The sequence below is a fragment of the Sceloporus occidentalis genome, unplaced genomic scaffold (assembly GCF_023333645.1).
Source record: "Sceloporus occidentalis isolate IW3139 unplaced genomic scaffold, rSceOcc1.0.p SCAF_3, whole genome shotgun sequence".
Lineage (NCBI taxonomy): Eukaryota > Metazoa > Chordata > Lepidosauria > Squamata > Phrynosomatidae > Sceloporus > Sceloporus occidentalis.
In genome coordinates, this window is record NW_028316983.1 from 18,333,153 (window position 1) to 18,405,241 (window position 72,089).

The following is a 72,089-nucleotide window of genomic DNA, read 5'->3' on the forward strand; positions in this document are numbered from 1 at the left end:
CTGCTCAATAATTTTATTTTCTCTACAAACCACTGGATTTTCTACATAGAAAGTCACCTACATAGAAAGTCACAGAAAACAATATTTCTGTGCAGAAAATCCTGCCTTCTCTTTGAAAAACCCACATGTTTTTTTGCACAGAAAAAGTCCCAAACTGAAAAATTCTCATTCCACAGGATTCCGTTTTTCACAGTTTCCCAACATTCAGGAAACATTTATTTTATTTTATTTTGGTTTGGGCTTTGAAGATTTGAGAACATTGTTTCCTACCTACTCCAGAATTGGCTGCAGATTCAATTCCAGTTTCCACAAATCATTCAGGAGTTAAGGTAGAGTTTGATTAATCCATTCTTGGCTGATAACCATGGTTTTGAGAAGGGAATCAACCTATTCTGCTCCTCCTGAGACATTTCTGAGTCAGAATTTCCTTGGGGGCTCAGACCCAGACCCCATAGGTTCTGAATCTTTTTCTTGGCATTGCATTGTGTTTACTTTGGCTTTTCTTGCCATTGTGGATTATGGTTTTGGACATTGGCCATCTCAGGGGCTGCATTAGACAAAGAAGCTCAGGCAGCAGCTGATGGGAGACAGCAGTAATAGCCAGTGGTTGTTCTTCCAGGGCTCCTGCCTATTCTCCTCATTTGGAGAACAGAGTTAAAAGCCGCATGGTCTGTCCGACTAAACAGGCCTGTCACCCCAAGATGTGGAGATGTATGATCCACTGTTGACATGTTGAAGTGAGATATAACTGCCAGACCACTTGGCTTCTGCATGTGGAACAGGAATGAGACACTATCTTGTCTTTTAGGCCCAGGTGCCAAAATATTTTGGCCTGGCCCTCATTCCAGTTCAGAGTCCCCAGTCCTCTTTTCATTGGTTCTGGGGTTGATCAGATTGCTTAGTTCCACTCCTTGGATGTACTGCCCTTGCAGGGGGAGGGTGCAGCATCTCTTTTTAGCAATAGGCTATGAGAATATGACTCTCTCTTTTTTTCTCCATTAGGGAGCAACATGCCCATCACTCTCAATGATAAATATTTGCACTGCCTTAACAAACTGCTTTCTATTCCATTCAGACACTTGTTAAACAAACCATTTAAAACAAGAACTTTTGCTCCTGGTTTTTATAGGCGAAATAAATCAACCAGATTTAATGAAGAAGGGGATACGATTCTCCCACAACTGTGTATGAAGACAAAGGTGCAGGTTAATGAAGTCGATAGGTGGGGCAGGAGGGGTGATGCTTTGATAGCTCATAAAAATGATTTAGCAGCCATTAAAATGTTTGACAGGTCACCTGGCTTACACACCTTTCTGTATAGCAACATTACAAGAGCACCGGGAAGCTAGGGGTACAGTATGGAATGATAATTGCCTCTCCTCTTCTTCCCTCACACACAAACACAAACACACACACACACCTAGCTCAAAACAACAGTTTGGAAGAATGCATTGCACCAATGGGAAGCAAAGGCTTCCTTCTTTTTCTGAGCCACTCTGTACGTTAACAACTGCATAAGAAGCAGAAAAATCAGCCAGTGACGCTTCTTTCAGGCACGGAGATGTGGTGATGGGAAAGCTTGTTTGTCCAATTTCTGCCTGCCGTGCAGCTGTCAAAACTGCAGCCTAGCTAGGATGAAAAGCTGCTTACTCTAGAATGCTTGAAGAGTGAGAATCTGTCTAGATGTTGCCCTTTGCCACAGGGAACAAAATTCCTGGGACTTGTTTTCTATGTCATTCATGGGCCGTGTGGTGTGACAGCTTGAGCTCACAGGGTGGATTGTGCCAAAGCAGCGCTTTCTAAACTGCTGTCCTCCAGGGAACCCTTTCCATATTGCCAAGGAATCTATACAGACTCTCACATCTCATCTTCAATACACAGAGGTCTTGTCCATACATTAGGTGGGAATATTCTGAGGTGGTAGAATGAGGGTAATTATATGTCTTACTTCATAGAGGACAGTCCCTTGCTTCAAGATTTGTCAGAGGATGGTCCACTATTTGAAGACATTGTCTATTTGAAAGGTTATCCAGTGCAACTCAGGTTTGAGGAAAGAGAATCCTAAGGACAGGAGTGGCCCAAGGTCTCTCACTATCTCAAGCAGGAAAGTAAGAACTTCCATTTCAGGTGGCTGCTCATGCAAAAAATAGTACAGCCGACCCACAAGCCAAATTTCTAGAATCATGAAGAGGAAAGCCCCAGATACTGCCCCATCATAAGACAGTGGGCATGAGGTACAGCAGTAATACTAACACATTCATGGCATTCATACATATAAATTAACATGTGTAAATTACCCACAAATTTATGTCCTCTTTTGTCCAGGTCTCAGGGTGATGCATCCTAGGGTAGAATGGATTGAACTGGATGTTTATTACTATAATATTCAGCTCTACCCTACCATTTTGGAGTTTCTAACTCCTGATTTAGCAGTTATTGTAGACCAAAGAACACATGCCATACCTTTCATGGTCACAACTCAAAATAGCTATTTCTTTGCAATTGGCCTCCCAGAATCTCCCAGACAACATGGCAACTGGGTATTCTGGGAATAGTAGCCCAAACAAGTAACTTTTTAAAGCTTTGGTGTAGATGCTCATTGCAAGGAGAGATCAACAGCAAAGAGCAAGCTGGCTTTCAGGGAATTTTGTCCACCATTACTGATAATTTTACTGAAGAATCTATGAATTGTTCTGAGGAACTGTAGAGTGTGTATGGACATAGCTTAAAATAGTTACAATCAGACAGGAGATATACAATATGGGAAATCCTCCCCTTACTTTTCTTTCTTGTTAGGTTTACACAATTGCTATGCAGTGTGGACATGCTGGTGCACTTCTGTTTTCTTGCTAATGACTATGCACATTTTACATCACAGCCAAGTTGGCATGGGGATTTATTAATACAGAAAGCTCCTTAATGCCTTTATTAATCACAAAGTATTTTCAAATACAGAATTCCTTCCAGATGGGTAGTTGTCACAGCTTGTCCAGAGGGAACATCTCTGCCTTTGATGTCTTCTCTCTTATGGATGCTAACAAATGGGTCGTGGCCCAGTTGTGTGATTATACAATGTGTTTACAACTTCAGCCATGCCGAAGATGCCCAGAATATGTCTTATTTATAAGCTGGGGCCATGACATGGCTTTTGGCATAATGTCAAATGCTTGCCGCTTTTCTAATACCTGCCAATGTTTGGAAATGCAAGGGAGACTGATATTATTGACCTAGAAATGCTCATTTGAGACCCAGAACTTAAACTTTATCTACAAGTCTGCACCAGTTGACTGTGCTGAATACAAAGAGAAAATAGCCTCCTTTTGGTCGTTTTTATTCTTACAGTCATTCAGGTTACGTGTCTAACATCTAAATTAGTAATTCTACCTCAGAGTTGACTCCTGTGTAAACTGGCTGGCATCTGATCTTTGTTTTTTGTTTTTAATATGATCAATTAATCAGTCTAGTCTTAAGAAATAATATAGCAGTAAAGTATTTAAAGCTCTAATTTATTAGATCTGGGTGGGAAGCTCAGATAGAATTATGACAATTAATTGAACGATTATTCCATTATGTGGTCCTCCCAAGAAGCAATGGAGGTCACATGGAGGCCTCTTCTCCATGCCAAACAGAGCTGGTGATAACCCTTGCTTCTGACCACAAGTGGCCTTTACCACCCTGAAGACTCTGTTTTCTTCCTGTATCTGTTTTCTTCCTGTATCTTGTGGCCCTTTTTCTTGTTCAGAGATACCTACAATCATTCTAATCCATGATCAGTAGAAGAAGCTTGTTCATGTAACTTCAGGGGCAAACCCTGAAGTTGAAGACAGTTCCTATTGATGTCCCATTGGGAGGGCCCCAGTGCTGTTACAAATGTAGGCCCCCATTGATGTCATGGGGTGAACCCCTTGTTCTGGTTTTGTTCATTGAATTATTCAGTGGAACTATGTACAATATGTACTATATTGCAAATCTGTGAAAAATTAGAAGAGAAGCAGCAAATGGCTGGAGGTATATGTATATTGAAGAAGGAAAAATAACACAATCCATAAGATAGGAGAAGTTTTTGTAGAAGTTTGCGAATGGACGGAGATACACACAATTAGACTGGGATTATAAGTGGCTTCCTGTTAGTGACACATGTGGGTAAGAGATCCTGTACTTAGATCAGGCATCAATCATAATGGAGACTGCAGCCAAGAAATCAGAAGTTGACTAGGGTAAGGGCAACCGTGAAAGAACTAGAAAAGATCCTAAAGAGTAAAGATATACAACTGAGCACTAAAGTTAGAATTGTCCAAGCCATTGTATTCCCCATCAAAAGGTGAAGAAAGTAGATAGGAAGAAAATCAATTTATTTGAGATGTAGTGCTGGAGAAGAGTGCTGCGGGTACCGTGGACAGCCTACCCACCCAAACAGTATAAGAAATACTGTTCCATTCCTCTTTTTAGGATTAGAACACTCTATCCCACCGTTGCTTTGATTGTATTTTTTTAACTGTTTGAACTTTTAAATGCTATATATCTTACTGTTGTACTTTTTATTGTATATATATACTGGGTTGTAATCCTGCCTCGATCCTGGGAGAGGCAGGAAAATATAAATAAATTTATTATTTATTATTTATTATTTATTATAAAAGACAAATAGATCAAGCCTGAACTCTCCCTGGGAGCTAAGATGATTGAACTGAGGCTATTTTACTCTGAAGCTATTGTACATCATGAAAAGGCATGACTTATTAGAAAAGATAGTAATGCTAGGAAAGGTGGAGGGAAGTAGAGTGGAACATCCCACACTAGATGGATAGACTCAGTTTGGGAGATCACAGGTCTGAATTTGCAGGAGCTGAGCAGAACAATGGAGGACAGGGGATCCTGGAGATGTCTCAATTGCATGGTCACCATGAGTCAGGACCGATTTGAGGCAGCTAACAACACATATATGTCTCTTTTTGGATGGGGTACAGGGAACTATTCTTTAGTCCAAAGAATGGAAAAATGCATCCCTTGGGACTTCAAAGTGCAGCAGCCCACACAACTCTGATTTTTTAACCACAATTTCAAAGTCGTTGGAACTTGTTGAAACTGTGTGGTTTACTTTCCCTACCCCACAGCCCTACTCAAAATTCACCTACTCAAAAACAAAAGGCCAAAAATAAGCCAAAATCATGGCTGGAAGTGAGGCAGAGACACCTTCAGTATGCTGAAAGGCAACAGTATGACCCACTGGCAGAGTTTTCTGGGGGGGGGGGAATGGTCCTCATTCCATCCATTTTTACCCACCTTTGCTTTAGTCCTTTATGCTCCATGCATAACCGTCATCTGGCAGCTATCATGCCCCAGTGCCACTGCAGCTTCTTGCAGGTATGCAAGGGATGGAACAGGGCGGCAATTCATGTGATCAAAGTATAGCCACTCTGGGCTCCCAGGGGAAGGGGAAGGATGGGATAGTCCATCAGTGGGCACATCCTTGTTTCATCACCCCTCCAAACTGAGACCATCTCCTCACTGGTGAGCACTGGCAGCAGGAGATCTTCCCAGTGTTTGATAGCTGCCATGGCTGGGAGGGGGGGGGGGGCGGCATTGAACAACATGGGTTGAGCATTACACTCTGCCTGCCTGATGTACAAAGGTCTGAGCCAAAGTTTGGAACAGCCCAAGCAAACTGACAGCAAAGATCTTGGAAAGCATAGTGGTGATCAGACTGGTATAAATTGTAGATGGCATGTGCTGCTCGGGATATTTTAAAAACATCCATCATTGAACTAATAGCATTTGCAAAAGGGTGGCTTCAATCTTCTGACCTCTGTGGCACTACTAAAGTGAACAGTGCTGATAGATGGAGAGTAGGTTGAAGTTTGGGGTCCACAATCTCTTATAGTCCTCTTTTTAAAACAGCAGCTTTTCAACTCAAGAGAGGGAAAAACTGATTAAAATTGTGCTGAATCAAGACTCCTGTGTTATGAAGTATCTTCTCCTGGACGCTTGAAACATACTTTTCTATAGCTTGTTGTGTGATAAGTTCACTTCTTCTTCTTTTAATCAGTCACTTGAAAATGCACTTAAGAAAATTGCTTCTTTTGCTGTTTTCACAACAGCTTTGGAAAAAGCAGTCTCCAGTTTAGAACTATAACTGCTTTTAATCACAGCCTGGCTTGTTTCATTTTGACAGCCCTGATGTGGCAAATTATTTATTTTCTATACATTTAAATATATTGTCATTCCCAGCTCCCCGAACTTTGATACAGCAGCAGCAACTGCAGCAAACGACAAAGCTTGTATCTCATTAAGGTAATTTGTGTCTACAGAAATTGCCAGTAAACACAAACGATAAAATAACAGTCAATCTTCTCCAACAGTGTCATTTGAAACTATTTTATGTTGGTTTCAATGTTAGGCTGCTAAGCCTTTAAAAGTTTTCTAAAGGTAGTAGCAATTCTATGCTTTGCATTACTGCCATTGGACAAAATTGCCTGAGGAGAGCAAGCCAAAATGCTCAGATAATCAGGGTTGTAAACAGGAACGTTGGATGCCTAGAGTCGTATTTAGAAGTTGAGGAAATCTGCATGCCAGCAATTACACTTAGGAGGAAAGCATCCAGTGGAGAATCCACCAGCTGGAACAGAGTCTTCAAAATCCAGCTTCCTTTTTTTTTCTTTCCTTCAAAGAAGAAAGCCAGCTTCTAATTGAACCAAATAGCTGCAGAAACCTTTCCCCAAGTTTTTATTAAAATGAAGTTTGGGTAGCAAGCCTTCTGTATGCCCAGAATTAGGAAAAGACTTTCATTCCAACAAAAGAGGATTGGATTCTGAACGTGATTGGAATGGCTGCAATAGACGAATTTTCTATATACGGCAAAGAAAAGCCATTGAACAATTCTTTCAAAGATGTGGAATCGATTATATCTTGTTTGGGGAAAAAAAAAGGGAAAGGTTATGACTATAAGCTTTGAAGTCTATATCACCTTCTTTTTCCAACAAATTGTCAAGAGCAGGGATGTCACAAGGGGGTGCAGGGAGTATGGATAGCACCAGATGACATCTCATGGGGGTCATTCATCCATTGCAGGATCCTCCGGATGCCCCCTTCCACCAGACAGGGTATCTCTACTGTCCACCCACTGTGGCTGCCGATGGATGTGGGGTGCTGCTGCCTGACTGGGAGTGACAAAATGAATTGCCACATTGGGGTGATACCAATCCTAATGACACCACTGATAAGGAGATATTCAAATATTTGTATTGTAGAGAAATGTAACTTTTTAAATGTATATTATTATCTTTGCTTTGGAGGGGGTAAAGTACTTTACTTACCATGTTCAGCCAGGGATTATGACCCAGATCCAATTTTTATTCCCAGTTATAGGTGACCCATTGGATCAATGGAATTCTAAACCAACAGTTACGTAAGTTCTGTTGAGTAACTGGGTTTACCTTAGTTGGGACTAAGAATTGGATTTAAGCTTCTTCAACTCTGACAGATCAATAGGAAGGAAACAGACTCGTCCTCATTTTTATTTATTTTGATTGATTGGTTGATTAAAATGTTTATATCCTGCTTTCTGTCAGGGAATCTCACAGTGGCATAGAATAAAATCAAACAAAATGTAAACAATATGGAGTCGAAGGCTTTCATGGCTGGCACCCATAGTTTTTGTGGGATTTGTTGGTTTTGTGTGTGTGTGTGTGTGTGTGTATCTCCTCCTTTCCCAGGGTCACACAGTACATATATACCCAACTCTCTTCCAGGCAAGCATTCTCTGAAGATGCCAGCCACAGATGCTGGCGAAACATCAGGAAGAAACTCTTCTAGAACATGGCCGCATAGCCCGAAAAACCCACAAAAAACTAAAAATGTAAACAGTTCAAAATAGTAAATAAATAAACAGACTGAAAGTACATTAGACACCTCATACATAAGCTTCTCTAGCTAAACATAGTTTAATATAACTTTTAAAAAATCCAATACAGTGTCAAGGTGCACAGTATTAAAAAGCAATAAAACAAAACAGAGAAGAGAGCCAGTTCACCACATGCATAGGTTAAAATTACACAGGTGGTGCTATGTTGCAATACTGTGCCACTGCAAAGCTGATAATATAACAAGCAGTATAGTCATGCAAGGTCCCTTTGTGGGGCTGAGAGTGTGTGACTTGCCCACAGTCACCCAGTGGCTTTTCATGGCCAAATAGAGAATTGAGCTCTGACCTCCAGAGTTGAAGTCCAGCATGCAAACCACTGCACCACACTGACTCTGGTGTTGCCTAAATACAGTTTCAGAGCACTCCCATACTCATGGCCTGACAGTGAATCAAACTAGATTAATATTTCCTCCTAAAATGAACCTCCTTCTCTTCTCACAATGAAATTTATGTAGAGCTATGTGCCTCAGCAATCAGACCTGGAAATTAAACATGCATTTAATTTTCAATGATTAATCACAAAAGAAAGCACACTAAATGCATGCTATGAAGGTGAAGACAATTATGTGTTATGGCACACACTTTTCACGACAAGTAGAACCTCTGCAAAAAAAGTGTCATAAATGTGATTAATATTTAATCTAGTTTGTGCCTGTGTCATCCATTTGCTAAAGAATGTGAGAAGTTATTTTAAAAAAATGGTGTAGGTGTGCAGAGTATAACATTCCAGGTGCACACTCCACACTTTTCCCCTACCTCCATCAAGGCAATTATCAATCCCAGGAAAATTGACCGTTTATTGGTAGGGGAAGGAAGAAGGAAGACACCAGGCAATATCTGACCCAGCTGCAGCTCTGAATATGGGAGAAAATGAATGAGATTGCTTTCCTAGATTTCCAGTGAATCACTGGCACAGCCTTGGTAGAATTCATAGATATAGCCATGTTAAGTCTATAGAATCAGTAAGAAGAGAGATCTTGTAGCACCTTTGAAGTTGGTGCTTTCGTAGACTTAAGCTGACTACCTCAGATGCTCATGCTGCTAACTTCTTTCCTTCAGTTAGTCTCAACGGTGTTACAAGATCTCTCTACATACCATCAAAGCCTTGCTCTCCTTCCCCAGCTGCAATTCTGGATGCAGGATGGACACTGCCTGGTCACTGCCCTCCCTGACCAGTAAACAGCCTGGGGCTTGACAGCCATGGATGGAAAGAAGGCATAAACATTGCACCAGGAACTAGCGAACACCTCCTTATGCAGCATCCTCAAAAAAGACAGTGGCCAGAATTCAGTTGAACAGTTACAAATGTGTAACCTAGACTTAGGCAATCATGAATGGTTCATATTCATGATCTCTATGTATTCACTGTAAAAGGTTCCCTCTCCCCACTTTCCAGACAGCAACTGCTGTTATCAATCGGGGTCTGTTCCCCTGTTGATCAGAAAGCAGAAGACTGACATTACCACCACCCCCTTTGTGCAAATGATTTCTGCTGTGAGGCGGAATTGTAGCCTGTCTGCTTGAGGAAGGGAGTGGAAATGCTGCCTCTTAAGTGACAGAGGAATGGACCCCCATCAATCACAGTGGCTTTTGCCCAAAAAGTGGGGATATGGAGACAGAATGGGAATCAGTTTGTAGCTATGTAACAATGGCAGCTACATATTTGTAATTTCCCAAGCAAATTCCAGCTATATGGTATATGGTATATGGTCTCGATAGGTCAGAAACATCTTGAAGGCACACAAGAACAACAAATAATTTGTAATGAGTTATTTGTGGGTGCTGTTTTGAAAAGTGGTACCTGCATAGGGCTTCCCCTTCTTTTGCAGTGAGACCTCAAAATCACGATGTTAGACCAGAGCACTTTCAGAACTCTGCAGTAGCACTACAGGTAACAATTTAGTTTGATTTGTATTTTTGTAAGTATCTACCAAAAGTCACACTTCCTAAACCAAAACGTAAACTGGAACATAACTGTTGTTGTGTCTCTTCAAGTCAGTTCCACCATATGGCAAGCATACAGCAGCCTTAACACAAAGTTTTCTTGGCAAGATTTGTTCAGAAGGGGTTGCATTGCCTTCCTCTGAGGCTGAAAGAATGTGACTTGCCCAGCATTGCCCAGAGGGTTTCCATGGTTGGGATTCAAACCCTGATCTCCAGAGCCTTCAATAATTTTCCTTCCTTCCTTCCTTCCTTCCTTCCTTCCTTCCTTCCTTCCTTCTAGATGAATTTATTTGAATAAAAGTAGATATAGATATAGGGGGAAACACACACAAAAATTCATAGATTAATCTTAATGAGAGCTCTAAACAAGTATTATATTAAGTAAAACTACACAGAATGGCCTGTTACAGACTGCCAAAATAAAGCTGCTTCAGGTCTCTTTGGAGGTATGCTATTTAAATGACGCATGGGTCCTAAGAGTCTGGAGGTCGTGCCAAAGCCACACTCCATTCCTAAGCACCGGAGTACAGCTTTGATGCAGCTTCCGGATTCTTAGGATGCATGCATCATTTAAACAGCATACCTCCAAAGAGACCCGAAGCAGCTTTATTTTGGCAGTCTGTAACAGGCCAATATGTGCATATTGGACCAAATTGCTTACAACAATGCATATGCTGGAATAATGTGCACAGAAAAATACCTTTTTCTGGATGCTTTCAAAAAGAAATGAATGTAGCAATGGGATGGAATGGATTTAACAGTGGAAAACTGGGATAAATCAAAATGGATAGAATCATCCGCCTCTAATCAAAATCAGAGTCTTCCCGCATCTGTCAATATGTGCCTGTTCCCTCATTTCCCCCTACCCCATTCTTCCTTGCAAGAACCAAAAAGAACGGGTGAAAATAAAGATCCATCCAAAAGGCATCCCTGGAATTGCTATACCCAAAGTATTCTTAAATCTGGCTTGTCCAGGCACTATCCGTTCCCCTCTTTATCCTGCAGTCTCATTAGGGCAGCCTATAAAAAGATGGGAGATGTTTACTGTGTCTGTGAATGTGAACTGTTAATATAGTAAATGGGGGAGGGAGGGCAGCTGGGAGACATTGTGTTTTCAGAAAGATTGTACCAGGCCTTGAATCTTCAGATAACCCACTGCTGAGGTGACAAATATCTACTGGTTTGCCTCTGAGTGAGGCTTTTCACTGCTCGCCTGCTAATTTATCTGTTTTCAGCCTGTCTAGACATTGTTTGGGTCAAAAAGTGCCGCCTCTCCACCATCATGGGATTTGCATGCTCAGCTCTTACTGCAGGGAGACTTACTCACCAAGCAGAGTTTACAGAATAACGCTCCCTCTGTCTGAGTGGTTTATTAAACAGCTCTTGGAACGGGAACATTTTATTATCAGGCTCAGACTTCCTATATAGATAAAGGTTGCTTGGCTTTCACCACCTAACATTATACAGACCTGGTGTGTGAGATTTTAAAAGCAATTCAGCTACCTTTTATTTATCTATTTTTAGTTAAAGAGCATGTAGTGATGGCAAATATGTTAGATGCAGAGTGTGTGTGTGTGTGTGTGTGTGTGTGTGTGTGTGTGTGTGAAAGAATAGGTATGAATAAGCTGACCAAATGTACAGAGGGAAATCTTATGGGCTGAATATATTTGGACAGTCCCAACTAGAGTAAACCCATTGGCTGAAATCCTGTTGGTGAGTTACATATGTGTAGGTTACCCTACAGAAGTGGTTGGACAGTTTTGTCCAATGTGGATCATCCATACTCATTTTGGTATTGCAAAAATTGGCTGATAATCATCCACATTCCTTTTAAGGCTGCAGAATGCATAATTTGGTTATCATCCAGTTTAATATTTGGTCTGTTGGTTCAGTTGCAGAACACTGCTATTCAATACACTGCTGCTATCCAGTTGTTTTTAGCAACAATTCCACCTGCATGATGCAACTCCAATGTAGGATCTCAGCCGTTTACATCATTGTTGAATGGTAAGTCAACACATAACCTAATTCTACTGATTTCATTGGTTCTACTCTATTTGAGACTAACAATAAGATTCAAGCCTATGTTTTAAAGTAGGAATGGGCATTTTCATGGAGGTGAGGGCCAATTTCCCCACATGGGCTGCGCCCTCAATAGTGTTCCTAAATACATCAATGTTCATCCAAGTCTTTCCAAAAATGGGAACTGGAAGTGATATTGCGTCACTTCCAACCATCATTTTGAGGACTCCAGTGGAAAAAAAGAAATATTTGGGGGATATTGTTAAGTTCTAGGCAGCTTTCTTTTGGGCGTGGGATGTTTTGCATGTTTGAAAGTGTCTCCATGAAGTTTGCGGGCAAAAACACCTAAAATTAGAGGAGAGTGATGGTAGGACCTCAGCCTAGGGTTGCAATGTGTCAAACTAGATGGAATAAACATAACTATTTCACATGGAGTTGTGCATTATTGGATAGGTGTAATGGTCATCAGTGTCTTCAATGTATTTTTCATTCCCTTGGATTGCAGAGACAGCCATTGAGCAGTCCCCATTGGACACTGGGGCAACACTGATTGATACACAGCTGGTTGCTCAATGTCTGTATGCAGCAGAAGCTTGGTAGTGTAACTGACTGTAGGGTTATACTATGCAAGCATGATGTCATATCTCAGACACTGGGGCGGGATACAAACGGGCAGGGGAAGACGTCTTGGAGGTGTATTCTGCTGAATACGGAGCCTCCAGACCGCCCACCCCGGGGGCGTGGCTCAGGAGATGGGGCTTCCACATGGGGGGCAGTGAAGACGCCTCACCTGGGGCCGTTTCTGACCTGCAGTTTCTAAACCGCCACCTCGGAGGACGCTGCAAAGAGAGAGGCAGCTTCCTCACGGGCGGCCTTTGCCGGCTGGCGGATGCGCAGCTGCGCAGCTGCAGTGCTAAGCAGCGGCGGCAGAAAGCCTATGGGCACATTTAAAGTGCCCAAGCCCCTTTAAAACTTTTTTCCCCGCTCTGCCCAAGAACAATGGTGGTCTCCTGCCAGCTGGTGATCAGCTGGTGTTGGCATCCTTGCCCGCTTGCACTTTGCCAGTGTCACCAGCATCATGGATGCCTCCTCTCCTTTGGTCCCCGCGCTCCTGCTGAATCTGCAATGCACAGCCACAGCTGGCGCCGCTGCCACCGCTGTCCCCCTGCCATCCCCCATCACCTCCCTTGTACATATGTAAATATTTACAGTTTTAGGGGTTTTTATTGTTAGGTGAAAATGGCACAGGAATGTGTGTAGGGGTTCACTTTAAAGTCCAAACTTTCCAAGCAGCGCATGCGTACATGTTGCTCTAGGGTTAGGGTTAGGGTTAGGGTTAGGGTTAGGGTTACGAGTCTTAAAATGCGCTGCAGCTGTGCTGCAGCTTCCACACCTGCATGGCAGCTGACGCTGCAATTAAAGCCTGACTGCAAACTGCGCATGTTCCAGGACCCCGACTCATTATGCGACACAGCAGACACGGAGCTTTTAAATGGGCAACTTAAATTAGCGGCGTAGCAATTCTGGCATACCGGTGCAGCAGCTTACAGATGGAGCTGCGCAGCTGCACATCAAACGGAAAAGAAGCGGAGAAAAGCAGCACCTTTCTAATGCCGCCTCTTCCCTCTTGGGGCGTGCGGGGGGCGTGTTCATGGCGGCATTCAGGTAAGGCCCGTCTGAAGGCTCTACCTTCATGACGTCATGAATACACCCCTTTTTGCCCGTCTGTATCCCGCCTGTGTTTCTTTGTTTGTTTGTTTGTTTGTTTCTATCTTGCTTTGCAGCTATCTTGAGGGGTTTTTTTTGTGTGTGTGGGGGGGGGGAGAATAAATCATAGAATCATAGAATCGTAGAGTTGGAAGAGACCACAAGGGCCATCCAGTCCAATGCCATTCTGCCACATAGGAACTCCCAATCAAAGCATCCGTGACAGATGGCCATCCAGCCTCTGTTTAAAGACCTCTAAGGAAGGAGACTCCACTACACTCCGAGGGAGTTTGTTCCACTCTCAAACAGCCTTACTGTCAGGAAGTTCCTCCTAATGTTAAGGTGAAATCTCTTTTCCTGTAGCTTGCATCCATTGTTCCGGGTCCTGTTCTCTAGAGCAGCAGAAAACAAGCTTGCTCCCTCCTCAATATGACATCCCTTCAAATATTTAAACAGGGCTATCATATCACCTCTTAACCTTCTCTTCTCCAAGCTAAACATACCCAGTTGGATTCATGTGTAGAGAGCCATCTGACCATATGAAACTCCCAATTCCCTTACTGATGTTTTTGAACTCTCTGATACCCCCCCCTCCAGACCCCATGGACCCACCCATATTTGAATGCAGTGGTTGAACAAATGTTTCCAAGATGCCCCAAACAGATGAATGATCATTTCTGGAGCAACGTTTTATCATCTTACTTTGTAAGACCTTTCCTGACCCCACCACCACCACAAACCATAAAATACACCTCAAAACCTGTAAACACAAATTAGAAGTAGATTTCTAATTATTTTTGTGTTGTATTTTTGGCTAATTTTTGGATGATGTTTTTCCCCATCCACCACAGCTGCCTAGATTCTCTCTTCATGATTCACTTGTTGGTATCTATCACCTTATCTTGAATCTTGCTCCTATGTCATTATATGCTTCTACAAAATGGACATTTTTGTGCATGAATCACACCTGAGCTTGTTTCTCCTCCATTACACATATACCAAGGTGTCATCCAGGTGTAAGGACATAAGTCATTTCGATTATTAAGGAACAGTGAGCTCTACAAGATGTGTAGGGAGTATGAAAGTATTTATTCCCAAAATGGAAATATTTGGATCATCCAAGGAAATAGAAGAGGAGCAAACTAAAGATGGATTGAAATATCATTTCTCTCCACAGAATGTTGGAAAGACAAACTACCACTTTAAAGGGGCAGGCAAAAAAAATCTACAATATGGAAATGGGAGATCTAAGGGGAGAGAATCCACCATATCTAAAGCCTCATGTGGCTTATATTAGCAGAGCAGAATAGTATTTTCTTATTCACCCACTTCAGATTTCTTTTCTCCTTTGCTTTTTTAATGCCTTTTATGAAGGCTTCTGTATATGATTAGGAATGTTAGTGTCATGGTACAACAACGTGGCACTGCCAAAATCTCCTTTTTAAGGTATCCCTCCAATTCTTCACTGCGAGACTCGAACTCGGGACTCTCTTAAGTGTCTCCTGCACTATAACTCTCTTTAGATGCCAGTCCTCTGGGTTTCAAGTCCCACACCACCAGCTTGGCACTAATTATTTGACAGCCACACACCCACTATCTAACGTTGTCCAAACCTAAAAGATTTTCTCAACATTGGTAGTATTTTTAATGTGTTTCTGAAACCACTCCAGACAGCTGCTTGTTGAAACAAAGTAATAAATATATTTACAAGTCAGGCTGAATACATTACCTCTTGTAGTGGATGGTGTTTACAATAGATATGGGGTATAAATACTTTATTAGTTACATAGTTTAACAGTTTCTTTAGCTTGTTTTTGTAATTGTTTCCCTATAGCTTTATGTATGCTTCCTTATGGACTTAGTTCTCACAGAACTTTTATTAAACTTTTGTATCTTATAACCCTTATGGTTGCCTGTGATTCCACTAGTCACAAAACACTATGTTTCCCACAGGACACTATGATGATTTAATTAAGGACACTCTTTGTCCCTTTCTTGGATACCTAAAACCCTTTCTAACTGCCCCTCATAGCAGCCTAACCTAGCCTTGGCAGCTCTTCACCCCTCAGGCCACACTAAACATCAACCACTTTCAAACCTGCTCCTCCTTCTTATATACTCACTCCTGGGAGCAGTCTCCACCTTTTTCAGGCTTCACTCCCATTGGTTAGTGCCAAGGTTCTAATCTGCCTGTTGCCACTACAGCTAGCTCCAAGGCTGATGCACACTTTCTCTGTTTTAGAAGTGCATCAGACAATAAAAAGGTTATGGACCCTGAAGACTGAAGGCGTTACTCTGCAGTACACAGAATGGAAGCCCATGGAATATCCCTTTTCTTGCTTCTTCCATCTGTGGAGCTCTGAGGTTGGAAGAAACAAACTCATCATGGAAGTTTTTGTATCGGAGTGAAAAGCATTTGTGAGACTGCATTGACTCTCCTGAGGTCAAACCTCTCCCTCTGATCCTGGAGGGGAAAAACCAAAACAATCTAGGGGCCCAGGGATGCCTTACTAAGGAACATAAGATTTCACCCTAATTAGCAGTACTGTCTTGGCCTATATCAAAGGAACTAAGCTGGATGAAATCAAAATGGCCTAGAAAGGCATCATTAGCCTAAGCTAAAGAAACAGGACAGTCTTACAGTGCTTACCTTTGGTAGAAATCAGAGGAATCTGCAGAGTTAAGGGGGGAAAATTGGGGGAGGGACACAGCTCCCAGAATCCCCCAGTGACCATGCTAGGTAGGGATTCTGGGAGCTATTACCAAGCTGTATTATGTCTAGGACTGCATTTGCACTGCACTGCACTGCCATGGCTCCATGTCATGAAATCCTGGGATTTTCAGTTTTTTGTGGCACAAGAACTCTCTGAGAGGAAAGAATAAATAAACTTACAAATCCCAGAATTCCATAGTATTAAGCCATGGCAGCCAAAGCAGTGTCAAATGACATTATTTCTGTGGTGCAGATGCAGCCTAGAAGACTTTCACCCCTTCTTTAGGAATGTCTTGTTCTGCTCCAGTGACAATTCCTTATTATTATTTTCTACTGTATTATTTTCTACTGTAAATGTGGTTCCTTTAGAGCAAATGCAACTCTTCTGGAAAACTTTAAGATCCTTAATTACATTGTGGCTAGACATCACTCTGTATTTCCAGAAGAAAACTTATATTCTGAATTTTGTTTATTTCTTACTCTGCCAAGTTTGGGAACCTCACTTCCCCCCCCCCCCCCCCCCATAATATCAAAGACACTACCACCACTCCTCGGAAATGTTCTTTCACATTTATTTCAGCTCATGTTTCTTCAAATCCTTCACACCGCTAACAATCCAGGACAAAAAACTACAGATTTTAACTGAGGCATACAAATTAAATCTAAAAATAAATCTCATGAAATATTGAAATAACTCTCAGCTAGGGTTATCAAATTGCTACCCAGAGATTTTCCATGGTTTAAAGCTACCAGTTCAACTGGAGGTGTAATGATTGTGTTTTCTACTTTTCTGTGCTGTAGGAACAGGATTCTAAATATGATGTATATCAAGTGGCACATTCAATGGAAGAAACAGTGGAGGAAGTCCTATCTGCTTTATCTACAACTTATTTGGTAGATTTAATGGGACAGGGACGACTACAGCTTGGCAATTTAATATGCCGGTACACCTCAGTTAGCTGAGTAAGATGTGTTCTTGCAAATTACTTGTTTAAGACAACATATGGTACCAGAGGCAATTTTGTTGTGTGCCTTCAAGTCATTTCTGACTTATGGCAACCCTAAGGTCTATCATGGGTTTTTCTTGCAATGCTTCTTTAGAGGGGGTTTGCCATTGCCATCCTCTGAGGTCAAGAGAGTGTGACTTGTCCAAGTTCACCCAGTGGGTTTACTTGGCTGAATGGGGATTCAAACCCTGTTCTCCAGAGTCATAGTTCAACCACTACACTGTGCTGAAGCAGTAGCAACATGGAAACAATAGAGATATGTTCCTACACCACCAAAATGAAGAGCAGTTCAACCTGTTTCAGCAATTTCCTTCCCAAAAAACTAACAATATACATATATGAAATGAAACAATTAGGTCAGGAAGAAGAAAAGGGGGAGCTGGGTGGGCATAAGAAGAGATCCCCTGACCTAACCTGTCCTTTGTTGACCATGAATTAATAGAAACAGGCAAGTAATGATTTTTTAAATGTTTTGGGTTATAATTGTGCTTTTTAAAATATTCTTTTTTTTTTTTTACATTTGTTTCTGCACAATAACAATAGAAGTAAGAACCTCACCATAAGAGAGGGAATGGGTGACCAATTTAGGTTCAGAATATTGCTTATTTTTAAATCTCTGGGGATTTCCTTTTCTATGCTTTTACATAACAGTTAATGATCTAGGCTAGAACATCTTCATTAGTAGTTGTATGTGGGAATGAGAAGTGGGCAGTTTCATAATGTCCAGAAGAGGGCTGATGATATAATAATAATAATAATAATAATAATAATAATAATAAGTTTTATTTATAGACCGCTATTCCGCAATGATCATAGCAGTGTACAGTAAAAATTGCAATACAATACAAAAAATTGCAAGGCCTCTCTCCCCCTCAAGATGGTGGTCGGGAGGAGGGCTCTTAGTCTTTCCAGGCCAGGCCTCGTCTCTCCCCCTCAAGATGGTGGTCGGGGGGAGGGCTCTTAGTCTTTCCAGGCCAGGCCTCGTCTCTCCCCCTCAAGATGGTGGTCGGGGGGAGGGCTCTTAGTCTTTCCAGTGACTTTCCGGTGACTTTCCGGTGTTAAAAGACCTCCATTGGCTGCCCATTCGCTTCCGGGCACAATATAAGGTGTTGGTGATTACCTATAAAGCCCTAAATGGCTTGGGCCCGGGGTACCTGAAGGACCACCTCTCCCCGTATATTCCGTCCCACACCCTCAGAACATCTGGGCAGCAATTACTTAGGGTACCAGGGGCTAGGCTTACCTCCACCATGAGGAGGACTTTTTCCATCGCCGCCCCGGCCCTTTGGAACACGCTGCCCACAGAGCTCCGCTCGGTCACCTCCCTGGCCCAATTTAGAAAGGACCTAAAAACCTTTCTATTTCAGTCTGCATTCTCTGAGTAAAGTCCTAACAGACCTCCCTTCCTCTTTAAGAGCAAGAGGATCGGCTAACGGGGCTTTTAGTTTATTTTAATTTTACTGTATGTATTTTTATATTAATGTATGCTGTTTTGCCTGTGCTGTTTTTATCTTGCTGTGAACCGCCCTGATCTTTGGAAGGTGCGGTATAAAAATAAAAATTTTATTTATTTATTATTATTTCCAGGCCAGGCCTCGTCTCTCCCCCTCAAGATGGTGGTCGGGGGGAGGGCTCTTAGTCTTTCCAGGCCAGGCCTCGTCTCTCCCCCTCAAGATGGTGGTCGGGGGGAGGGCTCTTAGTCTTTCCAGGCCAGGCCTCGTCTCTCCCCCTCAAGATGGTGGTCGGGGGGAGGGCTCTTAGATATGTTACTACATAGCAGAGCTGGGAAAGTATACAATGCCCGGTGGGACCGATGCAAATCTGTCCTTATTTTTGAAACAAAACAAATAAAAGAAATCCTGAAACCTTTTAGATACCATAACTTTACATATACTTAGCTAAGTAACAAAGGTGATGAGAACCCCTACCAGTGAATTGTGAAAATGCGTGTTGGGACAGATTCTTCTTTATGCTTTTACAGTTGAGTAATAGAATATCTGTGCTGTTGCAATGCAATGCAAAAGCCTGACACAGGTGTTTCATTTAAGTTTCATCTGATCATTTATTTTTAATTCCAGCCAGTTGGCTTGTCTTTTACAGTTTTCTTTTTTCCAATAAATGTTAATTTCTAAAGCCCTTTTAATGGTCACTGTTCCAATTAAAAATGGGAAGACAGATTTATGGTATCTGATAGAGTTGTTTTTCCACTTGATACAAGGGATGAACTATGAGGTACTGGGATGTATGACTCTTGGATTTTGATAAGAAAAGTTTGAAAAATAGTGCCAATTAAAAGAAGAGAGAACAAAGTAATAATTGAAAGTTTAGATCCAGCAATCATTCAGTACAGAACCAATTTCTAACTTATATAAAAATTTTAACAGCATAGGCAACAAAAAACCAGTAAAATTGTGGGGAAGTTTTGAATGAAACAGGGGTTTTAAATACAAGTTGAATCTCCCTTTTCTGGAATTCTGAAATCTGAAATATTCCAAAATCCAGAATTGTCCACATGGGTGGCTGAGATAGCCACACCTTTACTTTCTAATGATTCACTGTAAACAAACTTTGGTTCATGCGCACAATTATTAAAAATATTCTATACAAATTACCTACTGGCAATCTTTATAAGATGTATATGAAACTACATGTTTAGACTTGAGTCCCCATCTCAGTATGTATATGCAAATATTCCAAAATCTGAAAAATCTGAAATTCCAATCACTTCTGGTCCCAAGCATTTCAGATAAGGAAGACACAACTTGTATTGTGAAGAGTTCAAAGGAAGAAATTTTACGCTTCCTCCTTGTTTTTCTGGCTTGCAGAAGTCTGAGGTGTGCTCAGAAGGCCATTTTTTGCTTCTGATTGCTGAAGATTGTCTCCTGTACCTTCTTTTCTTTGGAGAAGCATAGTTTGGAGAAAATTATTGAATATTTATTGTATACCTTTGCATGAGATATATCCTTCTTTATCTTTGATTTTTCCCAATTTCTATTTTTATTTTGAGATTTCTTAAAAAAGACTGCCTAGAACATTTTTGTATTTACATTTGTAATTTTTCAAGCTTTGTGGCCATATTGTATCAGGAGATCCTCTGCCACAAGCATGGTAAATGTATGTTTTATATTTTATCTTTGCTACATCTACCTCCCTCTTGACAGAATATTGTAGGATTCATCTGAAGATAAATTAGATATTACAAGTGGATTGGCTAAGCCAGTTTCTAGGTTTGCTTTGTCAATGGGTCTTCTTATCTTTAGAGAATGTTCTGTTTTTGTGGTTTTTAATTTATGGATGTGCATATTCGATATCTCATATATTGCCTTAGCACACCTTATCTAATATTTAGCATTTTAATAACATATATTCAAGATATATGCTCTGGGACTGGTGAATATTAGGCAAACTTATATTTTGCATTTATCCAATAGTAGTTTACATTTTCTTTAATACATTGCAATATTACATTTATTACTTCACCATTTCCTTGTATATTTTGTCATATTGTGATTGCTTCAGTTGTTATGCTTTAATCACTATAATTACTATATTTTAATACAATATAGGTACTGTATTATTCACTGTTTTATCATTATCTATTGCTTTTTACCGTCTTATAATTACAGCATAAATACATTTTAAATTTGTGTAATTTTTTATTTGTTAATTGGTAATTGTTCAAGGATCACCATCAAGAAATGTCCGGGAGCAAAATAAAACTACTTTATAGTGAGAAAGCATCCATTTTGGAAGCGGAGATGCTGGAAGCAGATAACAGTGGATAAACAATGGAAAACAAAGATTAGAGGCAGTAGTGATAAATTCTAAAATTTACATTAGGTTAATACATTTGTTAAACCAACCAAATGGCATAATATGCATACAAGCTTTTGAAATCTTTGAATCTAAAAAAAAAACCAGAGTCTTTGGGGGGGGGGGGGTGTTTGTTTGTTTTTTCATCTGCATGGTAATCTGCACCCGGCATCATTTTTCATCCTACAACTCCTTATGGGCCATACCCCTGTAAATCGCAGCACCAGATTAGAGACAATCTGGAAATGATATGGCATCACTTCCGGTTTTCTTTGAGAGTAATTTTCAGATGTTTTGGGGGTAGGGGTGGAAGGTGAAATAAAGCAGTTTACTGAATTTTGCAACAGTTTGGAGGCTTTCCCCCTTTTTTGTGGGGGAGGTAGCCATTTATTTTAATTTGGAGGAGGGTCCATAGGCTGGATGGGGTGTTCTTGGGGCCAAAACAATAGGCACCTATTTCTCTACTCATTTTATAACTTGTTCTTTTCCCAGTATATGACAATCAAGGCAGCTAACAGTAACAAACCCAAAAAGCAAAGCATAGCTAAAACATTTAAAAACAGTTTTAAAGCACATTTTGATTTAAAAAAAAAAAAACAGCAATAAAACAATGAGGATGACACCCATACAGTCAACAAAGTCCCTATCCTTCATGAGGGGAAAGGATCACTAGCACTTTATATCAGTAACTGAGGTATACCATTGCAGACATGAGACTCCTACATTACTGTCCTCTATATATTGTGGCAAGTATGTTTTATATGACTTTGTAACACTTTGGGAAGTCTCAGAAGGTGACAAGCACTGGGTGGAATTTAGTTATGAACATCATGCCTTGCCATGCCCACAAACTGTTTTAAGGAATTTATCAAAAGGAGATCCAGTGGGGAAGACTAAAAGTTATTTCCTTCAATTTATATCCCCAGCGATTTGATTTCTCCTGACAGCATATCTATCATGTTATGGGTTTATTTAGAAAAACAAATAAGAGAATGCCACTACCCTGCCAGGCCGGCCTGAAGGTTGAGTAATTAAATTCTAGCAAGAATTGCAAAATTCTGTTGGCTTCGCCTTTCCGCTATTAAAGATATCTCTATAAAACAATATATGTAAGAATAAAGTTGTGAGTTTCATCATTCTGATCCAGGAGACATCAATGAGCCCTTTACTATTCCCCAACTGGATTGCTAATAGTTAAATAGAGCATCTGGCACTGAGAACAAGTCATTACCTTGGTCCTTTTCTGACAATCACACAAAGGGTGGATTTTGAAGATCAATGGTATCAACACAAAATGTGTTTGTGTGCTCAGCTCTATAAGACACGGCACTCAATTTCAAGCTTTCATCTCTAATAACTGCATGGTGAATGAAACCAAGTGAAAATACTTTGATCTGACTTTTGCAGCGTCCTAATATAAGCAGCAATCCAAAAGCCACATTAAAGTAATACCTTTATTTGGCCACCTTGAAGGTCAGGCTGGGGTGGGGGGATGTGCAGGCTTTTGAGATCTCTAGGTCTTTTCTTTTGGGAAAAGGCCACAACAGTGCATACTGCAAGGAATAAGAGGGGAGAAAAGGTGATGTTGATGTTGAAGTTACAAAGCCTGCATGTTCAGAATCAAAGGAGATCCTACCAGGTGATAGCTGTAGGACTGTTGGGCCTAAAGAGACAAACTTATTAAGGTTCATTCTTGCATTTCTGCAGTTATAATACTCAGTTGTTACTTGATACATTCTCCATCTTTAACGAAAGCATATAAGGCTCCTTGGCAAGATTAAAACAGAACTAGAGAGAAAATCTGCAAGGATAACAATAGCAATAGCATTTAGTATTTACATTCTATACTGCATAGTAGTGAGTTTAGCACTCTCTAATCCATTTATAATCTGTAAACCAATTACCCCGAACAGGCTGAGTACTCATTTTACTGACCTATTGAAAGATGGAAGGCTGAATCAACCTTGGAGCCCTGGGATCGAACTCACAACATTGAGGCTGCAGTACTAGCATTTAGCCACTGTGCCACCAGGGCTCTCTACAATTTATTAACAATGTTAATAAATGTTATTAACATTTGATCCCTGGACCAGCTTCAAACAAGTCACATATGGGTGATAAGGGCTGAATCTGCACTGCAGAATTAATGCAGTTTGGTTAATTAATTAATGCACCCCTTCAACAAAGACATATGGTTAACAAAAACATAGAGTAGCAAAGGACTCGTCTGCACTGGCCAAGATACTCTGGGGGAAGCCTGGAGTGTCCTGCCACCACAACTTGCCACCATTACCTGGGCTTCCATTCCTGTATTGTGGTGGCTGTCTGTAAGGACATCTCACTGAAACACTTTAGGCATCCGCACAGGTCACTCACTTCTGAGATCAGAAATAGGTGCCCAGCAATGAGCACATGGCCAAGACCCTCATTCTGACCTTAGAGTGAGCAACAAGTGGTGGTGGAAGATTTACTAGGCAGCCCAGCAGAACACTCAGACAGACAACCTTTGTGGCAGGGTAATGGAAGATCTGGAGTGACAGGTATATTTTTAAATGCATTTAAAAGCTCGTAAATTCTGGTTCTGGTGCAGAATGTGGTGGACGTCATCTGGACTGCTCACATCAGAACTAGCATTTGGAAGGTGTGTTGTATGAACAGGGCGACACCAGAACAGGGAACAATGGACTTTTTGGCTCGTGCAGACACTAACAAAGCCCCTTTCTCCTTTCATACTACACAGTGACAGCTGTTTGATACCACTTGAACTGTCACTATCCTATGGAATCCAGGTATTTGTTGTTTTGTGAAGTATTTAGAACTCTTTGCTTTCCCAGACTATATGTCCCACCTCAAAATAGGTGTTCAAACTGAATTTAAATGCCAAGAGCTGCTGTAATATCTGAAGAAAGTGTAAAATCAGATGGATAGCAACGGCCCAATATATGCATTACTCCTCAGAGAGGTACAGATCTGGACATTTTCATGGAGGATTGACGTCCTCAGGCATTCTGGTGCATGAATTCTCTGATTTGTGACACACCAAGCGGTCTGGCCCTCTACTTGTTTTCTGTTGAACCTTGACTACAGATTTAGGCTCCACAGGGGTGTGTGCTATTGTGATTACAGCACTGGTGGGTAACTTTGGCAAGTCCAGGGAATTAACTCTTTCTGGAAATGGCTGCAGGTCATGCCACTGTCAGTACTGTGCTACTGCAATAGAGCATCAAACCAGGGAAGGGGGACTGCTTTAAAACAAGCAGGAAGTACACAATGTATAGTTGCTGTGTGGCGGTGCGGGAGTCATGGCAGCCCCTGTGTGGACGGGAGGCCACCATGAGGACGGTGCAGTCACGTTCTAGGGTTAGGGATCATGCAGTTGCTGTGTGGTCCCTAACCCTAGAATTGGCGCCAGTATGCCGCATTTTGGCAGTCTGTACCATGCCAAACAAAGAGAAACCAGGACCTTTTAGAAGTTGCTGAATATATGAGATGTCAGAAGATTAATCAGGACAGTCCTTGCCAAATCAGGGCAATTGGAGGGTATGTTAATCTGGTCTTGCTTACAAGAATATTATATTGCTCACTATTATTATAATCACATTGTAGTTGACTGAAATGAGCAAAAGCCTAGAAGTGTTTTGTCTAATGTTATCTGATGAATTTATGAAAGATGAAAGATTCATATTTCGGGGTCACAATGACATGTAGTTTTTAATTCAGGGAGCATGAGCTCTCTGCCCACCTACTTGAGAGCAAGTCCCTTTGAGATTATTGGGATTTATTTCTAAGTAACTATGCTTAGGGTTCCTCAATAAATATAGGAAATATAGTACCATAATTTGTTTTTATCATTATAGTATCATGCTTGTAATATCCCTCTCTTCTTCCCCAACAGGGCTGATAACAGTTTAGAGCAGGGGTAGGCAATCTTTTTGAGCCGGGGGTCGGGTTGCTGTCCCTCAGACAACTGGGGGGCCGAAGCAAAAAAATAAATAATTAAATAATTTTTTTAAAAAATTAAATATATAAATAAACCAGGACAAATGTAGGACAAAATTTTCAAATGGAAGACACTTTTTTTAAAAATGGAGGACACGCGAAAAAATTTGCTGATTTTTTAAAAAATGTTAATATAAACGCATGTTTCTGAGGCTTCTATAGACAATTGCCCCCCAAAGGCCCTGGCGGCAATCAGCGGTAGGACCAGGCCTACCCCTGGTTTAGAGGAATGGAGATAAATTTCAGTGAGAAAATTGTTACAGGAGCAAAAAGAATTAAACACTGTCAGCTGTCACTCTGATCAGTTTCTGTACATGAGGCGTGGGACAGACACTTTGTTATTTGCTTCAGGCAGCAAAATGTTTTGGGCTAGCCTTGCTGGATGTTGAGAAAGTGGGGGGGGGGGGAGTGATAATCTTACACCCTTCAACTGTTCTGATTTGGCAGGGAAAGATCTCATTAATCTGTCAACATCCCACTTTTTCACCTGCTTTCAAAATGTCTCATTTTCTCTCTCTTCCCCCTACTTTTCCCCTTTATCCTCAGTTTAGGAGCTTATCACATGGACAAAAAACCAACTGCACTCCAATGGGATGCAACCCAGTTGTGGGATGCAGGAGGGAATTATTGCATGTAATTCACTGCCGATTCCACCGGGCGAGTGAAGGCCAGCTGCATCTGAGGTCCCAGGCACACTTCGGAGGTCACTTTCCAAAACCAGAAAGCTCCTGGCTTTGAAAAGCAGCCTACAAAACACACTTGGAACTCAGGATGCAGCCAGCCTGGTGGAATTGGCAATGAATTATGTGTGATAATTCCCACCTGCATCCTGGCTTCATCCCGTTTGGGTGTAGTCAGGTTTTTTGTCCATGCAATAAGCTCCTTCCTTAAATTGCTGCAAACTGCATTCAAAACAGCAATATTTATTGCGCTCAGTATATTGAGTGCAATAAATCTCCAGGGTTGGGGAGAAAAAGAGAGGAGGGCGTGGAATCTTGCCCTTCCCTGTAGGCTCAGGCAAAAGCAAATTTCTGCAGCTTCTCCTAGCTTGTGTGTTCTTCCTCCTTAATTACCCCCCTTTTGACCATTCTGAAAGGGCTTAAATACCTAGAGGCAGAGATTCCATCAGATCTTGGAAGCTAAGCAAGGATCAGCTCTGGTGAGCACTTGGATGAGAGGCTGTCAATGAATACCATGTGCTGTAGGCTATATTTCAGTGGAAGGATCTGGCAAAACCATCACTGAGTATTCCTTGCCTAGAAAAACCCTATAAAATTCATGGAGTCACCATAGATTGACAGGGAACTTGAAGCCACATATGCACAAACCACACTGATATTGCTTGGCCACATGTGTCCCAGTTTTCATCATGCAATGATACAGAGTATGGAATCACTAATCCCCTATCTTGGGCACTTTGGGAATTAGAGTCCAAGAAGTATTTTTTTCCAAGGTCTGCCAAGTTCTAAACAGTGATTTTCTGTTGTGTAATACAGTCGCCACTCCTGATTCACAGGGGATCCATTCCGGACCACCAACCTGAAAATCCAGAAGAACGCCAATATTGGTATCACCATTGTTTTCAGTGGTGGTGCTCTTTTGTGTGCACAGCTGCACAAATGCCTCAAGCACACACATGTCCCTCCCCACTTGTGATCTGTAAATGGGTGTGACCACAGACTCCAAGTCTGTGAATTGAGAGAGATGACTGTATTAGCAAACTGATGATTTTTTCAATAAATGGGCGATGCCCCTTTTGGATTTAACTTTAACATGAATACAGAATCAATTTGACCACCTCCTTGAACATTTAAAAATATATATTTTGAAGATCCCTGCCTGATCAATCTGTCATTACTTTGTACCTAAACTCTTTCCTTTTCCCTCTAGAATCTTATATTGCTACATTTTTGGCTCTGGCCCTGCATCAGACTTATATACAAGGCTTTCCATTTTCTTTCTTGCCGTCTTCCTTAAAAATCTAGTACACCAGAGAATAGTACAACCACCTTCTTAGAAACAACTTATGAGTATGACTGACTTTGAAATTACTTTGGTCTTTTAGAAGTTTCTTCTTCTTCTTCTTCCTTTCCAAAAGAGGTTTATTCTGATTAACTGACCTGAATGTTAACAGAACTGGAATTTTAATTTGTATTCAGGCTGTAAGAATCTCTTCCAGTCAGATGAGACAGTACTGTTTAATTAGGTCTAGTAGTTAACTCAGAAGAAAGTAAATGCACTGCCAGGGGTTTGGAAAAGAGGGCTAGAGCCCCCTGGGATCTGATACCCAGTTTGGAGAAGCTTAAATATATGAAGTCAGTAGTTTTTTTTAGGAATTAGAAATGAATGCCTTAGAAGAAATTGGAAAGAGAGCGAGAGAGAGGCACCAACTCTGGAGTCAGCAAGTTTTTTACTTAGCATTGCCCATTAGTTTTAATGAACTTGGTTAGAAGACCGTATGGAATTCTGCACTGGAGCCAATAAATAAATAAACACAAATGCTCTTCTTTAAGCATTTCCGGAGAGAATCGTCTGATATTATGATAAATATGGTACCTCCAGGGTGTTCATCTGCCACCGGATTTGTGTCTCATTTATGACACAAACAAGCTGTGAAAATTATAAGGAGGGAACACTCGGCAAACAACTGCCATTAATAGCCACAGAAGGATAATATCCACACAATTATAGGGGTGAATCTTCTTTGCTATTCTCCCCGTGGTTTGTGAAATAAAAGATACATGCTCTCTGCAATTCCCAAGATCCACATGGCTTAATACAGCTTGCTCTATTTTTTTTTCTTTTCCCATTTCAGTTCCTCTCACTGTACCCCCCCCCCCTTCCTTTTTGATTTGAAAATTATTAAGCGACACACTTTTTGACAAGAGAAGCATAAAGCTGACAAAATGAGATGGTGGGGAAGGAAGGAATGAGGCTTTATAGCTCTCAAATGTGAAAATTGATTTGAGAACGCTGGCTGTTTTTAATTTTTCATTACCACTTTTTGTAAGGACACCCAGGTTGTTCACATGCTCGACATTTGTATTCCAATATAAAAATATAATTAACACTTGAATTGACATTTACTATCCTGTAGAGTGAAATTTTTAAAAGCTTATATAAGCTATAAGGAAAGATTGGCCTAGTAAAGAAAACTGACTCAAAGGTTCTGGAATGGAGTGGGGAGAGGATATAGAGTCCGCCAAATCCCTATCTGTGGTGAAGTGGCAACCCATGTTGAAAGAAAATGTTTTGGAGGATCCTTGCTCAGAAGTCACAGGAATACGACATGGAGGAGGACCAGAAACCCAAAGCTTTATTTGTGCAGGTAGAGGTCAGAGTAAGCAACTACAAGGCAGAGCAATTGCTGGCTCATGTATATACACACTAGCATAGAACTTTCTATAACTTTTCAATATTAGAGAACTTTCTAGTAAATTTCAATCATATTCTCTACATACTTTGTTGCATTTTCTATATTCTATGGCTGAAGACCCACAGCATACTCTCCAATGTTTTTCAGATGGAAACCTACACATGTGTGACCAATTAACATCAGAGTATGGTCAAGTTAGCACATGTTATTTATGAGGAAGAACAAAGAAGCTAGAAGAGGCTGCAGCACTTGGCTTTTGCCTGTGGCTACTGGGAAGAGGGAAATGTTACCCTCCTTTTCATTCCACTTCCTGATTTAATTGAGTGGAAACTACGTTTGCTCTTTGAACTCAGGTTTTGCATCAACTGAAGTAAGCCAATGACTATGGGGGAAAGTAGGAGGAGGAGAGAGAAACTGGGACATTTTAAAGGTAGCTGAAAAAGCAGGACAACAGAGCATTAATTGGGACTGTCCCTCTCAAACTGGGAGAGTTTGAGGATATGAGACACACAGACACACACTCCAAGAATGCTGAGCTCACTTGTTTCAATCACCACAAACCAATTCTAGCCATTTCTCATTCAGTGGTATACTGATGAATTCTGAAGTGCTGGCACTCATCTTGGCAGTCTCCATAGGCAAGGAGAAAAATACTGGGAGCTGTGTTGATCCGTGACATTAAATCCATTCTAGCAGCTTCCATTTCCACCACAAGCAGGTCTTTCATAAAGTTAATGGGCCCACTTGAGACCAGGGCAATTTGCAACAAAATTTTGTTGCTAAGTCAATCCACTTCTGCTCCAGCTACTTTGAAGATTGCAGATAAGTCTGAAAGGAATAGGAAAAGCTGAGGGAGGTGGCAGGCCATGTCAGCATTCCTGCCTTTCTAAAGAAAACATGCCCGGGAAGTCCCACCAGTGAGAGCAATTCATTTTGTGGTGACAAGGAAGGAGGCCTTCTCTGCTGTGGTGTCACAGTTCTGAATGCTCTCCCTTTGGAGGCCCACTTGGCAGCAACACTGGCCTCATTTGGGCAACAAATTAAAATCCAGCTCTTCACCTAAGCTTTCATGGGCCAGTGACCATGTCTTGACTTTTTGACTTAAATGATTGTGGACTTCTGTGCATATTTAAAATCTAGTTGAATTGTTTCATGGCTATTCAATCTTGGTTTTATTCCCTGGTTTTCATTCTATATATTATAATATATTGTTTTTTGGGGAAAATTAATAATAATAATAATAATAATAATAATAATAAATTTATTTCTACCCCGCCCTTCCATAGATATGATCAGGGCGGCTTACAAAATTTAAAAACAGTACAATAGAAAAAGAAAATTCAAATATAAAAGTTAAAAACATTACTACAAAAAACAGGAACAGGAAATCAATAAAATACGCATGTCAAGGGCAAAGAAAAAGAAGAGTTAATTTACAGCAAACCGGGGTCAAAAGGGGAAAAATAAGGGGCAGGAAAATAAACAATCTAACTAAGGTGGGAAGGCCAACCGAAATAAATACGTCTTCAGATTTTTCTTGAAGATAGCTGGTGAGGCGGCGGAGCGAAGCTCTGCGGGGAGCTTATTCCAAGATGAAGGGGCAGCGATGGCAAAAGCCCTCTGAGAGGTCCGTACAAGGTTAGACCTAGGGACCTCCAACAGGTTTGTCCCGGATGTTCTGAGTGTGCGGGGCGGATTATATGGGGAGAGGCGGTCCTCCAAGTACCCTGGGCCCAAGCCATTTAGGGCTTTATAGGTGAAAACCAACACCTTGTATTGAGCTCGGAAGCGAATAGGCAGCCAGTGAAGATCTTTTAGAATAGGTGTTATATGGTCTGACCTGGAACTACCAGCGACCAGTCTGGCTGCCATGTTCTGCACCAATTGCAGCTTCCGGGTTTGGTACAAGGGTTGCCCCATGTAGAGCGCATTGCAGAAATCCAATCGGGAGGTTACCAAAGCATGTACAACAGATTCAAGGTCCTTACAGTCCAGGTAGGGACGCAGCTGGCGTATCAGCCGAAGCTGATAACAAGCACTCCTGACCGTCGCATCCACCTGAGAAGTCACTTGGAGCGACGAGTCAAGGAGTACACCCAAGCTGCGCACCGAGTCCTTCAGGGGGAGCGTGACCCCGTTCAGGACCGGGTGACAGATCTCACTACCCGAAGCCGGGGAACCTATCACCAGTACTTCCGTTTTCCCTGGATTCACACTGAGTTTGTTCTCCCTCATCCAGCCCATTACCGACGCCAAGCAGGCATCAAGAGGAGAGATGCCATCCTTAGTTACTGCATCAGTCGGAGACATAGAGAAAACTATCTGGGTGTCATCAGCGTACTGATAACACCTCGCCCCATGTCTCCGGATGATCTCTCCCAGCGGCTTCATGTAAATGTTAAATAGCATAGGGGACAAAATCGCTCCCTGAGGGACACCAGATGTCAGGGCCCTCCTGTTGGAGCGACAGTCCCCCAGCTCCACCATCTGGGATCTGCCCGAGAGGTAGGAACGGAACCACCGCAAAGCAATGCCCCCGATTCCCAACTCCCTCAGGCATCCCAGAAGGATACCATGGTCGATGGTATCGAAGGCCGCCGAGATGTCCAAGAGTACTGGCACTCTGACCCTGCAAGTCCTAATTTCACTATACTTCTGATCAATGCATCTTTAAAGTCAAATGAAAAATTGCCCCCATCCCATTTGCTCCATACATGAAATGTCAGGGGTAAAGGCTTTGGAGATTGTCAGACAGGGACAGGATAGGGTTGGGATCTCTTTCCTATCCTTATCTTGTCTGTGACTGTGATGGTACAAAAGCCTTTCATAACGCTGCACTGATCCTGACATTATTCTGCCATTGAAGTGGAACTGTATTAGAACAAACTCTGTTAATACAAAATGCCAGGACATTTTCACTTAAATGACAGGACAATGACAGGATCAGCACAACGTCATATGAAAGTCTTTCACACAATCACAGTGAATCGCGCTTCCTAGATGGGACTATGTCCGAATAGGCACAATGTCATGTGAAAGTTCTTCCCACCAACAAATGGGAAGGATGGGACAAGGAAAGGTCAAGGATGTCCTTTTCCCATCTGATAATCTCTTTTTTTCCTAGGGTGTTTGAATGGAAGTAAGAGGTTTGAATGGAAGTAAGAACATGGCCTAAGCCAACGATAGGTGGGGCCACCCTCTTTTCCCATCCACTCTTTCTGTTGCTGCTCCTTCCTCTCAGTGGTGTGACTAGACGGTGCGGGGGGTACGACACTCCAGAAGAAGGGGGACATCCAGCTGAGTGGACCCCCGTCACACTGTGAACAGACGTGAACATGATTCCAGTATCTCAGCCAAAGCTAAAGATACCAAGATGAAATCAGGAAGCAGAATCAGACTGCTCATGGTGAAGATATTTATTTATAGGTGATAGGAGATACTATATACAGTAGAAGGAACTGAATAAACAATACTCACAATAGTTTACAATAACTCTCACAGTAATCCCAGTATTCACACCACTCAATGATAATAACTCTACGATAACCCATACTACAATAACCCACACATGGTTTCTAATAGACACAGTTATATATACCCTAGGCTGATGCAACTCTTCCAGTCCATGGCATAATACATTACCTCATAGTGCTGAGACATACATATCACAGGTGAAGTATACAATACACATTTTGGTGTCTGGCCACCCCAAGGACATTTATCTATATGTCCTGGCCTTGTCACACATACCACACACACATTATGACTATGCAGTTCACTAGATCTTAATTTTACATTGCCAAAGGCTGACACCCCCTTCCCTGCCATGCTGTACCATTCATGAATGGAATGATGCATGACAGCAAGGGAATGTGCACACACACACCCTCCATGCCATGCACCATTCTACTTATGAGTAGAGCAGTGCATGGCAGCAAGGTGAGAGGGCGGGCCCTTTTGGCCCTTCCCCAGAAGCCCCACCCCCACACCGGGTGACATTCCAGACAATGGCACCATTGCTTGCCATGTCAAATCAGGAAAAGCAAGTTAACTAACCAATAGACTCCACGACACCTTAAATACTAGTAACTACCTTGTGGTGCTAGCAGCTTTGCTCTACTTTGCACTGGTATTTTGTTTTATTGTATCCCCCCTCTCCATTCATTCCTGTGACTCCATCACTTTTTTGTGCAATTTTGCAAGAAGCACTTCCAAACAGATCTCAGGCAGATTTCCCCCCCCAAAATTAGATTTTCTTCCATATTAGTAACATTGAGCCATGGAAATGGAAAGGGGTAGGTCAAGTATACAGTTATAAATCTAAACAAATGTGAATTGTAAATGTGAAATTTCACTCATAGGCTAAATACACTGAAAAGTAGTAGCAAACTTGCTTCTTGAAAAACAATTTGCTCAAATAGTGACTTCACATTTTTTGTTCCATTTCTCAACTCAACTAGAAACTGGGACCAGGATTCAACTATCCATGGATTGAAATATAAATTCCAAAAAGCAAACCTTGTTTGTGCCATTTTATATAAGGGACACCGTGTAACTATACCACTGCATTTAGTGGGACTTGAGCAGCCATGTATTTTGGTATCCATGGGGGGATCCTAAAGCCAAACTCCAGCAGATACCAAAGGCCCTACTGTATCAACTTTTTCTGAATTGATCATAGTATCATAGAGTTGGAAGAGACCATAAGGGCCATCCAATCCAACCCCCTGCCATGCAGGAACTCACAATCAAAGCACCCCCAACAGTTGGCCATTCAGTAACTTTTTGTTGTTAACTGTCTTCAAGTCTACTTCAAGTTATGGTGACCCCATGAATGAGAGACCTCTACGTTACACTGTCCTCAGCAGCCCTGCTCATGTTTTGCAGACTAAGGGCTGTGGCTATCTTGATCAAATCTATCGACCTCTAACAGAGCCTTCCTCTTTTCCAACTGCTTTCTACCTTACCTAGCATTATCATCTTTGCTAGTAAGACAAATCTTCTCATGATATGACCAAAATATATCAGCCTCCGGTTAGTAATCTTGGCTTCTAGGGAAAGTCCAGATGTGGTTTGCTCTATGACCCATTTATTTGTCTTTTTAGCAGTCCACAGTATTCTCTGAACTGTTCTCCAGCACTTCATTTCAAATGAGTTGGTTTTCTTCCTGTCAGCTTTCTTCACTGTTCAGCTTTCACAGCCATACATAGAAATGGGAAATGCAATGGCATGGACCAACCTAACTTAAGTATTGAGTGAGACAGTCAGCCCTCCATATCCATGTATTCTGCATCCATGAAATCAACTAGCCATCATTTGAAATATATTCACACACAAAATTTTCCCAAAAACAGACCTTGATTTTTGCCATTTTATATTAGGGAACATTTTACTACACCATTGTATATAATGGAACTTGAACATCCATGGATTTTGGTATCCATGGGGGGGTCCTTAAACCAAATCCCAGTGGATACAGATGGCCCACTATGTAAGTTTACACTTCAGGATCTTGTTTGCAACTTTATGTATACTTGTCTAAGTAACAGAGATTTTTTTTTTTTAAAAAAAGCCTCTATTTGTGAATTGTGAAGATGCATGCCAGGATACCTAACTGGTAACAGTGCCCAATGTGCATCAGGACTATTTCACATCAGTGTATGGTGTGCATCAGTATGGAATGTGCATTGGGCACTTTGCCAACCCTAATACTGTTATACATAGTTTTAAAAACTTTTAAATCTTGTTGTTGTTTTTAAAAAAACCTCATATTGTTGTGAATTTTTTTTTAGCTTATTTTAATTATTTTACTGTTTTTAATTTTTTTTTACTTACTTTAAATAATTTGTAAGGTGGGGTATAAATATTTTGAATAATAATAATAATAATAATAATAATAATAATAATAATAATAATTTCTTACCCCAGGGATCAAGGCAGGGAACAACAACAAGATGCATACCTGGATACTTAACTGGTAACAGTGCCCATTGTGCATTAGGACTAATGCTCATCAGTATATGATGCACATCAATATGGAATGTACATTGGGCCCTTTGCTTGCACTGCTATGTAACAGAAGCCCTTTACTGGATATGGAGATTAGAAAACTGTCCAGTTATAATACTTGCATACGTAAGTCCACTTATGAAGATATAACTTCCATATAGGATTCCAGCCTGGCATTTTTTAAAAAAATGGAAACTTGGAATTCAGGCCAGCTAATAGTGCACACAGGCACTGGGTGATATTGGAAAAAATATGTGTGGATAAAATCAAGCCTAATAATATGGCAAGCCTAAAACAGACTTCATTATTATAGAACAAGGTATTGTGTGTAGAATCCACCATATTCCCTCTGCAACATAAAGCCCTGAAAATCATTGCTGACAGCATTCATGTTCAGATAATGAGCATGCACAAGGTAATTCTGCTAGCAGTTGGTGCTATAGGCTTCAATGGGCAAGAAAATTTAAACAGCTTTTGAGCCGCTACTCAGAACTTTACAGGCCAATGAAGAATTGCCTTCTCTAGTGAGCAAGAAGAAAGGACCCCAAGGTTTTAAAAGAAATAGGATGTGTCTGTCTGCATACTAGAATGAAAAATATAAACATGGCAGTTTTCAGCACTTTTTAATTCCTTGTTCATGTAGCATTGTTAGCAGTCTGGTATGAAATTTTGCATCATTGAAGTCAAATAGAACAATGATTATTATTATTATTATTATTATTATTATTAAACTTTATTTCTATAGTGCTGTAATTATACACAGCGCTGTACAAAGTCGGTAAAATTAGAAGTAAATAAAAGCCTGCCCAAGGCGTACATTCTAAGATAATAACAATTAAAAGAGGAATAGATAAAATTACCATATAGAAAGGAAAAAACAGAGTAAAAACATCAAATATCAAACAAATCACATCACCTCAAATATTGTCAGACAGCCAGATAACAATCACAAATTCCCTGAGAACGCTTCCCTAAACAATATGGTTTTCAGCTCAGCTTTAAAGCTGGTTAGGGAAGTGATGAGCCGTGCATGCAGAGGAAGAAGGTTCCAGGAATGAGGGGCAGCTAGAGAGAAGGGACGGATCCGGGATGGGGCAGAGGAGATCCTGGGTTGAGAGAGGAGACTTTGGCTACCAGAGCGGAGAGTGCGAGTAGGGATGTAGGGAGAGAGAAGATCAGTTAAATAAAGAGGGGCCAGCCCATGCAGGGCTTTAAAGGTGAGTAGCAAAAGTTTGTACCTGATGCGGAAAGGAAGAGGGAGCCAGTGAAGGGAAGACAACAGAGGGGAGACATGATCATAACGGCGAGCGAGTGAAATAATGCGTGCAGCTGAATGCTGAACAGAAATTAATGGGTGGAGATGAGAGAGGGGAAGCCCTGCCAAGAGGAGGTTACAGTAGTCTAGTCGTGAGACCACTAGGGCATGGACCAGTGTCTTTGCGGTAGAAGCTGAGAGATATGGACGGATTTTGGCGATATTATAGAGAAAAAATCTACAGACTTTGGCTGTAGTCTGGATCTGTGGGATAAATGACAAAGAGGAGTCAAAGATGAAACCGAGACTGCGGGCTTCCTGGACCGGCTGGATCGAAATGTTATTGACGGAAATAGAAAAGGAATAGTGAAGGGTGGGCTTAGGAGGGAAAACAAGAAGCTCAGTCTTGGACATATTGAGCTTCAGACGCCGATGGTGCATCCAGTGGGAGACAGCTGTTAAACAGGATGACACTTGCTGCTCTAGCTCTGGTGAAAGATTAGGGGTGGAAAGGTACAGCTGGGTATCATCGGCGTAAAGATGGTAGGAGAAACCAAAAGAACTGATAAGTTTGCCAAGGGAGAGTGTGTATAAAGAGAACAGAAGGGGACCCAAAACAGAGCCCTGAGGAACTCCAACAGATAAGGGGACAGAAGACGAGGTCTGACCACCTGAGACCACTGAAAAAGATCGATCTGACAAGTAAGATGTAAACCAATCGAGAACAAGGCCCGAGAAACCAAGGTCAGAGAGTACATCTATTAGGAGACAGTGGTCCACGGTGTCAAAGGCCGCAGACAGATCGAGTAGGACAAGGATAGAATAAAGGCCATTCGAATGATGATGCTGAGTTTCATGTTGAGCTAATAACACAAGTACAATACTCTCTTTATAGCAGCCAGCGAGGTGTAGAAGCTTGAGTGTTGGGCTATGACTGGTGACCAGGTTTCAAATCCCCACTTGGCCATGGACAACCCGAATGGGTGACTTTGAGCAAGTCACACTTTCTCAGCCTCAGAGGATGACAATGGCAAACCCTCTCTGAAGAAACCTGCCAAGAAAACCCCATAATAGGGTTGACTTAGGGTCACCATAAGTCAGAAACAACTTGAAGGCACACTACAACAACTACAAACTCTCTTTATAGGAGCCAGCGTGGTGCAATGATTTGAGGACTGGACTATGACTCTGGGGAGCAGGGTTCAAACCGCCACTTGGTCACAGGCAACCTACTGAGTGACTTTTGGCAAGTTATACACATTCTCAACTTTAAAAAACCATGCAATAGGTTCAATTTAAAGTTGACCCAAGTTGGAAATGACTTGAAAGCACAAAACAACAACAACAACAACAACAACAATTCTCTTCATAGAATTCTAAAATTGATGTTTTGGAGGTCATAGCAGATGCACCTTATCTAAAGAAGCACTCCTATGATTCTTTAACTGGAGCAGCCATTTTTCTGTAGCCACATATGATACATCTGATGCGATACTGTACTTAGAATTAGAGACAAACTAGAAGCCAGATTATCTACAGTTGCTATCCAGTTTTCTGGGAGTGAGCTCCATGGGATTGACATCTGAGTAGACATGGATACAATTGCACAGTAAGTTCTGTTTCTTAGAGGAAGTGCTTTAGAAACTGGAACACTTTTTTTTCCAATTGGAGAGCAAGCGTGTGTGTGTGTGTGTGTGTGTGTGTGTGTGTTCAGAAGAATAGATTGCTGGAGAATGATGTTCGTCCTTTTTACAGACATTTTGTTAAAGAGACATTTTGCACAATTGATACTGGCAAAGTTTATGTTTCTCACCTATGTTCTATTCCAAACCGAAGCAACTATACCTTCCAGCCAACGAAGCATAACATTAGAGCCATTACATCACCAACACAATGTCTCATTGGTTGACCATACCTTAAGAATAGATGTTTCTACCCACCAGGTTTTAGAAAGTCTTTTCCTCTTGAAAACTAGCCTCTTCACATGAGTGCAGACTTTTAACTATATGGAGAGATCCTACTATTTGATTGCCGAAACCAAAATCCCCAAATATAAGTTCAACTTAATCTTCCTCACCCTTCAGTAGAGAATGAATGAACAAGTAAGTAAACAAACCACTCAAAATCTGCCTCATTCACACATACCCCAGAACAAAATCTACATCTATGAATGATGCTCCACTGAATAAATGAGAAAGACCTGAGCTGTAAGTGTCCACCAAGGTGGGAGGAAAAATGCAATTACTGTATTTATATCTTTATAAAGAATATGGGGTTGCTATGATAGAAGAAACGGTTGTTCTACCTGGTAGCTTTGAGGAAAGCAGAAAGAGATTGAGAGAGAGAACAAACAAGAGAGAGAAGATGTTGCTGCAGACACAGGTTAGTTCAGCCGGCTTGTATTTTTATCCCTCTATTCCAAAAATAGCTCCTAGAAATAGACAATTGATGCTGAAACTGCATTGTGTGTGTATGTGTGTGTGAGAGAGAAAGCAGAAGATTGATTGATTGATTGATGCATTGATTTATCCATTTATTATGCTTTTTTCATCCATTTATTTATGCATTTTGATTTGGCTTGTTTAAAGACTTTTTTGCAAGGGGGGGGATCATTTTCATGAAATTACTTTCCAAAATCGGAAGCAGCTGAGAAAATCCTTTGAGTTCTGAGTAATGTGGTAATGTGGTTATGTAACTTCACACAGAGAGAGAGAGAGAGAGAAGAAAGGAGGCAAGAGATAAATGTAAGGAAGTTTCTGGAAGATTATTCCTTGCCTAACTTTTTTCCCCCTTATTCCACACACACCCTCCTTCCACCTACCCACCCCTATCCTTCTCCCTGGGAGTGTCTGACTAGTTCTGCAGCTTGGCAGAAAAGCCAGACGTTACCTCATAGCTGCGGCCAGACAGCCCCATCTTCTATGCCAAGCAACCACTGCAGAAGTGTGCGTGCACACACACACACACACACGCACGCACACACACACAGGGAGAAAGAGATTGCTCGGGCCTTGCTTGATGAGCACTTTTGCTGCTTTCAAAAGTCCTGGAGTGTTTTTTGTCCAAGGTGGGCTGCTGATTATGTGCATGGGGAGATGGGGGAGATTGCATGTGCAAATGAGCTTATAGGGAAAGTGGGGGGCACACGACAGTGTGGGGAAAATCACTGGCAAGGGGATGAGAGGGGAGGAGAGGAAGACCATTGAACAATTATTTTTTGAAAGCGGTGGCTCCGTGTCATCCTCAAACAAAGCCAGGAGCTTGACCTGTTTTTAGTTTAGCTGTTGTCGCATCCAAAGAGGTCAGTATAAAGCAATGAAGGGAGGAGGGATAAAAGAAAAGCACTCTAGTATATGTCAGGGTAACAGCATATGAAATTGCTACGCCTTTTTTTTTTAAATCATCATCTGTTTTTATATCTGTGTAATTATGTATAACCACTGTTGCTGTTGTGTACCTTCAAGTCGTTTCTGACTTATGGCAACCTGATCATGGGGTTTTCTTGGCAGAATTTGTTCAGAGGGGGTTTGCCATTTCCCTGTGGGTTAAGAGAGTGTGACTTGCCCAAAGTCACCTAGTAGATTTCTATGGCCAAGCTGGCAGCATAGAAATTTATCACATGGGAGGGAAGGGGGGAAATCCCATGCAAAAATGGGGTTTAAATCTGGGAAAATCCCGCAAAAGAGAAGACAGCAGGCACATTGAGCATTAATGTGACATTAACCCATACAGAAAGTCACAAATGACACCGTTTTTTCCTTTTGGGATTTTGCCCACTTTCTGCATAGGTTAATCTCACATTAATGCTCAATGAACCTGATGTGTGTGAAAACAATCCCACTTTTGCATTTTTCCCCCTAGGATTTAAATCCTGTTTATGCATGGGATTTGGGCACTTTTCTTCCTGTGTGATAAACTTCTGTGTGTCCAAAGTCCACACCACTATGCTACGCTGTCTCTTCACATGATTATCAAGTCCTATTATTATTATTTTTAAATCATTAATTTATCAGAGTGTGGGAAAGTGCTTTTCAACATTTCAAGTGTAGTAGGTTTTTTTTATTTATCACTTCCTGTTCCGATATTGATTTATATACCATTTACACATTGGCATGTCTGTGACTGCATACTGAATACAGTGGCGGCTTAACTCAGGTTGCATCAACTCTGCTATAACTGCCATGGCTCAATGCTATAGAATACTGGGATCTGTAGTTTTAATGAAATATTTAGTCTTCTCTGCCAGAGAGCTCTGGTCCCACAACAAATTATAAATCCCAGGATTCCATATGATGGAGCCACAACATTCAAAGTAGTGTCCAGCTGCATTAAATCTACCATGTGACTGCAGCCTAAGACTCTAAGGAAGGGCAATTTGCTTCCTTTTATGTGCACTACAGACTGTCCTTAAAGGACGGTCTGGTGGCGGTGCCATTTGTGCCACCGGCAAGCCGCAGCAGGTATACTGTGCAGCTTGGTGGCGGCAAGAAAAAGAAGCCACAAAAAGCGGCTTCTTTTTTGCGGTGCGCCAGTGATGCCGCAATGTGCCATTGGCGCACTTGTGACGTCACCTGGGCACTGCGACGTGCGGACGCTAGGCGTCCGTTACGTCAAAATGGCGGCACCCCTGTGAACAGGGCGCTGCCATTTTGCACGTACTCTGTACTTACTAGGGTTGCGGGCGTCTAAAAGAGATGCCCTCAGGCAACCCTAGTACGTAAACAGTACATACTTGGGTGCCCGTCTGTAGCGCGCCTTAGTTACCACACACTTCAAACAAAAATTAGAGAAACCATAACATGATAAAGAGCTGCAATCCTTCCCAAGCAGGGATAATCCATTCAATCTTCTTGAGCTGGCAGTCATATTCTAGAAGAAGAGATTTAACTCCTATGAATTGTAGGCTTGGCCCCGTGGATGAGGAATCCTGAGGAATTCTTATCAATACAGTTTAGAGAGAAGATGTGTTTGCCAGGGATAAGAATTAGACCCTTGTTACCTTGAATTAAGGCATTATAACCGCTAAGCAACAAGATTTCTGCAAGCAACCCCTGTGCTGGTGCTTTGTGGGATACATGAAACTCCGAGAGTCTGTCTATATGCTGGTTTCTGAATAGAATATGTTGTATCCTTGCTTTTTAACTTTTGATTCAAATTTACAAATGACTTAAACAATTTTGATTTGGTTTGCAGCATTGATTTATCACTGGCTCCACTTTGGGCACTATTTTTGTTTCATTTTCTTGGGTTCTATGGGGGTCCACTGCAAGGGGTTTAAACAGTTAGTCAAACTTTCAAAGAAAGTTGTTTGCCACTCAGGCTTGCATAAATAAGAATACAAAGTTAATTTTTGTAAAGTCAGAGCCACCGTTCACATCATGAGCCACTGTATTACTCTTCAGGCTGCTGAGAATTGCAGCTTTAAAAGGAGAGAGTTTCAAGACTTCATGATTCGAAAGCAGATTGAAGACTGTGAAAGCATTGTCTGTTAAAAATCAGCTGAACTTTTCTGCTTCACAGATGGACCGATTTTATCCATCAGTTTTGTTAGTGATGCCTTCTCCCAGTGTGAAATTTAAAATATATATTATTAATGGAAGTAATAAAAGAAACCAGTATTTATCTCCTTTTCCTCCCTTTGATTTTTTTTTCTTTTTAAACTGTTCTTTCTCTCTACCTCAGGTATCTTCGACTCACAGCCTGACCACTTCGCAGGTCTCTTTTTCATTTTTGTGTACCCTCTGTTCATTGTTTTGTTTTTATCCTGTGTTTTTTTTTTTGGGGGGGGGGGAAGCTTTGGTGGTTTACATTTTCTTTTGTCTTAGAGCATAAATCCCTCTGTACAAGAGGCTGACTTACAAAACAAGAATAAGGGGAAGGCATGGAAGGAAGGAACTGGCAAAACCACCTGAGTATTCCTTGCCTAAGAAAACCATATGAAATTCATGGGGTCTGCGTAAGTTGACTGGCAACTTGAAGGCACAAACACACGCACACATATATAGAAGAGAAGACCCTATCCAGAATTACTAAGTCATCTAGTGGTATATATAGCTCATTGCATCCTGTTTTGATGATAGTTTGCTTATGTTTACACATCCTATATTCATTCCCTGTCCAGAATTGGCAGGCACAGTCCCAGTGAAGCCTCAATTTTCCCACTTTTTAAGCTGTTTTTAAAATCTCCCATTTTCTCTGTCCTCCCACTTCCCAGTTTTGTCCTCATGTTACTTCAGTCACTACAAACTGAACTCTAATGTACTTTGCTCTCAGTTAACTAGATATAGGGGGAGAGGAAGGGGTGGAATTTTGCCCTTTCCTGTAGTCTCAGGCAAAAGCAAACTGCTGCAGCATCTTCTAGCCTATGGGCCCATTCACAGCGTTCCAATTTGGCTCCACCTCGCTATAGAAATTGATTCCAAAAGGCCCCTCATTCTTACTATGAAAAGGGATCCTTTTGGAATCGATTTTTATCCGTTGGAAACCTTGTCGTTCCTATTGGGGCTGGGGAAGGTGGAGCAGCCCTTCAGCTAGTTGCCCCCCAACCCCTTTGTACCAGTGAGCTTTGCCAGGGCACCTCCCCTCGCCGCTCTGGAGGCTGCTCCAGTGGCAGGCCCTGCATTTCGGGCCACGGTGGCCAGCCCTCCCCCTGGGCCCCCTCAGGCACACTGGACCTGACGGATGCAAATGGAGGGATGGGGGAAGGACCTGGGCAACTCACGGACCAAGGAGCGGCCCTCCAATGTGCCCTCTTCATCCACGGGTGGCGGACGGCGGAGTGGCTCACCCTGGAGGGTTTCCAACACTTGAGGAGTGTGTGTGTGTTGTGAATGCCTTCCCCAGGGCGTCGGGGGTGGCAGCGGAGCAGGCAAAGAAGAGGAGGGAGCACAGAGGCCAGGGAAGGTAGCAGAGAGAGGGTGGTAAAAGTGGAGAAGGAGATGGTGGACCAGAAGGAGGATGAGACTGAAGGAGATGGAGGCAAGGCCAGGGGACCCGACAGGAGGAGGAGGTGGATGGACCCCCCATTTTTTTTAAAAAAAAAACCTCTTATCAAAAAATTGCTAGATTGCTAAAAAAACACCCAGCACCGAGGGTGTTTCTGGAGAGGGATGGTGACCGCTCTCTGCCACTTGTCCCTCCCGCAGAAACAGAATCAATTCTGATGGCATTCCCACCTGTTGGAATTGCGTCAGAATCGATTCCTTGGGGAAAAACCTCGAAAACCCAGCTACCAAAATACTCCGGGCTTTTTGCATTTGCTCCAGTTTTTTTCCATTGGAATCGATCACATGAGGATCAGGATCGATTTCCAGTGGAAACTATGGACATAAGGCTTGAATCAGGATCCGGAGCTTTTTATAGTGGGAATGGGACCTATGTGTTCTTCTTCATTAATAACATCTTGGTCTCATTCTGATATTGCTTGGCCACAGATGTCCCAATTTTCATCTTTGAAATGTTGGAAGGTATGTATACTTTCTTCATCAACTCCAAGATGAGCAGACAGTTGCAGGTGGAGAAGATGGTTCTTGGCTTGTTTTACTTGGCTACAGCTCATGGCTTATACCCCAAAGTTCAGCCCTAATGGCACCAGTGAAAAGCCCAGCACACAGTGAAATAGGACAATGTCATTTTGTTTTTATGTTCAACATTTTCATGCCATGTCACTGTTGTTGGGATTGCTGTTACTGCTGCAGCATAAGATATCAAAATAAAATGGTTTCTGTCAGGAAATGGCACAATCCAGGGGGCTCACAGTTTTTTCCCCAAGGTATTTTTTTGCAAATGTTGAAACAGAATGAATGAAAGAGCTTGGCTGTTAAAGACAGGTGTTTTTGTGATTGTAAAAAAGTGATTGTGAAAGAAGCCAAATTTGGGAGAATAACAGCAGCACTATCTGATTTTGCACCACCCACCTACCCCCCAAAAACCTGACATGAATACTGCAGACTTCTTTACGGCACAAAATGCTGTGGCATTTCAAACCAGCAATGAACATAAGGACCAGAATTCTGTCAGTGTTTCATGTATGCATATCTTACCCTATGGATCTAGTTGGACATTTTATGCAGAAATGGAGTTGCATGTGATGCGCCATTTTATATGGAGGCACATTGCATATTTGTTTGTGCTTTCAGTTGCATGTTGGTGTATTTATTCAATTATGCAGTGTTGCCACTCAACATGAGGATTGTTCCATAAAGTTAGTGCAAAGGTGTACTCTATGTAAACCTGATGTAGGATCTCAGCCAAACCCTTTTAAATTTAAATCTCTTTTTGCAAATAACTACTCTTTCTACCCAGCAAACTATGAAATTGCACCAGTCCATACCACCTTACTTGTGACTAGGAGAGCCTCCCCAACCTCAAGAATCCTGCCACCATTATGTGTCATCTACAGTCATGGCCATACCCAACAAATCCCAATTAGAATGGACAGGTTGCTCACCTGTAACTGTGTTTCTTCAAGTGGTGATCTGCGAATTCACACAAATGGGTTAATCTGCGCCTGCGCAGCAAAGCTCGGAAACTTCTAGAATCTCTGGGCAGAATGCAAAGTAACTTTCTGCAACTTTTTGGCGGTAACTCCGCCCACCCCTATATAAAGCCCCTAGTGGTCCGCTCTCCTTCAGTTCCGAATGAGCCGCAACAGCGCAACGGCAACGTCCACAAGAATCATGAGCGAGACACTGAGGGGATGGATGGGCGGGATTTGTGTGAATTCGCAGATGACCACTCGAAGAAACACAGTTACAGGTGAGCAACCTGTCCTTCTTCTTCGTGGTCTCTGCGAATCACACAAATGGGTTAGACTGGCTAGCTAAAGTCAAAGGAGGAGGGAGTGTCCAAGCATGTAAACAAACCAAATTTATTGATACAGAATAAACAATGCAACCAATCCTGCAACTGTCTGTGTATTCAATGTAAACCTGAAAGCAACACTGCCCTCCCAAAGGCTGCCCTCTCCTTGTCCCTGGAATCCAGCCTATAGTGTCTAATGAATGTCAGTGGCTGGGACCAGGTAGCAGCCTTGCAGACATCCTCCAGGGAAACCCCCATCAGAAAGGCTGAGGATGCTGCTACCACCCTAATTGCATGGGCCCGAACCCGTTCCGGGGGAGGAGCACCCGCGAGTTCATAACACAAGCAAATAGTGTTTGAAACCCACTTAGAAAATCTTTGAGATGAAACGGGTAGCCCCTCTTTTGCCTTCGAATAGCAAACAAAGAGTCTGTTGGAGAGTCTCGAACCCGAGGTTCTATGCAGATAGAATGCCAGTGCCCTTCTGACATCCAAAGAATGAATGCGACGCTCCTCGTCAGTGGACAGGTTCGGTGCCAGAGTCGGGAGTACAATGTCTTGATTCAAATGAAAGGCCGACACCAATTTAGGCAGGAAGGTGATGTCAGTCCGAAGTACTACCTTGTCCTTGTGAAAACGGAAATAGGGCTGGTCAGCCCGTAACGCACAGAGTTCACCGGCCCAATGGGCAGAGGTGATGGCCACCAGGAAGGCTGTCTTCCATATCAACAGTCTCAAGTCCGTTGTCACCATGGGCTCAAAGGGCTTGGAGGTTAGCTTAGAGAGAACCAAGTCCAGGCTCCAAGCCGGGGCAGGAGAAGAGCAAGGCGGGTGGAGGTTATTGAAACCCGGCAGAAATCTTTTTACCAAAGGGTTCCGAAATAAGGAAGGTTTCTCTCCAAACGTGTAGTGAGAGGAGATGGCAGATAAATAACATTTCAGAGAGTTCAAAGATAGTCCTGCATCAGCTAGGGACATAAGGAAATCCAAAATAGTCGAAATGGAAACTTGGGATGGTAGCATGTCCTTTCCATTGAGGAACGCCAGGAATTTGTCCCATTTGTAGCCGTAGGCTTTGCGCATGTAGGGCTTCTGGGCCGCCAGCATGACGGTTTCAATGTCAGCTGGGAGAGAGGTTAGAAGTGGATCCTCCATGCTGCCAATGGGAGAGACTCCATGTCGGGGTGGAGAATCATCCCGTCGTGGAGAGAGAGAAGATCGGGACGGTAGTCGATCCGGAGGTAAAGTCCCTTGGAGAGACGGAGAAGGGGGGCGAACCAAGGTTGTCTCGGCCACCATGGGGAAATTAGGATGACGTCAGCTCGGTCCATCATGATCTTTGACAATACCCTTGTCAATAGGGGAAAGGGAGGAAAGGCGTACAGCAGCCCCTGACTCCAATCGAGTTGGAAGGCATCTCCTTTGGAGCCTGGTCCTCGAACCCGAGAGCAAAACTCCAGGATGTGGGTGTTCTGAGGAGAGGCAAAGAGGTCCAGCGACGGAAACCCCCATTGGAGAAAAAGGCTGGCAACTACCTCTGGATGGATCCTCCATTCGTGGCAAGCCTTCGGGGACCTGCTCAGTTGGTCTGCCCGGTCGTTCTGGTCTCCGGGTAGATGGATGCACTGCAGTAAGATGTTGTGAGCAATGCACCAATCCCAGATGCGGAGGGTGATGTCCAGAAGCGACCTCGATCTTGTGCCTCCTTGTTTGTTGAGGTAGTACATTGTGGTGGTATTGTCCATGAGCAACAGTACTACCCTTTTGGTAAGGAGGTAGGAAAAGGCCCTGAGAGCCTTTTCCACTGCTAACATTTCCAAAGCATTTATGGGGAGGGAAGCCTCTGCCTGAGACCATTTGTCCTTGATGGTAAAGTTTAGGACAGGGGTTGGCAACCTCCGGCCCGCGGGCCAGATCTGGCCCGCGGGCGCCTTTCCGCCGGCCCCTGGTCCCTCCCGCCGCCGAAATCGCCGCCTATTTCGGCGGCTTCAGCCGCCATTTTGCCCTTCAAAATGGCGGCGAAGTCTCGCACGACCAAAAAGGTCGCGCGATATTTTGCCACCATTTTGAAGGGCAAAATGGCGGCGCCCATTCCGAGGCCCGCTGCGGCCTCCGGAGCCCCGAAACGGGGCTCCAGCAGCCGCAACGGGCCTCTGGGAGGCCCGCTGAGTCCTCCGGAGCCCTGAAACGGGGCTCCAGCAGCCGCAACGGGCCTCTGGGAGGCCCGCTGCGTCCTCCGGAGCCTCGAAACGGGGCTCCAGCAGCCGCAACGGGCCTCTGGGAGGCCCGCTGCGTCCTCCGGAGCCTCGAAACGGGGCTCCAGCAGCCGCAACGGGCCTCTGGGAGGCCCGCTGCGTCCTCCGGAGCCTCGAAACGGGGCTCCAGCAGCCGCAACGGGCCTCTGGGAGGCCCGCTGCGACCTCCGGAGCCTCGAAACGGGGCTCCAGCAGCCGCAACGGGCCTCTGGGAGGCCCGCTGCGTCCTCCGGAGCCTCGAAACGGGGCTCCAGCAGCCGCAACGGGGCTCTGGGAGGCCCGCTGCGACCTCCGGAGCCTCGAAACGGGGCTCCAGCAGCCGCAACGGGCCTCTGGGAGGCCCGCTGCGTCCTCCGGAGCCTCGAAACGGGGCTCCAGCAGCCGCAACGGGCCTCTGGGAGGCCCGCTGCGTCCTCCGGAGCCTCGAAACGGGGCTCCAGCAGCCGCAACGGGCCCCTGGGAGGCCCGTTGCCGCTGCTGGGGCCCTCCAGAAGGGCTCCTGCGACGGCAGCGGGCCCCTGGGAGGCCAGTTGCCGTTGCTGGGGCCCTCCAGGAGGGCTCCTGCGACAGCAGCGGGCCCCTGGGAGGCCAGTTGCTGTCCCTTGGGCCCTCCAGGAGGGCTCCTGCGATGGCAGAGGGCCTCCCAGAGGCCCGTTGCCTGCACCGGGGTCCTCCAGGAGGGCTCCAGTGGCAGCAGCGGGCCCCTGGGAGGCCTGTAGCCGTCGCAAGTTCCCTGCAGGAGGGCTCCAACGGCGGCAGCGGGCCCCTGGGAGGCCACTTGCCATCGCTGGGGCCCTCCAGGAGGGCTCCGGCGGCGGCAGCGGGCCCCTGGGAAGCCAGTTGCCTTGACCGGGGTCCTCCAGGAGGGCTCCAACGGCGGCAGCGGGCCCCTGGGAGGCCCGTTGCCGTCACATGGTCCCTCCAGGAGGGTTCCAGCGGCAGCAGCGGGCCCCTGGGAGGCCAGTTGCTGTCCCTTGGGCCCTCCTGGAGGACCCCAGCAAAGGCAACGGGCCTCTGGGAGGCCCGCTGCCATCGCAGGAGCCCTCCTGGAGGGCCCAAGGGACAGCAACTGGCCTCCCAGGGGCCCGCTGGGAGGCCAGTTGCTGTTGCAGGGGCCCTCCAGGAGGGCTCTGACAGTGGCAGCGGGGCCCTGGCGTCAGGGGCCAGCAAAGACGGGGAGGCCTCCAGCGCTGGCGGTCCCCGCCGGCTCTTTCCTGGCCTCTGACAGGGCCTGGGGCCCCGTCAGGGGCCGGCAAAGAGGAGGTGGCATGGCCCTTGGGGGTGGAAGCTCCGCCCCTGGGGGTGGAAGCTCCGCCCCCAGCATGCAGCCCCGCCCCCGGAGGTGGAAGCTCCACCCCCCGGCTTCGGCCCCCCAGTTGTCTGAGGGACACCAACCCGGCCCCCGGCTCAAAAAGGTTGCCTACCCCTGGTTTAGGACATGGGCTCCTCAACCTAGCAAAGATGCGTCTGTTCTAAGAGTGATGTCTGGCTGCGGGGGTACGAAGGGCATGCCCATGCAGACGTTCTCGGGTTCGAGCCACCAATGTAAGGATCTTTGGACCTTCCTCAGGATGGCGAGCATCTTCCTGGGTGAATCGAGCACCGGATTGAAGACAGACAGGAACCAGGATTGGAGGGGCCTGAAACTTAGTCTGGCCCAGGGGGTAACGAAGGTTGTGGAAGCTAGGTGACCCATAGCCACCTGGACCGTATGTGCCCGAACTCTTCTTCGAGATAGGCAATCCCTCAAGGCTGAGTTTAGAGTCTGGAACCTCGGACGAGGGAGGAAGGCCTTCATCTCCTTGGAGTCCAGTGTCGTCCCGATAAAGTCTAACCTCCTTGTTGGGGAAAGATGTGATTTTTGAAGGTTGACCTGAAGTCCCAATGCCTGTAAGAGGGATAGCGAAAACCGGACGTCTCGCAGCAGTGACTCTCGGGACGGCGCGGTAAACAGCCAGTCGTCCAGATAAGGAAAGACAGTGATCCCTTTCTGGCGAAGGTAAGCCACAACTGGTGCCATACACTTTGTGAAGACCCTCGGTGCTGTAGAAAGGCCGAATGGCAGAACTCTGTACTGAAAAATGTTGGTCCCGATGGCAAAGGCAAGGAACCGGCGATGAACTTCTCTGATGGAGATATGAAAATAAGCGTCCTTCAAATCTAAAGTGGCGAACCAAGCGTCTTTCTGTAACAATCGTAAGATAGAAGCAAGAGTTACCTTTATTGTTTTTCTATTTCTTTACCTGTCCTGAGTGTCTTGGAGACAAGGCTGGATACATGTGAAATAATAAATCAACAAATAAATCAACATAAATTTATTACTTCCAATGGGTTTTAAGACATACTTGTCTTCTCTTGTATTTCTTCTTGACTATCTTTTACTGAAATGAACACTTGTTATTTTAGTGCCATTTTCATCCCATACACAGGTATTCATTTTATCTGTTTCTCTCTCATTGCGTTTTGCTTATATATTGGTTGTAATTTTATTGAGTCATTTGTTGTTAGCCATTTTGAGAATGTAGAATTAACTGGAAGAATAAAATACTGCTTTCTGATACAAAAGTTTCTAATAAATATTGACTATTCAAAAATCTTACTATTCTTGCTCAGTTACTGCATATCTTGACTCTTTTTCCTTCTTGACCTGTCTCACCCAGCTGGCACATGTTTTGCCTCCAACTCCCCTCACCTTTAGTCCCATGGGTTTTATTTCTTATATTGTGTGCCTGCAGGCAGGGACTTGTTCTTTCTATTTTTATACAGCACCTAGTGCATACAAGACACTTTTCTGAATAAGAAAAAATGCTGAATGTAGTGATGTGCTCTTTAGCTTTCATGACTAATAAAGGTAACCAAGAGTCACTGATCTATCTATACATTTGTGCAACCCCCTTGTGAAAGCACCAAAAACTTACATCATTACCACATACTGACTCTTCTGGATAAGCCTAAATCCAAATCCTCCAACTGTCCCAACTGGGCAGGACAGTCCCAATTAATCCTCTCTCAACCCACATTTTCAGCTGTTTTTCAAATGATCCTTTTTTTTACTCCTCCCACTTTCCCTCTTGGTCCTCAGCTTACCTTAACTGTTGCAAACAAAGTGTAAAAGTAGTTTATACTCAATTAACTCAGAAGGGGACAGAAGAGAGGAGGGAGCAGAAATTTACCTTCACAATTAGGACCAGGCAAAAGCAAACTGCTGCAGCCTATCCTAGATGTGTGTTTTTCCTCTTTAAAACCTTTGCCATCTTGACCACACTCTGAAGTTGCTTTGAACATGTGTGTCCTGGTTTTCATCTGTGAAATGTCAGAGGTGGAAAATCCTAAATATGTTTAGTGTCTGGGGCAATAACTACAAATCAAACATAATTAAATTCTTTTTTACTGGAAATTTATTCTAGTACTGGATGGACCCTGTGGTCTCTCTATGATTCAAAATCAGTCCAAGAAGAACTATTTTGACTCACATCTCCACTAATGGCTATTGTACAATGTAGACATTTTCACACTGTAGACATAAATATTCATGAAGAGTGAAGAATCATTCTGTATCTTCTTTAATCTGGGGACATCAAATAATATTTTGTCAAGGACTAGTTATTGAACGTATAAGCTTTATTTCCTTTTAACATGTTCATTTGTATATCAATCTTATATTGAAAGTCAGTGTCTATTTGCAGATCTGTTATATTTGCAGATCAGAATCCTGTGAATAATGTCCTGAATCTTCAGAAATTAATTTTTTTTAGGGTGGTCAGGTTCTAGCCTTATTAAAAAGGGTGAAATCTGGGGTTTGAACTATGCTCCTAACTCATTTTATAATGATATAAACCTCTATCATGTCAGCTCTTACTCCTCCTCTTTCAGAATTAAAAAACATAAAAATTGTTGCCTTTGTCCCCCTTTATAAGTATGTGGGATTTCAGACTTGCCCAGTTTGATTCAAGCAGATGGTGTGTTTAGGATTACTAGACAAATGACCATGCCGGAATTACATTCATACTCATACACTTGTTAGTGGAAAATAGTAGGTCTGTGATGTTTGGGCTACCTTATTTTAATCAATGCAAATCTCTTGTTAGATAAAGAAGCTGTCCTTGATTAATCATGCAGGAGAATGTTTGTAAGCAAAGAAATTTGGAAATATTATACTTTTGGACTTCAGAGTTCAGAATCTCAATCAGCATGGCCAATCGCTCTCAGTCCAAAGGAGGACAAACATCAGATCTCAAAGGCAGATGGACCACCATTCACAAAGCTTTGATAGACTTGTCTGACAATATTTATGTATTATTTATTTTATTTTATTCACTTATGTCCCACCCTTCTCCCACTACAGGGACTCAAGGAAGCAAAGAGTTCATCTTCTGGTTTCACATTGGTTTAATGAATAATATCCCTCTACTACAAGAAGTAGGAAGGAAACTATTTATGCCAGCTCCAGACCAGACATATTAGTGCACTTCAAAATGTAGACTAAACAAAATGCCAACATGATAATTGTGCCTGGTGGTTTCCATAAAGATGGGGTGGTGGATCCACTCTGAGTTTTACTATGAAATTTAATGGAGTTATCCACGGTGCTGAAACTACTTTGGTGGGATAGTGTTATCTCCTGTAAAGTCTGGACTGAACCCCAGAGCAGATTCACAACTACCACCACCACCACCACAAGAGTGGTATTAAATTTTGTAGGAATAATTAATAAGCTAGAAAATCTAATTTGTGTTTATGTTAGAAAGGGGGGGGGGGATAACTATTGAACTTTTGTTCAATTGCTATTTAAGTTAAATTGCATGAAGTCCCAGTTTGGGGGAAAGGAGAGGAGGACAAGAAGAGTAAAAAACCTGCACTTACAAGCCATACAAACAAAAAGTCAAAAATACCTTATTATTTTACTTCTGCTTCCTTATTTTGTCTCTCTTTTGAGTTTGGGAGAGGAGAAAACAGATAAAATTTGTTTCATTCTTAAGCTTACTGATTCCCATATGCATCCCAGCAAAAGTTTCAGGGTTAAGAGCTTCAAAATACAGTTTTCTGGGACAGATGTGGATTCTCTGTCTGATGAATAATAAAAATAATAATAAAATTTTTATTTATATACCGCCCTTCCATCAGATCAGGGCGGTTTACAACAATTAAAATACATAAACAGTAGACATTAAAATCATACAAGAATTGCATAAACCATAAAAGCAAAAACAAAAAGCCCCAGGTTAGCCAAACCCATTGCCAGTGCGGCAGGGGGGGCATATGGGACCTTATTCAGGGAATGCTATCCTAAACAGGTAGGTCTTCAAGTCCCGTCTAAATTGGGCCAGGGAGGTAGCTGAGCGGAGCTCTTTGGGCAGCGTGTTCCAAAGGGCCGGGGCAGCGATGGAAAAAGTCCTCCTGGAAGTGGAGACGAATCTCGCCCCGGGAACCCTAAGTAGTTGCTGCCCAGATGTTCTGAGGGTGCGGGGCGGAATGTATGGGGAGAGGCGGTCCTTCAGGTATCCTGGGCCCAGGCCATTTAGCACCAAAAGTTCATCTAGAAGTAAAGATTACTCCTTATTATTTACTATACTTACTAAGATGTACTTACTATTTTTTGGTTTAAAATCTTTTAATTTTGATACTGTTATTATCTAATCTATCATAAACTAATAATGTACTAAAACAAGTCGTTTGAATCTTGTGATCTAAATATGATAATTCCACTATCCTGAGGGAGTAACAAAAATCAGGATTTTAAAAAATCCAAGATACGTGCACTATGACTAAAGAACCAATTGAGAAATGCAAAATTTGCTGTCTTTTTTGCACTATCTGTATTTTAATTGATTAATAACTTGATAGCTACATTAGGGCATTTTTTAAATCTCAAATTCCCATTTAAATCTTATCACTTTTGTAAAAAGTAATAAGTTAAATTTCATTTCTCAGTTTTGTTAGAAAATACCCAGTTTAATTTGCCACTTACATAACTGATGTTCACTGGTTAATTCCTCTTTCTCCAGACTGATTACAGTTGGCCCTTCTTATACACGGATTTTTTATACATGGATTCAAGCATACACGGTTTGAAAATGTTAAAAAAAAGTATAAATTTCAAATATCAGACCTTGATTTTCCATTTTTTATGAGGGACACCATTTTGCTGTCATTATATTTTATGGGACTTGAGCATACACGGATTTTGTTATCCAAAGGAGATCTTGGAACCAAACCCCAGTGTATAACAAGGGTCCACTGTACCTCTAACCTGTTTTGGGTTCTTGCTACACAAGGCACATGCTGGGAAAACAGAATGTCAAATACATATTTATTTGATCACAGTAAGGAAAAGGACATCACTAAAATACACGGACAGCTTTAAACTTTGTCAGCTGTGATAATCATTGCTGCCCTTCCCTTGGTCAAAATCCTTCTATAATAAGTAGTCATTATCGCTTGCAGTGAAAGTAATTTCTGGTGTATGAGGACCCTAATGTAAACCCTATCATGGGATTTTGTCCGCAATATTTGTTCCAAGGCCTTCCTCTGAGGCTGAGAGATTGTGACTTGCTCTAGGGTTTCCCTAAATGAATGAGGACTCAAACACTGGTCTCCAGAATCCTAGTCCTACAATCAAACCACTACATCATGCTGACTCCTTAATGTTTAATAATAAGCAAATCACATGCAACGAAGTCCCTCAACAATACAAATGTTGAAAATGACTTTTATGCATACTGCCTGTTTACTGCCATAATAAAATTAAAAAAAGAATGTTGGTTAATGGAAGAGACTCTGTAATTTACACTAAAGATAGAATCACCCAAGCCATTGTATTCCCTATTACCACTTGCAGATGTGAGAGCTCGATGGTGAAGAGAGCAGATAGAAAAGGAATTAATTCATTTGAGATGATGTGCTGAATAAGAGTGCCGAGGATACTGTGGATGGCCAAAAAGACAAACAACTGGGTCCTAGGCTTGATCAAACTTGAACTCTCCCTGGAAGCCAAGATGACTAAATTGGCCACATCATGAGAAAGCATGACTCATTAGAAAAGACAATGATACTGGGAAAGGTAGAGGCAGTAAAAAGGGAGGAAGACCACATGCCAGATGGATAGACTCAATCAGGGAAGCCATGGTCCTGAGCCTACAGGACCTGAGCACAAAAATAGTGGAAAGGGGGGCTTGGAGATGTCTCATTCATAGGGTTGCCATGAGTCATGGTCAACTCAAAGACAACTAACAACTAACAACAACAAATTCTGTATGTTGGACTAAATATGGGCAAGTACTGAAGGAAGCTTAATCAGTTCCTATGTTGGAAGGTCACTAGAAGTCCCATGTAATCAACACTTAACATTTTCTAGTACACTTTTAGGGATGTTCATGGTAGCATTTCCCCATGAGTATGTTTTGGGAAACCAGTGCACTCTAGAACACATCCCAGCTAGAGTGACCAATTTGCAAGTTATCCCTGGGTTTGGCTGTTGGAAATGCTAAGCCTACACTCATATCTGCATGCTGTTTGAATAGATATGGAAGAGAACATTTGAGTCTGCTCACTCATGAGGCATCCCATGACTAGCAGAATACCCTTAGACACAAACAGAAATAACTTGTTCCTCTGCCTAGTAAACAACTGTCCTCCCTTCATCCTCCATCTTGAGGGAGAGAGAGGCAGGCTAGCTCCACCAGGAAGAAGACAAGCCCTCCCTTCATCCTCCATCTTGAGGGAGAGAGAGGGGCAGGCTAGCTCCACCAGGCCTGCCTGGAAGAAGACAAGCCCTCCCTTCATCCTCCATCTTGAGGGAGAGAGAGGCAGGCTAGCACCACCAGGCCTGCCTGGAAGAAGAAAAGCCCTCCCTTCATCCTCCATCTTGAGGGAGAGAGAGGCAAGCTAGCTCCACCAGGCCTGCCTGGAAGAAGACAAGCCCTCCCTTCATCCTCCATCTTGAGGGAGAGAGAGGCAAGCTAGCTCCACCAGGCCTGCCTGGAAGAAGAAAAGACCTCCCTTCATCCTCCATCTTGAGGGAGAGAGAGGCAGGCTAGCTCCACCAGGCCTGCCTGGAAGAAGAAAAGACCTCCCTTCATCCTCCATCTTGAGGGAGAGAGAGTGTCATGCCCAGCCTGGAAGATGGCTTGGAGGACTCAGAGGATGAGCTAGAGCCTCTGGGATCTGAACCTATAACGGAGGAGCCAGAGCCCCAGGGGCTTGAACCTGTAATGGAGGAGCCAGAGGCTGGCCCTAGTTCTGCTGGAGCAGAGTCTGTGGCCCCTCCAGAGGTTCAGCAGTCAAGTTTGCCTGGTGCCGAGGCTGTGGACATGGAGGAGGATCTGGGCAGTGTGCCTACCTTCAATGAGCGTCGAGCAGAAAGAGAGGGCCTTCGAAGATCTCGGAGGCTTTATCAGAAGCGTCTTCGCAATCAGGCACAGCTGAAGGCCAGCTCCTTGCCTTTATAAACACCTGGAGCATGTGTGGTTCTTTGCCAGTGGATATCTGACTCTTTTAGAGGAAAGACTCTGTCTCTGGCTCCTTGGCTTCTTGTCTTGAATACCCGGAAACCTTGACCTTGGACTGCTTCATCGACCTGCCTATCTGTTGCCCTGAACCTCGGACTGTCTGACAATTCTCTTGGTAATCCCTTTTGGTAAAGCTACTGCATCTCTCTAGGACTGACTTTGCTGTGCTGGGAGAGGGTTGTTTGTTTGGGAACTAGCTGCCTTATCAGCCTTTGGCTGCTTTCCCGGACAGAGAGGGGCAGGCTAGCTCCACCAGGCCTCCCTGGAAGAAGACAAGCCCTCCCTTCATCCTCCATCTTGAGGGAGAGAGAGGCAGGCTAGCTCCACCAGGAAGAAGACAAGCCCTCCCTTCATCCTCCATCTTGAGGGAGAGAGAGGCAGGCTAGCTCCACCAGGCCTGCCTGGAAGAAGACAAGCCCTCCCTTCATCCTCCATCTTGAGGGAGAGAGAGGCAGGCTAGCTCCACCAGGCCTGCCTGGAAGAAGAAAAGCCCTCCCTTCATCCTCCATCTTGAGGGAGAGAGAGGGGCAGGCTAGCTCCACCAGGCCTGCCTGGAAGAAGAAAAGCCCTCCCTTCATCCTCCATCTTGAGGGAGAGAGAGGCAGGCTAGCACCACCAGGCCTGCCTGGAAGAAGACAAGCCCTCCCTTCATCCTCCATCTTGAGGGAGAGAGAGGGGCAGGCTAGCTCCACCAGGCCTGCCTGGAAGAAGAAAAGCCCTCCCTTCATCCTCCATCTTGAGGGAGAGAGAGGCAGGCTAGCACCACCAGGCCTGCCTGGAAGAAGAAAAGACCTCCCTTCATCCTCCATCTTGAGGGAGAGAGAGGCAAGCTAGCTCCACCAGGCCTGCCTGGAAGAAGAAAAGCCCTCCCTTCATCCTCCATCTTGAGGGAGAGAGAGGCAGGCTAGCACCACCAGGCCTGCCTGGAAGAAGAAAAGCCCTCCCTTCATCCTCCATCTTGAGGGAGAGAGAGGGGCAGGCTAGCTCCACCAGGCCTGCCTGGAAGAAGAAAAGACCTCCCTTCATCCTCCATCTTGAGGGAGAGAGAGGCAAGCTAGCTCCACCAGGCCTGCCTGGAAGAAGAAAAGCCCTCCCTTCATCCTCCATCTTGAGGGAGAGAGAGGCAGGCTAGCACCACCAGGCCTGCCTGGAAGAAGAAAAGCCCTCCCTTCAGCCACCATCTTGAGGGAGAGAGAGGCAAGCTAGCTCCACCAGGCCTGCCTGGAAGAAGAAAAGACCTCCCTTCAGCCACCATCCTGAGGGAGAGAGATTGTATTGTATTGTATTGTATTGTATTGCATTTTTGTACTGTACACCGCTATGATCATTGCGGAATAGCGGTCTATAAATAAAAAGTATTATTATTATTATTAACTGGGTGATGCAAGCTTCCCTAAGTATGAGTGTGTAGGATTGCAGGAGTAGCTCTATGTGCTGTCTTCAACATTGAGCAAGCTGCAGGCTGTCCAGAGAAACTTTCCTTGTGAGATCTTGGCTCTTCCAATGTGCAAGAATAGCAACTTGTTTAGATGATTGGAGAAGGAGGGGGGAGTGGGAGAGAGGAGATGGAGGACGTGCTAGCCTCAGTCTGAAGGTACAAATCTAAGGAAGTCGAGACTGGCAGTACTTTGTCATTATGGGTTGGAGTTGGAGATGTTTCAGAGGCCGAAACTAGCAATAGAAATATCTTATAGGCCATCTAACCAGAAAAAAAAATAACAACTGGTGTGTGAAATGACTGTGCAAATAAAAGAGGCACTTTAAAAAAAGGGACAAGAGGAAAGAATCACAGGCAGAGCAAAGGCTGTGGATTTTAACAACCCAGGCTTAGCCTAGAATACATTAGAGCAGCAATTCCCTTTTTTTCTGAATTAAAAGTGAAGGAACGTTTTGTTCTTAACACCCAAAAAAGGTTTATTTTCAGAGTGTGAAAGAGTAAGAATTACCCATCTGCAGAGGAGCCCCTTCCCCCTTGAGCAGAATGAATTTGTAGAATCTCATTGGCACAAGATTAAGGTGGCTGCTGATGCACTGACAGATGAGGAGGAGGAATACTCAAGAACAACAAAAGAATACATATTTGCAATAAAAAGGCATGTGCTATCTAAAATCTCTAGGTGTATGTTTGAAAAAAAAACTTTAATTTAAAGAGAAATACAACTCACCACAATGGGGAAGACTGGAATCCTGTTGCTGTCCTATGCATGCCTAAGCTCTTCTGTGGAAGTAGTTAGACAATTTTGTCTGATGTGGAATATCTACATTCAGTTCAAGGCTGAAGAAGCATAGTTATGGATGTGATGCCATTGCTCATGGATGCATATTACACTTGGATACAGATGCACATGTGTTTGTTCAGTTGCACATGGGTGCCTTGGTTCCCCTAGGCAACACTGCCATTTAACCCAAGAATTTTATAGCACAATTAATGTGCAATTCCATTAATTTCATAATTCCATATGCAGAGGAAGAATGTCATCATGTGAACAGATGATATGACCTGGGTGCCCACACAGTTTGTCAGCTGTACCAAGGTGGGCTGGCTACAGAGAGCACACAACTCCACTCCTGCAACAGCTCCACTGGCTGCTTGTCTATTTTTCTGTCCTATATGGCTCAGTTCAGGAATTTAATTCCATCCCAAGCAATCACCTTCAGATATTCCCATGCAAAAACCTGGAAGACTGCACAATGGAGCACTTGGGGGGGGGGGCTGCACTTCCTCCACTCCTTGACTTATTTCTGCTAGATGAAGAACCTAGGTGGAAGAAAATAGGAAATAATTTCATCCCAGATCTCATCTAAGCAGATCTCCATGATACAAGTCAGGTTGGGGTGCTCATCTAAGATCAAGTCAGTAACAAAATGGGTGAGGATGATCACATTGAACCTTAATCCAGACAAGACAGGGGGTTTTGTGGTTGCTCAAAAGAACAGTCTGGGGATTAGGATTCAGCATGTGCTACATGGAATTATACTTCTCTTAGTGATACAGGTTAGTAAATTGATAAATGTGGGATGCAATTTTAGTTTCCCAGGGTGGTAACCCTTTTCATGGGAAACAAAAATACAGTATTCAGGTTTGAACGTTAAACTTGTTAACTTTCATCAGCAGAACAGCAAAAATGTGGGTCAGACTATTATTTGAATCTCTCTTCCTAAAGAATAAAGACTTAGGCCCTGTGCAGACCAGCCTTAAAGGCCAGCTTGTGGGTGGAGTTGGGGTGTGGCATCCACATGACATACACCCCAACTCCACCCCCAAGGCAGCATGAAGTCACATGCCGCTCCACATGGTGTGTGGTGTCACAGCGCTCCTCTGGCACTGCATCCACACCACGCAGCACCAAAGGAGCGCCATAAAGCCACTTTTTGCAGTTCCTTTTTGTATCCTGGAAAGGCCAAATAAAGGCCTGGAGTTGCTATGGCCCCGATCTGGCAAAAATGGAGGCAGCTGCAAGCCACCCTTAGGGGCGGTATGCACAGCCCCTTACTCCAAAAACTAACAAACATACAGTTTGTAGTTAAAAACAAATAATAACTTTAATAAATTAATACATAAACTAAATCATAGAATCATAGAATCATAGAGTTGGAAGAGACCACAAGGGCCATCTAGTCCAACCCCTTGCCATGCAAAGTAGCTGGTGCTAATACAACAAGAAGAGACTTAATCTAACTCAGAGGAGACTGTTATTCTGTCTTAGACTGAGAAGAGACTGTTTAGAATCTTGAGAGAGAGTTTGTTAACAGTCTCCAAGAGTGAGTGACAGGAGTCACATGTTTAGATAGAATAAGATAGATAGAAGTCCCTGTCTATCTAAGGAGAAAAAGGAGAATGCAGTGCATAAAATTTCTAACAGTAAAAGCATCAGATCCTGTCTGATTCTGGAAGCTAAGCAGGGTCAGCTCTGGTTATTATTTAAAAGGGAGACCAACAAATATCAGATGTTTTATGCTATATTTCAGGGGAATAAACTGGCAAAAACACAAATGAGTACATTCGCCCCTCCTAAATCATGAGGGATCCATTCTGGACCCACACACACACGAGTTAGGAGACTCGCAGATAATCAAGCCCTTCCGCAGATAATCAAGTTTGCAGATTTCAGGTCCATGGGCTTGCATGGGTGACTGTATTCTTTGCCTAAGTAAATCCTATTCATGAGGTTTTCATAAGACAACAGGCAACTTGAACAGTGGAACAACAGTGGAACAAACTCCCTCAGAGTGTAGTGGAGTCTCCTTCCTTGGAGGTCTTTAAACAGTGGCTGGATGGCCATCTGCCAGGGATGCTTTGATTTAGATTCCTGGATGGCATGAGGTTGGACTGGATAGCCCTTGCAGTCTCTTCTCTGAATTGATTTATTTCTAAATAAATTGATTCATCCCAAAAAACTCCCCATTTTGCCAATGTCTTTTTGCCATGGGTTAAATGGGCAAAAAAACATGGGCCCCCTTTTCGAATCGCTTCAGCAATTCAAATTAAGTGGGAACCATAGTGGTTTAAATCAGATCGTATCAAATCATGATCTGGTTTAAGCCATAGTGCGAATAAGGCCCTCTACTGATTATAAAACAATGGGCAGTGGTCAGCTGTGGAAGCATATACATTTATTTCAGTTCTACACAATTTGGGTTTGTAACTACAGGGTGGGGAAGGCCATCACAATCATTTTTGCTCCAACTGCAACCATTTCTTGAGATGTCAGATCTGACCATGGTGATATATTCCTTGGTTACTTCACATCTATGCATTCTACTTGCAACTCTTGTTGTTAACTGGGCTGAGTTACAGAGGCCATACTATCCCTCTGTTGAAACAGGTTCACTACCTGCCAGTTTGTTTCCAGGCACAATTGAAAGTGCTGCCCCTAGATTCTGCAACTCCCTTTCCAGCGAGGGTCAGTATGCCCCCCGTCTTGTTGTCCTTCCATCAGCAGGCTAAAACTTTGTTATTCAGATAGGCTTTTAATACAAAGTTTTTAAAGAACAGGTAAGGGTGTGCTGTATAGTTTGAAATGAACTGTTTTTAAGAGCCTTTTATCTTTTTAATAGCATTTTATTCTTTTTTAACTTGAACATGAATTGTTTTAATACTGTAAATAATTTAATTCTATCTTAATGTTCACTTTTTGCATGTTTTAATTGTATTGTTCTTTTAAATTGTAAACTGTCTTGAATCACAACTGCAGAGGAAAAGCAGGATGATGATGATGACGACGACGACGATTGTAGGCCCTGTAAACTCTGGGCCACCTAATATCATGGGAATTTTTGTATGTATACAGAACAAAGTGAAGAGCAGTTCCGGAAGCCTCCATAAAGCACAATTCTTAAATTTGGGAGGATGTATCTTTTTCCTTATTTCCCTTTTTAGAAACATAAGAGATTTCATATGTTTCAGCTCATAGGAGGTCCTGGCAGGGGAACTTGGACTTTAGTTCTGCTAAAGTTGCCTACTTCTAAACTAAAATATTGGGGGACTAAGGGATAAATATATGTTGGCAGATCAGTAAAACCAAAAGTCTACTTTCCAATTCAGTAGGTGCACCAGCCACATGGCATGGATGTTTTAAAAAAATAGCACAGAGAAGTAATTGAGGAAGACTGCAGTGGTGTTTTTTTCTCACACCCTCATCAGCAATTATGACGTCCAGTGAGGGAGAACATTTTCCAAGGTGAACTGCAAAGAAGACATCCAGAGAAGTAAAGTTTTCAGCCTTTGAAAGCTTCCAGCTCAAAAGGGAATTGTCAGTGACAAGGAACCCTCTTACAGATTATTACACTTTCATGCCAGTTAACATCACCATCAAACAAGCATCTTTTGACTATTTAAGATCGAGGCCACAGTGATTTGTTCTTAAGAAGGAAAGGATATGGTAGCATTTAACTTTTTTTTAATGGCTGTGGTGGTAGAGGGAAGGGGGGAAGTGTTGTAAAATCCTTGTCACATTTGTTCTCACCACAACCCTGTGGAACAGCTGAACGATGTGCGAGGGTAAAATGAGTGCATCCCGGTGCAAATTGAGTTTGTGCCCTAGAAATCCCTGTGAGATCTCAACAGAGTCTTTCATGCACTTACTTCACACTGAGTTGGCTGTACCAGAGGCAGCATAGGAAGCCAGACTTAGTATCACTGAAACATTATATTACTTTGTCACAAGGTGAGGGCTCCCAGAGCTGTGCTGCCACTGCCTAGTCTTCCTGTATGGTTCGACTGGCTCTAGATGGACAATTGTCCAAAAATGGGAATGAGTCGCAGGGATGAATGAACAATAGGAAAGAATGATTCACTGAATTATATGTGAAATGCTCCTCTCTGTTCATCGGTTTTCCACTGCTTAGTGGAATCATCCCATCTGATTTCAGTATCAGCTAGTCACATGTCACATATAGACTCATGCAACATTTCAGAAACTGAATTTTAGCAATGTCCACTGAGACTTGTTTATTATCATTCCGTAATTATCAGATCGATAGTGTTACCCAAAAAGGTGAAAGGGGGACTTAGGGTTCCCACCAAATGTGTTAGCATCTCCTTTAAATGTTGGGAGAATTCAAGAGGCTTGAGGGAGGATGAGTAATTTAAGGATCATTTTCACCTGTGCATAACAGTACTAACTGTGGGAAGATTCCAAGTTTGGTCAATATAAGGAGGTTTTTATTCAGAAATATGCAGGAGTGTTACCAAACACACAATAGCAATTTGAACAGAAACAGTATACAGAGATAATCAAAACAGAATATGGAAATTATATAGCGGAGGCTTAGGGTTACAGATGGGGTTATTTTTACCTATTCTGATGAGGAGACCATGGAAAGTGGCATCTGAGGGTGACACAGTGAGTGGAAAAGTCTCTCTGTGCACACATGGTCAGTGGGCAGACTATGAGCACAAACTGTGTGTGAGAAGGCTACATCTGAGGCTATTTATATCTGATAACCTAGCTTTGAGAGGTACTTAAGGTTCTCACATGAAATACAAAGAGTTTGAGTATTTTCTTACAGAATTGGGGGGGGGGGGGGTGAGACAATTTTAGTAGATGGTCTTAACTTCAGATTAACAAAACAGTGATTAGAGGCAGAACATCCCCCAAATAGATGGATAAAGAAATTGGTTCGGAACATGGCAGGGAGGTAACAGGAGAAACTGTCTTACTCACCTTTATCTCCAGTATGAGAGGATATGAGGAAAGCCTGGAGGTTAGAATGGAGTGATCAGCAAACCCATTTAATCTTTATCTTGGTATTATCTGGGTCCTTCACATGTCTTTGGGTCTGATGTTCCAAAGGTAATTATGACCTCTTAAGAACATGCCTGGCTCCAAATATGAAAATATGGGAACCCCGTATACAGTGTGGCGGTTGTCAGGTATGCTAACAAGTGTAGTATAGTGGTTTGAGCAGTGGACTATGAGTACATCATCATCATCATTATATCCCGCCCACCTTTTTTCCCACTTTGGGACTCCAGGAAGCTTACAACAGTTGAAACAAACATTATTAAAAATTAACAGCACAGAAAAGTTAAAAAGCAATTAAACCATCATAAAACTTGAAACCAGTTTAAAAAATTAGAACAGCGTCAATAAAAGTCCAGCAAAGCCAGTTTCTCCTGAAAAATAATTTCTGAAAAACCTGACAGATATCAAATGTCTATCTGCTTGCAGAAAGATATTAAGGAGGTTGCCAATTGTTTCCTGACATTTCTGGGAAAGGAGTTCCAGAGCATGGGAACACCTACTGAGAAGGCTCTCCCTGGTGTTCCCAGAAAATGTACTTTTGAAGGTGGCAGGGCAGAGAACAGGGTGTCCTCAGAAGATCTCAAAATATAGAGAGGGTTTACAGTCCTTCAAATAAGTGGCTGTATATGTCTTTATAGGGCAGCAGGATCATTTTGAATTCTGCCTAGAAAGAGACAGGCACCGAGTGAGTTGTAACACTGGAGTTGTGTGGTTCCGCTAGCCAACCTCAGTTGACAATCTGGCTGAGATTATCATATCTCCTTCCTGCACATTAAATTATACTAAATTAGACATAGGATCTGTTCATAGAAAGCCCTCTACAGATTTTTGGATATTCTTCCCTTCCTCCATATTTCACAGCTCAACCTCCTTTTCAGGTTGCTGGAGGGACTGCCCTGGGAGAAATTGCATTTCCACTAGTCTAGTCTCATGTACCTAAATCTAGGTCAAACCCAATCCACATTACTTGCCTGCTGCTGCCTGCTTATTTTAATCAATTCTATCTTATATTATTACCTATTATTTTATACGTATTTTGTAGATTGTATGCCATTGGCAGGTTTCATATTTGTTGATTTGATCATTTGTATGTGCAGTGCTGTGTACATTGACAGCACTATAAAAATAAACTATAATAATAATAATAATAATAATATTAATAATATAAATTACTTCATTTACTTCCAAAACACACACACACACACACACACACTCCTATATTTTGAAACCATCCTGCTTATTCTTCTATAAAGGTCTTTGTCTCATAGAATCACCAAATCATAGAGTTGGAAGAGACCACAAGCCACCAAGTCCAACCCCATGCCATGAAGGAATTCACAAACAAAGCAATCCTGATATATTGCCATCCAGTCTCTGTTTAAAAACCTGAAAAGGAGAGATCTGTTTTTCACTGCACAGTTATAGCACTTTGATAGCACTTTAACATCCCTGGCTCTGTCCTATGGAATTCTGGAATTTGTAGGCAGGTACTTAGAAATCTCAGCCAGATGCCGGCTCATCTAACTCCAAATGCCAAAATTCCATAGGCAGCATCTGTGACATTTAAAGTGATATCAATGTCTATGTGTCATATCAAAGAGAATCTGGACTTCTTCCCCTAAGTCCTGCTTTGATAGCACCACTGTAGGAATGAGGACTCCTGATATTATAAAACATTACATTTTCCTCCCACGTCCCCCTGGCACAGCTAGTTACTAGATAGAGAGGGGAAGCATTTCTCAGTGTCTGAGGGCTGTGTTAAATTTCGGGAAATGATTGATGGAAAGGTAGTGAGTGGGGTTGAGTAAAGGACTCATATCTGTCTCCCACACCATCTCCTGCCCATCAAATTTGACTGGCATCTTCCTTAGTTTTAAAATAGTATGGAGCCTCAAAATGTCATAAGTATACAGTCATGCTCATTCCAATGACTTTCCAAGAGCAGTGGGTAGGAACTCCTTTGAGCTCAAGCTCCATCTGAGATTAAGGTAATGATATTTGTGCTGCAAATGTTTGCTTAACAAAATGCAAACTCTCTGCCGGAGGTGCACAAATGTATTACAGCATACATAGAGGGAGGGGCAGGGGAAGGTATATGACTAAAAAGAGATGTAAATTGCAATTGCATGGAGCAGAGATGAAATATAATCCATCAGAGAGAATTTGTTCTATTCTATTTAAAATGGCACTTAATGCTGCAATCCTGCTTGTTATGGAAACAAAAAGAACACTGAGAACAGTAAGGCTATATCTATATTACAAACGTATTCCAGCTGTGGTAGACTCATACCTTGCCTCACACTAAAATACTTGTTAGTGTTTGGGTTATTCTGTTTCTAGAATGTGAGGGTTTCTTGAACAAGCAGCAAGAGTGTTCCCTCACTCCCATAAAATAAAGATACTGTAGTTTCTGTAACTATACACACAGTCCTCGCAGCAGGACAGCACTTTAGCCGTCATGGGCCAAGATCTATCATCAAGGAGATGAAGAGTAAATATACAGTCACGGTATAAAGTGGCAAATGTGATGTGAATGAATTGTGTTGCATTGCCAAATTTGCAACAAAATGTGTGTGCATATCTACATGCATCTGGGTACCATGGCATCACATGTGCAACTCTGCTTTTGCAACCTTTGACCTGAATATGGCTTTTTTACATTGGATAAAAATGTCCCACCACTTCCTCAGAGAAATTTAGGCATGCATGAGACACCAACAGGATTTTGTCCAGTGTATTTTCCTACAATATCCTGGAGTTTGTAGTTTGGTGAAGTACTTTTTCCAACCAGAGGGCTCTAGTTTAGGGGAGCAGGCTACAGTTATCTATCAGGGTATTCTAAATACAAAACTATAAATTCCAGGTTTCTGTAGATGGCAGTTAAAGAGATATCACACTATAACCTGTGTATTATAGATACACATAAATAATTTCCCCCCCCCCCCACCATGTATTTAAATATAAGACAAGCTGCAAAATCATTTTGAATTTTGCTCATTTCCCTCCCTACCCACTGAGTTGTCTTCCATCTTTGTGGGGGAAATGAAAGTGAGAATGAAAGTGCGGTACAATATTTCGAGAATAGAAGTGGAGATGAGTGAGTGGGAAATTGCAGATCTGACTCTTTGGAGAGCAAATATAGGAACATTTCATATTGGCTGTCTGTTAACATATTTAATGCCTCTAATCCATACTCATCCTGTATGCTTGTAGACAAATGTACCCTTTAGAAAATGCCCCAAAGCATTTCATTATCACTTCCAAAAGGAAACCACAAGTAAATACTCGATTGTGGAACTTCTCGCCATTCAGAGAGGTAGACTGAGCCTGACACAATTATATTAAAATTTTGCTCCATTCTCATACTCAGTTGTAGTCTTGGATGCTCTGTCTGTTTCTATAGTTTATACAAGAATGAGTATGTTAAATGCAAGAGCCGGTAAATATTTCAATAGCTGCTGCTAATGTGAAATCTGTTTCTTCTTTTTCTTCTTCTTTTACAGGCCATGATATTCGGAGCCAAGCAAAATGCATTTCCCCCCTTCATTTCTCTCTTCCGCTGCCCACTTTTTCGTTCCTTCTCTCTCTCTCTCTCTCTCTCTCTTTTAAGGGTGTTTTCCATATATCAAACAGACATGACAAGCTGTTATGTTTCATGGTTTTATTAAAATTGCAGATGTAAATCAAGAGGGAACTGTGCCCAATTCCTAATGTAAAAAACAGTACATTCTGGAATCTGCATGATACTGTTTAAACCCATTAAATTCCCAGCTAGCTCTGTGGACTGCTGTGTGATTATTCCAGATTCATGACTGCAAAACAAAGGGCAAAATATATACTTGAAATTAGTTAGTGTCTTCTTAAAACATTTTCAGTTAAAAACATAGCAACAATTAATTCTGAATTACTTCTCATGATAATGACTTTTGAAAAATTTGGAGCCTTGGGAAACTTTTTTTATTTCTACCCTTCTATGCTAAAGGCACTAGATCTCATCTGATCTTGGAAGCTAAGCAGGATCAGCTGTAGAAAGTACTTGGATGGGAGACCACCAATGAAGATCGGATGCTGTAGGCCATATTTCTGAGGAAGGACCTGGCAAACATACCTCTGAGTATTCCTTGCATGAGCATCCCATTCATGGGGTTGCCTTAAGGAGATAGACAACTGAGGGCATATACACATACATGCTTGTAAGAAATATTCTACTAATCTGATATGATGAGGACCAATAGACATAAACCAACATAGATAGATTAATCCATAGTTCAGAACACTGCTTTAGTAAGATGCGATAACCTTGAGTCCAGTGGTGCCACTAGGATTGCGGCAACTCATGGTGTCACGCCACCATTGACTTCCTTGCATACCACACCTTACAGAATCCTTAGTAATGTTTTTCGTACTAATGGTACTCATAAATCACAATTCCTATATATCACTGAATGTAATGGCAATAGTTGTGACCTAAACAACTAGCAAAATCAAAAATATCCCTTTAAGTTACAAAGTCACATTAACAGCCTGAATGTATTTACAGGTACATGGTTTCATGTGGTCAGAGGGACAATTTGGTAAGCTGTGATGTTTTTAGAAAAAAATTTAAAATTATTTTTAATAAAAATAATAAAAATAATAAATTATATATATATATATATATATATATATATATATATATATATATATATATATATATTAAAAACCCTCAGGCCTCCCCTTTTTCCTCCCACTGAGCCTCTCCCCACTCACACCATCTCTTTTGCTGAGCTCCAGCATTTTAAATAGACACAGGTGAACACCACAACTCATTTCAGCAGAAGTTTGGGGAGCAGTGGTGTCACTCTAGGTTTGGGGAAATAATAGTACCACTCTATTATGCTTTGGTCAGGCCTTACCTCGTATACTGTGTCCTGTTCTAGGCACCACAATTCAAAAAAGATGTTAACAGGCTGGAGTGTGTCCAGAGGAGGTCAACCAAAATGATGAAGGGCCTAGAAACCATGCTCTATTAAGAACAACTTAGGGGGCTAGGTATGTTTAGCCTGGAGAAGAAAAGGTTAAGAGGTGATATGATAGTCCTGTTTATATTTTTGAAGGAACGTCATATATATTTGAAGGGATGTCATAAGGGAGCAAGCTTGTTTTCTGCAGCTCCAGAGACTATGCAAACTACAGAGCAATAGATGCAAACTACAGAAAAAGAGATTCAACCTTAACACTAGGAAGAACTTCCTGATAGTAAGAGCTGGGCGATCATGGAACAGACTCCCTCAGAGGGTGGTGGAGTCTCCTTCTTTGGAGGTTTTTAAACAGAAACTGGATGGCTCAGTCTGGGGTGCTTTGACTATGTTCCATCAGGGCTCGCCTGAAGAAAGAGACTGCTCCCTCCATAACTGTCATCTTCTGGCTTATGAGGGAGTTGATCAGGCAGGCTCAGATCCATCAAGGCTCACCTGGAAGAGGAGACTCCTCCCTCCATAACTGTCATCTTTCGGTCTGTGAGGGAGTTGACCATGCCAGCCCAACTCCATCAGGGCTAGCCTGAAGAAGAAGAGCCCTCCCTCCAGTCCATCTGCCTTGGTCCAGGCCTCAGAAGGAGAGAAGAATGCTGGACCTGATCCCCTCCCCCCTCACCATTCCCTTCTCCTTTTGTCATGTCTTTTTAGATTGTAAGCCTGTGGGCAGGGAACTGTCTATTATCCCCTCTGTTGTAAACTGCCCGGATTCCCAGTGATTGGGCGGTATATAAATAAATCCTATTATTATTATTATTATTATTATTATTATTATTATTATTATTATGTGTTCCTGCATGGCGGGGGGCTGGACTGGATGGCCCTTGGGTTCTATGGCTCCCACCCTAGAGTGTCATCTGATGCATCTAGCCTGCATCTAGCCTGCACTCCTAGTGATGCCCCTGTGTGGCTCTGTTTTCCAGCTCCATTGACCACACATGCATGGTTGCTTTCCCTATCTTGCCACAGAGATATCCATCAAGAAAAGGGTTTCTAAGCTGTTAGTAGTAGAAATGTAAACAGAAAGCAGGTCATTTTCTATTCAACAGTAGAACACACTTCCTGGGCAAGTGGTGAAGTCTCCTTCCTTGGACATCTTTAAGCAGAGCCTGGATGGCCATCTGTCGGGGATGCTTTGATTGAGAGTTCCTGCATGGCAGGGGGTTGGACTGAATGGCCCTTGTGGTCTCTTCCAACTCTAGGATTCTATGATTCTATGATCAGGTGTGACTATGCCTGGAACAATAGGCACCAAAGGTTCTGCACCCTTGTTCTATGGACACATCTTCACAGTCATTTAATGTGTGCCTTAGACAACTGCATGTGGACTACTCAAAAGCCTTGAGATTTGGCAGTAACTATACCAGTATAGATCAGGATTTTTTTAAAAAAAAAAATATTCATATGAAATACCTACTGTCCTCATCTATTTCTCATGAATTTCTGGGACTAACCACAACTTTTGAAACTCAGAGTCAGGAATGTGGGTGGGTGGGTGGGTGTTTTCTTTACTACGAGTTTCCAATACAGAATGGAGTAAATTCCTACATCAATAGTTTGGGTTTCTGCTGTACTTCTGGGTGGTCCCATTGATGATGTGTTGAACAGAAGAGGAGATTTTTCTCTGACTTTCCCTTATTGTACAGTTACCAAACTTGGTGTTTCTTCCCCCCCCCCCCCAGTCCTTTTCTTTTACAATAAAATTGCTATAGTTCTTTACCACTATGACTATAACAAAATTTTAAGAAATTTTAAGTGCATGAGACAGAGTGGATGAAGATGTGGGGAGGTGCTGAGTTCATGCAAAGGATGGTGCAGTGGGAAGGAAGCCCAATCAACAGACAGTTAACCCACAGCTCAAGCAGGGGGAAGAAAAGATTGGATGAAACTCCAGTATATTTAGACCTTAACTGGGTGTGGGAATGGGAATGACCACTTTGTTGCTGATGTGTGCCTTCACGTCATTTCCAGCTTATGAAGTGCTTAAGACCATGAGGTTTTCTTGACAAGATTTGTTCAGAAGTGGTTTGCTGGTGTCTTCCTCTAAGGCTGAGAGAGTCTGACTTGCCCAAGGTCACCCAGTGGCTTTCCATGTCTGAGTGGGGACTTGAACCCTGGCATCCAGAGCTCTAGTCCAACACTTGAACCACTACACCATGCTGACTGGAACATTACAAGGCATGAAATCCAGAAACAGAATAGCCCAATGATTCCCACAACTATTGACTCCTGAGGAGACTTTTGTTCCTGCTATATAACTTCTAGCAATCTTATTCTGCTCAGAATAAGGATGAATTAAAGAATGGGAGATGGAAAGATTCTGCTTGTCATGCATATTCTATCCTTCATTCTTTGGATGGAGATGGGTTTCTAATTTGACATGGATGGGCTGAATTTCATTTGGTCCCTTTTCTTAGACCTGCTCTGCACTTTGAATACTAGTAAACAGATGGGAACACTGTCATCTTTTCATTTTCACTGTTCTCACTCCAACAGTCAGAATGCATGCAAATGTGCATGTTGGGGGAAATGCATACACAAATGTGTAATGCAGGTGGAAATGAATTCAAAGCAGGGTTGCCATATCCCGGATTCTCCTGGGACATTCGTGGTTTTTAGCAATTTGTGAATGTCTCAGCCCAGGTTAGGAGCTCATCCCGGCTCCCTCTGCCTGGGGGGGCACGCAAGGGCTTGGGGGGAGTTCGGGGTGGGGCCTACAGTGCCACCTGCTGGGCCCCAGGAGGGAGGCTGGCACTGTGGCAAGGCCTCTCCCCCACTGCTGCTGCATGGGGCCTTAGCCCACCATGGCATGGCATACTCCTCCCGCAGCAGCAGAGCCACGTGGGGTCTAAGCCAGCCGTCTGGGCCCCAAAGAAGGAGGCCTTGCTGTGGTGAGGCCTTCTTCAGCGGCTCCTCCACCGCATGAGGGCCTAGCCAGCCTACTTGGCCCCAAAGAAGGAGGCCTTGCAAAGAGAGCCACATGGGGCCTAGCCGGCCGGGCCCCAAATACACAGGCCTTGGAGTGGCGAGGCCTCCTTCAGCAGCTCCTCCGCCATGCGGGCCTAGCCAGCTTACTGGGCCCCAAAGAAGGAGGCCTTGCTGCGATGAGGCCTTCTTCAGTGGCAGGAAGAGCCGTACGGGGCCTAGCCAGCCGGGCTGCAAACAAAGAGACAGCCGCTGGGCCCCAACTCCCTGGGCCCAAAGAAAATAGATGGAGGCCACCAAAGCTTAGACTCACGGGTAAGATCTCTATCTTTATTCTACTTCCTGATCTATAATGTATTTTATTATGTTTGTTATTGTGTGCCTTCTGTCTAGGAAGAATGTTTTCTGTAAATAAGGATTTAGCCTACATTTTGTCCTACATTTTTGTTCCGGTTTTGTGGTGGCAATTTATGGCAACCCTAATTCAAAAGGATATGTTTTAAAGAAATACAGCTCAGTGGCTTCCCTAGGGTTGGTATTACCTGGTGTAGTAACTCATGGTGTCACCCCCCACTTATTTCTTCCATACAGAATCCTTAGCAATGTCTGTCTGGGAATGCTGCCAACACACACTCAAATGGCTGATAAGAGCCTGCTGGGCAAAAGGTAAACACGCTGAGCTGCCAAGAAGCAGTTCATCAATAATGCCAAACAATGTCCAATCGAATAAGCCACTAGCCAGTCCAAAGTTCAGGATTTCAGAAAACAATACTACCAGTCCAGTCAGAGGTCAAAGTGTCTGGTCCGAGGTCAAGGATTCAAAGGCAGTCAAGGTTCTAGGAAGCCAGGAGTCAGATCAAGCAGTATTCACTAATGAGAACTAATAGTCTCTGGCAAGAGAGCGCAGCATCTGCCAGGTGCCTTATATCTAACTCCCTTATCACAGCTGCTTATTGCCTAATGAGCGTTTCTCAGCAAGTCTTTTGGAACGCTGAAGTCACGCCCTTTCTAATCTCCTCTTGCTAAAGGTAGGAACCTCAATGCTCTGCTGCTCAATGTCTACCAAGTCTGGCACTTCTATTGGGGCAAGGCTGGGCTACTGAGCCCCAGGCTCCACTGGAGGAGATCCCACAGAGTTAGGGCCTGGCTGAGCCAAATCCACTGGAACTGGGACCTGGCAGGGCAGAACTGGGGCCTGGCACCGCCTCAGGTTCCTCCTGCACCTGAGGAGCTGAGTCCTCCTCGTCGTTCTCCGAGTCCTCCTTGTGGCTGGCCATGACAATATTTTTTCCACTGATGTTACTCATAAATGATAATTCCCACATACCATTGAATGTAATGCTAATAGTTTTGACATAAACAACTAGCAAAATTAAAATTATACCTTCAAATTACAATATCATATGAACAATCTAAATGAATTTACATATGCATAGTGAAGATTTGGCTAAAATGTGATGTTTTTAAAAGAAAAATTTGAAAGAATAAAAAATTAAAATTTTGAAATTTGAATTTTAAAAAATCCTGGGGCCTCTCCTTTCTTCTCCCACTCAGCTTCACCTCACTCCCACC